The sequence below is a fragment of the Phaseolus vulgaris genome, chromosome 8 (genome assembly GCF_051622355.1).
Source record: "Phaseolus vulgaris cultivar YP4 chromosome 8, ASM5162235v1, whole genome shotgun sequence".
NCBI lineage: Eukaryota > Viridiplantae > Streptophyta > Magnoliopsida > Fabales > Fabaceae > Phaseolus > Phaseolus vulgaris.
In genome coordinates, this window is record NC_143505.1 from 8041693 (window position 1) to 8093001 (window position 51309).

At 29.8% G+C, this 51309-nt stretch overlaps 5 protein-coding genes across 16 annotated transcripts; 4 read left to right on the plus strand and 1 right to left on the minus strand.

Moving 5' to 3' along the window:
- Positions 1 to 10633: 10633 nt before the first annotated feature.
- LOC137823909 (serine/arginine repetitive matrix-like protein) lies at positions 10634 to 15409 on the plus strand. Its single transcript, XM_068629236.1, has 5 exons — positions 10634 to 11463; positions 11769 to 11874; positions 12254 to 12368; positions 13135 to 14097; positions 14579 to 15409. Exons 1-5 carry the CDS (start codon positions 11295 to 11297, stop codon positions 14984 to 14986), a joined length of 1761 nt encoding a protein of 586 aa, XP_068485337.1. The 5' UTR covers positions 10634 to 11294; the 3' UTR covers positions 14987 to 15409.
- Positions 15410 to 18351: 2942 nt separating this feature from the next.
- LOC137823591 (putative inactive receptor kinase At5g58300) lies at positions 18352 to 21829 on the plus strand. Of its 3 annotated transcripts, none has more exons than XM_068628795.2 (3): positions 18352 to 18478; positions 19184 to 20522; positions 20851 to 21662. In XM_068628795.2, exons 2-3 carry the CDS (start codon positions 19268 to 19270, stop codon positions 21417 to 21419), a joined length of 1824 nt encoding a protein of 607 aa, XP_068484896.2. In that variant the 5' UTR covers positions 18352 to 18478; positions 19184 to 19267; the 3' UTR covers positions 21420 to 21662. The 3 variants fall into 3 exon arrangements, with proteins under 3 accessions (XP_068484896.2, XP_068484897.2, XP_090149994.1); XM_068628796.2 differs by having other exon boundaries at positions 18446 to 18803; positions 20851 to 21829; XM_090293868.1 differs by lacking the exon at positions 18352 to 18478 and having other exon boundaries at positions 18908 to 20522.
- Positions 21830 to 21903: 74 nt separating this feature from the next.
- Positions 21904 to 30175, minus strand: LOC137823590 (Mitochondrial ATP synthase D chain-related protein). Of its 3 annotated transcripts, none has more exons than XR_016514827.1 (20): positions 29891 to 30175; positions 29106 to 29562; positions 28350 to 28412; positions 28203 to 28265; positions 28064 to 28126; positions 27909 to 27971; positions 27755 to 27817; positions 27601 to 27663; positions 27436 to 27498; positions 27190 to 27252; positions 27019 to 27081; positions 26886 to 26927; positions 26667 to 26729; positions 26340 to 26402; positions 26183 to 26245; positions 25973 to 26035; positions 24872 to 24931; positions 23298 to 23446; positions 22815 to 22913; positions 21904 to 22653 (listed from the first exon to the last, which is right to left on the minus strand). XR_016514827.1 is itself a non-coding variant. In XM_068628794.1 (20 exons), the coding sequence occupies exons 2-20, from the start codon at positions 29520 to 29522 to the stop codon at positions 22192 to 22194; spliced, it is 2040 nt and encodes a 679-aa protein (XP_068484895.1). In that variant the 5' UTR covers positions 29523 to 29562; positions 29891 to 30175; the 3' UTR covers positions 21904 to 22191. The 3 variants fall into 3 exon arrangements, 2 of the variants coding, with proteins under 2 accessions (XP_068484895.1, XP_090149993.1); XM_068628794.1 differs by having other exon boundaries at positions 23298 to 23438; XM_090293867.1 differs by having other exon boundaries at positions 23298 to 23438; positions 29117 to 29562; positions 29891 to 30082.
- Positions 30176 to 36493: 6318 nt separating this feature from the next.
- LOC137827186 (ubiquitin-conjugating enzyme E2 28) lies at positions 36494 to 40284 on the plus strand. 2 transcript variants are annotated; one of them, XR_016514614.1, is made up of 5 exons: positions 36494 to 36656; positions 36744 to 36837; positions 37254 to 37381; positions 37469 to 39267; positions 39858 to 40284. XR_016514614.1 is itself a non-coding variant. In XM_068633414.2 (5 exons), the coding sequence occupies exons 2-5, from the start codon at positions 36768 to 36770 to the stop codon at positions 39999 to 40001; spliced, it is 447 nt and encodes a 148-aa protein (XP_068489515.1). In that variant the 5' UTR covers positions 36494 to 36656; positions 36744 to 36767; the 3' UTR covers positions 40002 to 40284. The 2 variants fall into 2 exon arrangements, 1 of the variants encoding a protein (XP_068489515.1); XM_068633414.2 differs by having other exon boundaries at positions 37469 to 37573.
- Positions 40285 to 46306: 6022 nt separating this feature from the next.
- Positions 46307 to 50529, plus strand: TH9 (thioredoxin H-type 9). Of its 7 annotated transcripts, none has more exons than XM_068631798.2 (6): positions 46437 to 46627; positions 47009 to 47128; positions 47519 to 47586; positions 48507 to 48629; positions 49135 to 49257; positions 50064 to 50529. In XM_068631798.2, the coding sequence occupies exons 3-6, from the start codon at positions 47566 to 47568 to the stop codon at positions 50214 to 50216; spliced, it is 420 nt and encodes a 139-aa protein (XP_068487899.1). In that variant the 5' UTR covers positions 46437 to 46627; positions 47009 to 47128; positions 47519 to 47565; the 3' UTR covers positions 50217 to 50529. The 7 variants fall into 7 exon arrangements, with proteins under 7 accessions (XP_068487900.1, XP_068487895.1, XP_068487899.1 ...); XM_068631796.2 differs by lacking the exon at positions 46437 to 46627 and adding an exon at positions 46854 to 46874; XM_068631799.2 differs by lacking the exons at positions 46437 to 46627; positions 47009 to 47128 and adding an exon at positions 46307 to 46405.
- The last annotated feature ends 780 nt before the right edge of the window (positions 50530 to 51309 follow it).

Sequence of the window (51309 nt, forward strand, 5' to 3'; positions counted from 1 at the left end):
CCTTTCAGATTTCGAAATCCAGAATGTATAAAAATCACTTTCAGATATTGACATCCGTAAGCAAATGGATATAATGGAGTTTTAAAATTTTCGTTAAATGACAGTTAAAATTGATTGAGTGAAGAAAGCAATTGCCTTTTTTTTTTGTAAAGATGGGAAAGTAAATATGCATGTGCAGGAAGTAAATAGAGAAAAGCTAAAAGAAATTGCCCTCTTCTACTTCAAATTCAAATGAACAACACGTTATAAGTATGACGATTTGGGTACGACAAGAAACATTCACGGAACTAGAAACTTGTCACTCGGCATTATCCAAAAAAAATCCCGAGTCATGCTCCCATAAATTAAAATTAATATCTACATATCAAAAATAAAATTTTGAAATATTAATACGAAATTTTATAAATTAATTTATACAAAAACTTTTTTTTCTTTTAAAAATAATATTTACGACATGTTCATCATCTATCTAATCAATCATGAGCAAAGGGTCTTGGTGCTTTTGTCATTTTTGTAAATTTACTTTTCTTGTATTCTTCTAACTGAGCAAAGAAGAGAGAGGAAAAGTATAATAGGGTTTAATTAATGGATGTGAAGTAGTAAAGAATGATGTGTTGGTCCTGCATGTGGATGGTAGGCACCCTTATAATTGCCCTTCTTCTCTTCATTCATTGTCTTGGTCCCATTTTCACAATATACCTTTTCCTTATCTTATGTATATCCCCTTTCAATTACAATAATCTTCCACACACATTCTACCACTAAAGTAGATTTATTTTTCAATAAAAATTGTATTCTTATTCTTATCATAATAACATCTTTAACCTATGATTTTTTTTGGAAAGATTCATAACATCTTATCCGTTTACAGTATATAAGTGAATATAAAATTAAGTTTAAAATTTATTCTTGAGAGTAGTGAATACACAGGCGTGTGTATTCATTTTTTTCTCTTTTACTCAATTTTTACGATAATAGAGATGTAAAATACATAGAGAAATAATTTTGGATGGGTTAAAATTAAAAAACAAAAAATAAAGTGCAAAGAGTGATTAAAAGTGTAGGTTATTTTATTTTATATGTGAGATTTGATGTGGAAACGTGTGAAAATATGCTCTCTTTGTTGCCTTAAAATAAGGAATTAAGAGAAGAGTGAGGGAGTCATATAAAAACTGTACAATAATATTAATTTAAAAAATAATTTTATTTTTTAAGTAATTCCTATAAAATGACAAAATACTCCATTGTATTAATAAGATGAGATTTGAAAAAAAATTGTGTGTACACCAAAAAATGATTATAATGAAAAATATCCTTTATATATAGGTATAAGTGATATTAAAGTTATTTAAAAAATATTCTAACTAAAATTTATTAGGTCTATTGTGTCATTATTATTAAATTGTTATCAGACCACTTGTACATATATAGTTTCACACACAAATTAGTATCGATAAAAAAAGTTATGTTGAAAATCCTATATTAATTAAAAATAACATTAATTTATAATATATATGCAATATTAGTTTTATATTATTAAATTAAACTTAAAAAATCTTATTAATAACATCGAAACTCATTATATTTAAATATTTTTGGATTTGATTTGTAATAAAAATGATTTTAGAGGCACATGCGTGCACTAATTTGGGAGGTGTAAAAATGGATTTTAAGGGCATTTATTGGTATGGAGAAAGTGTGGTGGGTTTGAGCACATGCATGGAAGACAGAAGAAGGGTCAAGATTCAACAAAGTCGGCACACACTTCTCTCCATCGCAATCACAGCATGTAACTCTCAATAGTCTAGGGTTTAGCCTCCTCTTTATGTTATGTTATGTCATTCATTCATTCATGTGTGCTCATTAAATGCACAAATATAATATCACACTTAATTATTCAATTTTACTCATCCCACTTGCTTTTACTTCTTATTTTAATTTCATCTTTCATTTTTATTTTTAGTCATGTTAATTCCAATGTTACCACAATATTATTGCACAAGACACCAGCAAAATTACTCACTTAACCATTGTAATGTCATCAAAATATCATATCTGTATATATTGTAATAAAATTTAAAATAGGAAAGAATATATTTAAGAGACTCAAATATAAGTTGTTTTAACTTTTTCATTTGCGTTCAAAAAGAAGAACGAGGTTGTTTGCAAAAACTATTAATATATAGTTTAGAAAGATTATTAATATCTAGTTTTAGAGATAGAAGTTTAGACTGGTATGATTGTTGAGTTTTATGGGGTTATACATGTTATGTTATGGAGAAAGTTTAAAAGATGGGGCTTACTAATGTCTGACTGAAATATGATTCTATTTTGGGTTGTGTGGTGTTTACTGCTATGATTAATGTTCATTAGATGTTTCGTAATCGATGAAATATTTGTCTTAATTATTGTGGGAAATCAGGTTTAAGGTTAGTCATATTTTTCGTGAAGAAAATGTGTGTGCTAATAGATTGACTAATTATAAATCATAGAGAATTTTTTCATTGGTATAATAGGCTACCATCTAGTATGTTCTTAGAATCCTTTATGAATAGATATAATCTACTTATGTATCGTTTTTGTTAACATATGGGTTTTGGTCTAATCCCCCATATTTTTGTATTCTCTTTCTTTTTTTTTTTTAATAATATTTTTTTTTTCATGTGATGACAAATGATTGTTGTTACTTAAGGTGTCAGCATAGCTGAGATGTCAAGTTGCATAGTGATGCCTAACGTGAAAGCTTTTATTTAAAAAAAGATAGATAATTTACTTTTTTTTCTTTAAAGAACAAAAGAAAGATAACATGTTGGAGACTTTCTAATTTTAAAATATGAAAATTTTAAAATTTTGATAATAAAAAAATATTATTTGCGCATATTGTAGAATTTATATTCATTTTACAAACAAAACTAACATTCTAATTTCAATACAAAGTTACTTTTATGCTAATATTGTTGAAAATCCCACATCGACTACAGATTAAGACATTTTATTGTATATAAGTGAGTGCAAACCTCATTCTCAGGAGCCGGTTTTATGGGTTAAGTTAGGCTTAAAGTCCACTTCGTAATATAGTATCAGAGTAATTTCGAGCATATCCTAGCAGGTGTTTGTTGGACTTATAAGATCACCCGCTAGCAGGTGTTTGTTGGACTTATAAGATCACCCGCTATCGGACCGTTATCAGACCACCTATAATATGTTATCTCACCCACGAGTTGTGGTGCAAACCTCATACTTATTAGGAGGCGATTTTATGAAGTTAAGTTAAGCTTAAAGTCAATATTGAAAATGCATGAGTTAAAAGAATTTTAAAAATTAACTATTTTAATTTATCAAATTGTCAACCAAATTTAGTGTACGCTCAAATATATTTTATAGATGTCACTCTCATTTTACTCTTTTTGTAAATCATTATTTTTTGTTCATAGTATTTATAAATATTTTAATTTTAGTCTGAACAACATACTCTCTTTTTTTTTTGTAGTTTTTACAAATAAAATCTCTTTTTTAATCACTATAAATAGATATTACTTTGGATTTTAGCTTCTGGTAACCTAATATGTGAACATATGAATTTTGATGACGTTAATAATAATATCAACCATCATGTAATGACATTATTCTGAAATAATTTGTCTTATAGTTAAAGACAAAGATTAAAAACGAAAAGAAAACAAAATAAAAAAGACAGAATTATGATCCATATATATATTTATGTATTATATTTATGAATGATGATAGCATTGATATCTTGGTTTGTTCTGATATCACTATCAGTCCATTTTTTGCGGATCAATGACTCTGCTAGCTATTAATATGCACTCTTTATTCCTATGCTACACATGTCATTTTCTATCTTTCTCCATTCCATTTCATTTCAATTTCAATTTCATATGCTTTCTTAATATTTTTCAATTACTTTTATTTATAAACTCGAATATTATGTTAAATTGTATTATTAAATCTCTCAAACACAGTATTAAGAACAAATCATAATTTAAAATATTTAAATATATTTATTTCAAATTAAATCATAAAATAATAATTTATATAAGTAAAATATTATATTATTTAAAAATAAAAGATTATATATATATATATTAAATATAAAGTAAATTTATCTACTAAATTTTGCAGGTAACTGATGCCATTTCAATATAGTTATAGCATAAATAAATATTTACCTTACTCGTTATAGATATTTTGAGAAATACCCTAAACTCTAAATACATTTTTTCCATTTAATAACAAGTGAAAACCAAAATATTCTTAAAAAAATCACCTTACTGTATATATATATATATATATATATATATATATATATATATATATACGAAAAACGTTTTAAAACATTCAATAAAAAATTAAGAAATGCTTTATTATACTACACAAAAATATGCTTACTCATTAAAATAAAAATAAAATTAATCTTATTTGTTTGATACTAAACTTAATCTTATAAGCTCATTATCTTATAAAATTGAGTTAAACTTCACTTCCTAATATATTTATTAAATTTGTTGAGTTTATTAGTTCAGTATGTTATTAGATTAATATTAAACCATCCATAAGTTGAAGGATCTCGACTTAAGCAAGTGTGTTGAAAATCAAACTTGAATATTTTATATCATACAAGTAACACTACAAGAAAATCATGAAATAGAAATTAATTTTAGAGACAAAAATAATTAGTTTCTATAATGACTAAATTAAAGATCATTTTAGAAACTAAAAAAAAAAATTGGTTTCTAAATTAGTTTTTATTATTGTTAAATGGTTTCTGCATTGGTATCTAATTATATACCAAAGTTTTTACTACCAAATTTAGAATATAAATAATTGGTAGTTAAAACATTGGTAGCTAATTAGATACCAATTTAGAAATTAGTTTAGAAACCAAAATATTTTTTAGTCTATAAAATGGTATCTAATTTAGTTATTATAATAACTAGTTATTTTTTTTTATCTCTAAAATTAATTTATATTTCATGATTTTTTTTATTGTAAATATAAATCTACCTTATAAATCAATTTTATAAAATTGAAGTTGTCTCTTGCTTTGCAAAAGGGGAGTTCTTTCCCGCATCCATCCCATAAACCCCTGTCAAAGGCGCTTCTACTCATTCTCAATTCAGGAAAAGGTTTTAAAGTTGTTATTCACTAAAAATTAATACTTATCTCAAATATTTAAACTTATTTACTAATAATCAAGATAGTTTATTTTTTTTCATATAATCAATTGATATTCATGCAAGAACCTGTATTCACTTATCAGAACTGATATAAAATTATTAAAACCTAAGTATATTTTTCATTAATGACTTCCGTGCTTAGTATACATTAAACTCCAACTACACAGAATTGTTTGTCACATTAATCCAATACATTTTAATTTAAAACTCAATTATCGCTAAATATTCAATTATAAGCATTAAAAAATATTCAATATATCTATTTAATCAACTTAAAATTATAAATATCAAAATTATTTAAATAATGTAAACAAATAATAAAATTTGACTTTTTAGCAATTAGCTCGGGAAAATTAAATTTTGCTGAACAAAATTTGGTTATAAGGACCAATTTTTTTACCCAAATTGTAGAGCCAAAATTTATTCCACTAAGAATTTTTAACAATTATTTTTTTATTTTCCAAAAAATATATACATTCATTTACCTATGGCAAATAATTTATGGTATCTTTTCAATTATAACTTCTTATTAACTGGTTTTTAAAAAGTAAAATAATAATTTTAAAATCACTTTCAACAGCGTTTTTAGGTTAATCCTCATCCAAAAGTGAAAAAATATGACAACTTTTTCTTATAACCAATGTTGAAAAAGCAATGATGAAAATTTTATAATTAATTTAATTTTGGAATAGTTCATTTTTATACGTCAATTATAATTGTTTGATCATTTCGATAATAATTATTTTCATAATTCTCATCACATTAGTTACTTAATAGAATATTTATTTGCAGTCTCATGTTAAAATTATTCATTGTCTTCATTTTAACTTCGTCAAAACAAAAAAATTGTGTCACAATTGTTACTTGTCATTTTGTTGTTATTATGTCTTCATAAAAAGATTAATTTATTTAATTATGTTATAAAACAACAACAGTCCATTTTATAATGGTTTTAACCAAAACAACAACAATTATAATTATTATTGTTTAATTTTTAAGGATAGTTAAACCAAGTATAATCCTAAAATTATTGTGATACTAAAATTATAATTAATGAAAATTAAGTTTGTAAATAAAATAAATAAAAAAACAAAGGAGCAGTTAGTCCCAAAAGGACGTTACTAGTGTTTGGCTACAAAGTTGACATGATGCTGAAAAAAAGGATGAAAAAAAATCATGATTTTGAAAAATGAGCATTTGGAAAAAGAGGTAACTCTTCAATACAAATTTTGATTTAAGTTTCCGTGTGGATCTAATCATTACTCTTACTAAAACTAAAGGAAAAATAAATTTTAAAAGCAGTATATTATATATAAAAAAAAGCAAAAAGTGTAAGAGAGTGATTGATAATATTTGATTTAGATAACTATGTAATTAAAATGTTCATTTATCATCACTTTTTCAGCTGTATAAAAATATTTATCATACTAGTTAAAGTTTACTTGAAAAATCTTATTAAAAAGTTAATTTTAAGTTTAATTTAACTTTATAGGATCGATTTTATGAGATAAAGTTTGTACTCATTTATATCCTGTTAAATGTTTTCATCTTTAGTTGATGTGAGATCTTCAACATACCTTTCTTACATCGAGAGTGACAACTCGTGCATAGAACAATATATTATGAATAATTTAATAACGGTCCGATAGCAAGTTATCTGGTAAGTTCAACAAATACTTATTAGAATAAACTCGAAATAACTTTGATATCATATTAAAACATGAACTTTAAATTTAACTTAACTTCATAAAAACGGTTTAGTTAAAAAAGAAAATGTGGAAAAGGAGAAAAAAAATATGAAAAACATGGTAAAATGTACAATTTAAATAAAAGTATTATTTATTCAATTGAGTGAAAAATAATAATAAATAAATAAATTTTATATAAAACTATTACCAATCAGGGATTTTAAAATCAAGAAAATAATATATAAAAAAAATAATACATTAATTTCGCTTCTCACGTAGATTTCTCTTTCAGAAAAGATAAATTTCTCAAATGGATTTTTCATTATTTTTTTTATCACTTCCACTTCACTCATCCTTAATTAAGGATAAATTATTAGTTTGGTCCCTAAATATATATATAAGACAATGTCAATTCATTCATTAAAAAAAACAAAAATATTTATCTTAATTTCTGAATATATAAAAAAAATATAATTAGGTTTATTCTTAAATTGTGTGAGACTATTTCATTATTAAATATATTTTTAAAAACTAACTTCAAAATAAACAGAATACTTTTCCATACATAAATTACAATATTGTAGAACTAAATCAAAATTTTCATTCTCTTGAAAATTAAATTAAGAATATCTCACACGTTGAAAGGAAAAAAAGAAGTATTCATCACATTAACTTTACACATTTATTTATTTATATATATTATTTAAGAAGTTGAAAGTACTAGTTGAGTTTTGTCATAAAATGACATAAAAGAAGATTAGGTTGGTGAGTTAGAGCTAACGGTAGTTGCAACGTCTCTAAAAAATGCACCTTAAAATATGATATTCCATTCAAAGAATTCAAGAAAAAATCAAAGTTTTTATCATCACATTTTTCTTCTCACTTACTCTGTTGTCTTTGAATTATCATCATGCAAGCAAAACAACCAAAAATATTACTATCATACAATAATTGAATTTAATGTATACAATATTGAAGAAGTGGTTGAGAGGGTTAAGAAACACTTCACCTTTTTCTAGATTATGCCATTTACATCACTATATAATATATTAGCAACCTTCTTAAGCAATTAACTATACATTTAATATATAATATAAAACTACTTTATATTTAATCACAAATCATAAATATTTTTTTTATAAAAGTTAACAAATTTTTATAAGTCGTCATTTTTTACTGAATGTAAATGCAATTTAATTTACTAATTATAATTTCGTAATTTTTTAATATCACTTTTACATAATTTTTTTAATGTAACATGCTCGTTTAAATTTTTACAGAAATAATTTATGATTTAACTATTTTGTTATTTTTTATTGGATTAAATATATTTTTCGTATTTCTATTATAATATAAAATTAGTTTTTGTTTATGGTCAAAACTTTAAACCTTTAAGTATATAGTAAGAAAATTATTGAAATAAGTTGTTATTAGTTATAATAAATGAATTTTTAACATTAATTATATTATAATATTCAAGTCTGAGTGAACATAAAATATTTTAACATCCTAATTCACGTTAGAAATCTATTTACCACATCAAAAAATGGATTAAAATTTATTTTAATAGTTTCCTTCTTACAATTATATTGATTAGAAACAAAAATCAATTTAGCGTGAAAGTATGAGGATGGATAATATTTAGTTCTTATTTATTTGTGTAATACAATTCCATCTCTTTACTAATAAATAGTTCAATTTCACCGTTTAATGATACAATTGTCCCTTATTCTTTTAAATGGATGTTATTTAATATTTTTTCATATAAATAAAATTAACACTGTTGTAATTATGATTAGTAAAATCTTAAATTGTCATTGAGAAATTACTAGTTTATTGATTTAATTGTGACGGTTAAAAAAGTCCTCTATAACATTACAAGAAAATTATTAAATAAAAACTAATTTTAGAGATAAAAAATAATTAGTTATTATAATGATTAAATTAGAGATCATTTTAGAAATTAAAAAAATTATTGGTTTCTAAATTAATTTCTATTATTGACAAATAATTTCTAAATTGATATCTAAATAACTATCAAGTTTTTTCTATCAAATTTAGAATATAAATAGTTGATAGTTAAAACTTTAGTAGCAAATTAGATACAAATTTAAAAACTATTTATCAATAACAGAAACTAATTTAGAAATCAATATTTTTTTTAGTATCTAATTTAGTTATTATAATAATTAATTATTTTTAATCTCTAAAATTAATTTTTATTTAATAATTTTTTTATAATGTAATTACACACAATGTTGTAGTTTTGGTTTAAAATTTATTAATGGTAAAAACCTTTAAGATGTTAAAAATAAGACGGAATTACAAGGTTCAAAGTCTAATTTAATAAAATAAAAGTAATAGAAATAATAAAAATGGATTGAATTAAGCTTATCGATATTCTGAAATATGAGAAATACTATTAAGAAAAAAAAATAGAAGAATTGAAATTGGGAATAAATTTTTTAAAGAAGAAAACAATTTATCAAAAGAATTTACACATTTAGATGGATGGAAATGTTTTTCTTAAGTTTCACCCACAAAATAATAACAACAAAATACCATTACAATTGAAAGTGGGTCCATTCGTTGACACCAAAACGGTTAAAAATATTAAAATAACAACACAGTCTTAAAAAGTCTTGTGTTTTTTTTTTCTCAGCCACACAACCTTTTCATATGGTTGAAAACTTAAGTTTCCTGAGAAACAGGTAAGACTTCTGTTAATAGTTATGTGCATGAATTTTGCACCTTTTCTGCATTAATTAATGATGAATTAATTATCAACTAATTGCATATCATATCATGTTGTTAAGTCACTCATAACACATTAACTTTTTAATAAATCAATACTTAACTCCTCAACAACTCAAGTAAGCACCTATTTTTAATGAAAAATAAATAAAATGGATAATTTTTGTTAACCATTTTAAAAAATATAAAAAGAGACCGATCACAATTACTTAATCTTTATCTTTATTCATGTTAATTAAGAGCTAAATGATTACTTAATAAAACATAAACATATTTTCAAAATCTAATTAGAATGCATCAAAAAAATCATTCTCCATTCATAGATAGATCTTCATGTGTAGTTACATTGTTGGCTTTTACATGCATTATTTGTTTAATACACTACAAAGAAAATAATCAAATAGAAATCAATTTTTAGAAATAAAAAATAATTAATTGTTATAGTGAATAAATTAGAAACTATTTAAAAAAAAAAAAATTGATTTTTAAATTAGTTTATATTATTGTTAAATGATTTCTAAATTGGTATCTTATTAGCAACCAAGATTTTTGCTACCAAATTTAGAATCTAAATAATTGGTAGTTAAAACTTTGATAGCTAATTAGATACTAATTTAAAAACTATTTAACAATAATAAAAACTAATTTAGAAATCAATTTCTAAAAATTGGTTTCTATTTCATGATTTTTTTTACTCATAAAATTTTCAATTATTAAAAGGTATCATTTGCCAAAACATCAAATTATTGTTACTATTGTAAGTTTATTATTAATCATCAGCATATAAAGTTTAATCTTTTTATATACAGATAGTATTTTTTTCATCCTATTAATTAATTAAAACAGTTATTATAAAAGTAAATAATTGTATCCTAGATAAGAATCCATGATTTAGACGAGGGTATGAAGCATATGATCCTATTATCAGTGTAGAAGGAGAATGTGTATGATAGGGTATGTGGCTATATATTGTAGACCCTGACATTTAGCAGCGGTTTTTACATAAAACCTTAAATGGGAAGTGTCGAGAAAAAGGTGAATATTTCCAAGGCTGAGATGCAATTGCAACTGCAACAGTGGAACTCACGTGCAAGACAGTGTTGTGTAGTGGTAACATGAGATGTCAATGTTGCATAACAAGATTCTCCTGCATCAAACCAATCACCAATACAAGCCAATGTAGAAGTAGAAATGAACAGTAAAGTGTAAAAAAAATAAAGGGTTTTTTTTTTTGAAAGGTTAAGGTAAGGAAGCACGAGAAGTCCACAAAAGCAACCAGAAGGGACAAGGGAACCTCGATCCCATGCCATGTGCGGATGGGGCATTATTTCACTTTGTAAATAGCAAGTGTGTCTCTCAACAGAAACAAGCTTAAAGATGAGATCTTTGGTGTTGGATTTTCACCAGTGAAATGAAATGAAATATTGTTATGGAGAAAGAAGGAAGAAGCCATGTGGGTGCCTTTCATATTTTTTTTTAGTTCTCTCTGACACTCCCCATCTCGTCATCTTAACTCAACACGCAATGAGAACACACACACAAGTGTTGTTGTGTTTGTTGAGACATGGAACATGAGCAAAGGTAGATCTGAAGATGGAACATGGAACATGCGTGAGTGTTGAGTGATGCAGTTTTAGATCTTGTTGAGTTGAACATGATGAATGGGAGGAATGTGAGAGAGTCTCTTCTGGGATCTCTCAACCATCACCGTAGAGGGCACAGCTTTAATGGGGTGGCCAACAACAACCACGATGACAACCTCGATCTTTTCTCCAACAACCGCCGCTCCCTCTCTCTTGCTTCTTCTGATGAATCTTCTGATGGTGATTGCTTTGCTTGCTCCACCCTTTTCTTAATATCTCCTCCAACACTTTTGTTTTATGCTTCTTTCTTTCTAATAATAATAATGATTGGTTAATGGGAATGACAAGGATGTCTTGTAATGGTTAACACAAATATGATGATGATGATGATGATAATGCTGTTCAATGATTATAGATGATTGCTATGTGTGAAGGAATTACATGATTATGAAAATTGTTATTAATTTGTTTTTCCAATGAATGCTATGCTCTATGCCATGGTTTTTTTGTGTGTTTTTAATGAGATTTCTATGTTGTTGATTTAGTTTCGGTGAAACTGGGGAGGCTCTCAGTTGGAACAGCAAAACCAGTTAGAAGTGGGATTGATGATCTGTTATCATCTACAGAAGGAGGGAAACATGATTATGACTGGTATGTTATTCAAATTTGGCATGATCTCGAGTTAGTAGATTCAATTTGGGGAATAAAACCAAGAAATCACGTTTTTAAGAAAACGGACAGAACAAATAACGAAAGTGGCAATAAAATTTGTGCTATATTAGCAGTTTGGTGTTCTTTGAGATCAGTCCTAGATCCGGGATTAATTGCTCAAATTTTTTCTTCTTCTCAACACATCCTGATATACTTTGACTGAATTCATAACCAATTCAGATTAGAATTTTTTAGCTGCTGGGTTAGTGTTTGTACAATTCTTTTGAATTATATTACATACACATAAACCGAACACAGTAAATTAAGATTTCTATTGGTTGCTCAATTTGTAATTATTATGACTGTTTTGTGTTATTAGGCTTCTCACTCCCCCGGGAACCCCTGTTTTTCCATCAGAAGGAGAATCCCAATCAACCCTAGTTCCTCCAAGGAGAAGTTTGACTAGATCAACATCCACCTCTAAGGCCTCAAGGGTATGTGATTTCTGCTAATTCATTTCATCTATGTGACCAATATCCATGCTAACAGGTTTGTTAGAAAATGGATTGATGAGATATTATCTGTAAACTTCAAGTGAAGGAGGATTATCCTTCTCCCCACCAGCAAGGAGCCAGGATCTCTACTTTTTTATTTTTTTGGTGGTAGGGGGATAAAGTGATAGAAATGTGTGTTTTCTTTTGGTATTAGAAGTTTCACAAGTTAGTTTCTCTGACCAATATGCTTATCACAATTCACCAGTACCTTTGATTACTTAAGCAGCAGTTTCAAGTGCTTAATTAAAATCTTTGTTCCAACTCAAACTCTATGTGAGCTGAACTCATTAGCACTTATAAGAAGAAAGTAAGAAGGAAAAATTATTTGAGTTTATTTCCATAAGCTAAAACAAACTTAGTGCCTAAACTTTTACAGAAACGGTCACCTAACTTCTCAAAAAATTGAAGTGCATAAGTTGATTTTAGTTCACAGGAGAAACTCGAATCATATAGCTTTCTGATTTTTGTGTATAAGGATTTATGAAAAAATTTGTGACAGTTTCTGTGAGTTTGTCTGTCGGCATGATGATTCACAATAGAATAATATGACATTATTTGATTCATGGTGCTGACTCCACCTAATGGGATGAGGCTTTGAGATTGATTCAACTTACAAAAACATGGAGAACTAGTTTATAAGATTGACCTGTAGAAAATGGTGAGCTAGATGCGATTAAGTTTTAATTTGTTGATCATGTTTTTTCAGCTTGCAGTCTCACAATCAGAGAACAGCAATCCCTCTAGACCAGCCAGAAGCAGTTCTGTGACTCGCTCTTCCATCTCTACTTCACACTCACAACCACAATACAGCTCCTATTCTTCAAACAGAAACTCCTCTTCAATCCTCAACACAAGTTCGGCCTCAGTTTCATCTTACATAAGACCATCTTCCCCCATAACTCGTTCTTCATCTGGATCAAGGCCCTCCACTCCCTCTTCTCGCCCCACAGTATCACGGTCCTCAACACCCTCCAAACCACGTCCAGTTTCCACCAACTCCACTTCTGAAAGGCATAGACCATCATCACAAGGCTCAAGACCATCCACACCTAGTTCTAGGCCTCATATTCCTGCAAACTTGCATTCTCCATCTGCTCCATCAACTCGGTCACTGTCTCGGCCTTCTACTCCCACACGTAGGAGCTCAATGCCATCTTTATCTCCTTCACCTTCCCCTACACCAGGTTCTTTGTCTTCATCTAGCCGTGCTTCGCTGAATGGACGCAGTTCAGCACCTGCATCAAGGCCAAGCTCACCAAGCCCACGAATTAGGCCTCCACCACAGCCAATTGTTCCTCCTGATTTCCCCCTTGATACACCACCAAACCTTAGAACAACATTGCCCGATAGGCCTGTTTCTGCCGGCAGGTCGCGTCCTGGTGGAACCACTTTGAAGGCAAATGGTTCTGAAACTCAAGCCTCCTCCGTTACTGTGCCAAGGAGACACTCATCTCCTGTTGTTAGCAGGGGGAGAATGACAGAACCTTTGGCGAAAAGCCGTGGCTATGCCAATGGCCATCATGCTGATGCTCCTGAGCCTAGGAAAGTTGCACATACTCCTGAGCTTGCTGCAAGGAAATCTGTTAAGGCCTCAACTACTGCCACTGACAATAATGGATTTGGGAGGACTATCTCAAAGAAATCCCTGGACATGGCTATTAAGCACATGGTTTGTAAACTTTACTCTTTCTGTTCTGCAAGATTAATAATCAAAATTTACCGATTAGATCAAACCCATCACATTCAACAGTTTCACGTTTTATTCATGATCATAATAGACATAAAGATTGAAGTTTTATACCACTAACTACTTTCACTTTGTTCGAAAATCGGTGTCCAAATGATACTGCAATCCTTGCATTTGATGCCATGATTCATCATTATCCATAATACATGATCAATTATGTTGCTCTACATGGCCAATTTCCATGCATTTCTTTTCATTCATTTCTTATCTATTTCTCGTCTTCTTTTCCAGACCCTTTATTTCTTTCATTTGCATCAAATATAACATAGAAATTTATCCACACGAGACCATAGTTATGAGCGTTTATTTGGTTGCTGCAGTTTCCTTGAGTAGATGCATACTTCAGTCAAGTTTGTTCTATCAACTGAAACCTGATTTTTCAATGTGATTTTCCATTTAACAGGATATAAGGAACGGCTCAGGAAATATTCGTTCACTATCAAGCACCACACTCTTCCCTCAGAGTATTAGAACTTCCACTCCCAAGAGCCATTCTCATAGAGTTTGTGCTCCAGCATCTGTTGACATGAATGGAAGCCTGCTAAGCAGCAGTAACAATGGATCCAATTTTGATATGGGAAATGGTATCAGTAATAGAAGTATGATCAGAGCTAGAGAGGTAGATGAAAGACAATATTCTGCAAAAGTGAGTGAAGTAGACATCTATGAGAGTTCTCGTTATGATGCACTGTTGTTCAAAGAAGATTTGAAGAACACAAACTGGCTGCATGGTGTTGATGATAAGTGTGATCAAGGCCCCATATTTGATAACGGATTTGAGCACCTGCCAGAACCTTTTGGCCTCTTATAACATCATATCTAAAGAGGTTGTTCTTCCTAATGCATTTGTAACATGCTATTTTATGTTTTAATTATTATCTCAATTTTTTTGAAAGGATGGGATGTTATATAGCTCAAAGGTGGAGAACAAGTGAAGATGCATTCATATGTTTTCTGCAATCTGCAGAGGAATCAGTGGATTTAACTTTGATCTCAAACTTATACAAATAATGCAGGAAAAAAGAATTACATGAAATATGTTTAATTTTCTTTGGGAACATTTTAGAGTTTTCAGAAATGAGGAATGCTGTCTGCATATCATGCATGCGTTAGTCAAAAGGCAAATGTAGTACTGTAAGTACATAGAGATGGAATGTGATGTTTTTATGCAAACACTATGGCTGAGTATTGTTTTCCCCTTGGCAATGAACACAATAGTTGGGTTGCACTTCTACATTTTTAGTGCCTTTTTTTCTTAACACAAAAGTACAATGATAAAATTTAGATAAATTCCTTAAAAAATGAAAAGTTTTTTTCATATATATTTTTCGGAAATTCATTTAGTATCTAAATGGTTTTTGGACTATAAATATAATCTAAATAGTCATCATTGCAAGCAACATGGATGAAAGAAAAATGTCAACACTTAACGAGTTAGCCAAACAGGTTGAACTCTTTCTTTGCTTGAGTGTGCAGCCATTCTCAGCCTCTCTTTTTCTCTTTTGCTCTCTAGTTTCTTTTAAAAAAATCCCTATTCTACCACTTTTTTCACACTTCTCTTAAACACTCCTTTATCTGTCTCTTCTCTTTTCCTACTCTCATTTTGCCTTTTCAAAGATAACATCCACTAATTTTCTGTTTTGCATAAGAAAAATAGTACAACGGAAACTTGTCTAAGTTAGATGTATTTTTGTAAAGAAAAAATGGAGAGTAAAAGAGGAAAAAATGAGGATGAGAATAGCATGGACCTTGAGTTTCTTAGCAGGCTCAAGGGGCCAAAAGGTGGATATCAGAAAAACAATTTGTCTATTGTGATAATTTCTTTCTACACTACAGCAATCTTATCTGCATAGCTTTCAAATTCCAGATTTACCTTTGTGTAATGAAAGAGAACACCTTCCAGAAATTTCAGATAAGGGAATTGAGAATGAAGTATTCTCCATTTGATGTCCAAATAGAAAATGATAGTGATAATTCTTCATTTCAAACCTTCTGTCAAAGGAAATTCTTAGTTTATCAACCTATGCATCTTTCTTATACAATATAAATCACAATCATCAGATTTGCTTAATGAGTTTAACCAGTTTGATTCTACTTATAAAGTTAGACAACAACAAAATTCTGCCACACATTTTTTTCTACTTCATTGAATCAGTTACAAACTCCTCCCTGTCCTCAAATAACAGCATATCAGTATACTCAAACCGATGAAGATTTAACGTTGCTTCAAAGACTAAATTTCAGTGTAGTAAATATTATCTATTTATTTGTATACTCAATAAAAATTTCTCTCAATGTTGAACACCAATTTCTATGCTTCATTTTGAGTTCACCTTTAGATGAATTCAAACTTACAATAACGTAAGGGTAAAAAAACCTTTTTTTTCTAACGGACACAAACGGAGATTGGACCCACAAAAATTTGAAACACATGGTTTGCTGCAGGCTTACCATACTTTAGTTGTGGTCCTTTGGGTCATCCACATTCCACACATCATTTTCACTTCAAGAATGCAATGTTACACACCATTTCAACACCAATGATTCTGCTTCTGGATGAGTGCCCTTTGTCACAAACACAATGCCATGCACAAGCCCTTCCAACCCTTCATTTAATGCAAATTTGGAATCCAAAGAGAAAGACAACTCTATTCAAAGTCAGAACAAAAAGCATAAACTAAGTCCTTAGATATCAGCAAATTGTTACTCTAAATGATAAAAGATTCAGTTTTCTTAAACAAGTTCTCGAATTTGAGTATTGGGAATGAAAAAAAAGTATTAAATGAGAAAATCCTACAAAGGGCACTCAATCAAATTTCTTCCACAGAAATTTATCATCTGTTGTATGTTTAACCCTTTTTTAATCCTTTTCAAAACACCATATTTACATCCCTAATACAATTCACATGCATGTAAGTAGCAATGTAGCATCACTATTCAAATTAAACAAACCACTTCAACAGTTTTACCTAGTTTGAATAGAAAAAATGGTGTGAATAGTACTCCTTAATTGTTGTGTACCTTTTAATGTGTATCTAGAGCTCTTTTCTTTACTGTTTGCCCCATATACTTCACGATCAAGATGAAGTGAATCATTGACGCGTTTTAGGTATTTAATATGAATAATTGATAATGTCCGTTTATGAGTTAAATTAAACAATAAATTGGAAAATTTAGACAATTTTAGACTATTTCATTAGTATTTTAATTAATTTTTAATTTAGTTGTTGAATGTTAAAAAAATTCTTAAAAAGATAAAAGATCAAGGATTGTGATGGCAAAATAACCTCTCAAAAATCACAGCAAACTTTTTGAATATCTCATCAACCATTTCAAGAAGTCACATTAAGAGAATCTTTGTTGAAAATCTAACATCGACTAAAAAAATATATTTCATAATATATAAGTTGATGCAAACATTAACATACTAGTTTTACAAGATTGAGTCAGACTTAAAGTTTATTTCATATACCTTCAAGATCAGTTGTATCATTAAGACTTGGGACCATGGTACAGATATTAAATTTATGTCATTTCCATGTAGAAAAATCTTAAACTTATTAACCTTAAGTTGGCCTTGGAGATCAATAACAAGTTCGATAAACTGGGGTAAATTACATTGTGTAACTGTAACTGTGATAATGGTCAATTCTTTGGAAAATGGGAAACCGAAGGAGATCCATTCCTTTTCATCGAGATCTACAAGTTAAAATAGTATCATAAGTTCCTTTCAATAGTTCAAATATTAATTTATTTTCTATAAAAAGAGTCTTTGATCTTATTCATCCTCGTAATACCTTCAAATTAAATAGTTGAACAGTAGAAAATTTCACCCTTAAGTCTTTTTTGTTACAAACATTTCTGCAGCAGAAATAACAGCGAATAATACTTTTTTAGATACCAGAGTTATCCTATGTTCATAGTTGGAAAAAGGATTGGAGTAGTTATTAAACACATTGTATTTAGCAAGAAATCTGGTATTTGACTTATATGAAAATTTGTCCAACTTATAATATCAAAACAAAAAACGAGGAGAATCATTACGAGTATTTAGCAAAGTTACATGCACAAAACTAAATTTTTTAATCATAACTTCAATGGGACGGTGAATCATATTTAGATTAAATTATTGTATTGGTCCCCGAGTAACTTTTGGTTTAGGGTGTGTATATATACTATATTATTACCATATGTATTACCACTATACTTTGCAGGTTTGGCTTAATGAGGAAGAAGGCTTGAAGTTGAAGCTGAGACCTGAACGTTGAATGTGTCCTCCATATCATAAACAGGAACACCAAAAGTAAAATCTATACACAGTACTGTAGCATTGTATGATAGTTACAGTATACTACTGTTATGCTTTTAATAAGCTTCTCTTTCTCTATGTATATCTGGTTTTGTGTGTGTGGATTCTGGCGTGTTCCTGAAGCTATGCCGTTAAAGCTTGTCTTTGCTTCCTCTTGGCCGTTAGTACCACCAATTACCAAGAGAACATTGCTTTAACAAAGACCTTTTCTTTCTCAAAACTGCATTTATACATTTTTCAGCATTTAATACACTTCTGCTCAACCCTCCTTACTGTGGATTCCACTTCTAGCTTGCTTTCCCTTTCTCCTGGTTTCAAGGTTTTCATCTCCCAATTGCTTGCATTTTTCTCTTCATTTTACTTTTTAGTGAGTTCATGTTCTTTAGGCATGGCATTGTTCCTTTTGTGAAATCAGACTGAGAAGAATGTTTATCAAGCAAAGTGAAAGGGAATCAAAACTCTCTAAGGGTACAACTGGTTTCATTTTATGGTGAATCCAAGGAGAATATTCTTTAATGATGAATGCTTTTGTAATTGATTTTAGCCAATGATATTCTTGTCTTTAAAAAATGAGAAATTTTTTAGTACAGCTTAACTAAGGACTCAAAAACTAACTGGTTTGTTGCATTGCATGCTTGGTTATATGTTACAATTGCTCCTTTTGATCAGTGTGTAATACTTTGAAATCTCAATTGCTAGGGAAACAAGTGGGCTATTGAAACCAGGCAACCAGTTCCATTCCAGCCTTTCATCTCAGGCACCCTGATTCAACAAATAAACTTGATGATGCTACAGTTCTACTTTACAACAATTCCAATTTTCCTACTCCTGCTTGTGTTTCCTCAAACTAGAGCTGATCTACACTCAGAAAAGCAAGCCCTTCTTGATTTTGCTGCTGCACTTCATCATGCTCCAAGACTCAATTGGAACTCTAGTACCTCAATCTGCACTTCATGGATGGGAGTTGCATGTAGTCATGATGGGTCCCATGTGCTTTCTGTGAGGCTTCCAGGTGTGGGACTGCGCGGTTCTCTCCCACCAAACACTCTTAGTAAGCTTAATGGCCTCATTAGCCTCAGTCTTAGGTCCAACAGCTTGAGGGGGAACCTTCCAACTGACCTACTTTCCCTTCCTTCTCTGCGCTTTGTATATCTCCAACACAACCACTTCTCAGGTCATATTCCTGTTTCTCTGCCACCCCGGCTTATCTTTCTTGATCTGTCCTATAACTCCTTCACAGGAAAAATTCCAGCCTCAATCCAAAACTTGACACATCTAATAGGACTCAACCTCCAAAACAACTCTCTCACAGGATCTATTCCTGATGTTAACCTTCCTAGCCTTAAGAATTTGGATTTGAGCTTCAACTACTTGAATGGTTCTATTCCTTCATATTTCTGCAAGTTTCCTGGCTCTTCATTTGGAGGGAATTTGAAATTATGTGGAGCACCTTTGAAACAATGTTCTTCAGTTTCCACCTCTACCACATTGTCTCCCTCAACAATCTCTCAAAGATCAAGTGATCCATCAAACAGGAACATGAGAAAGGGGGCAAAACTAGCAATTATTTTGGGGGTTGTCACATTGCTGTTTCTTCCAGGTCTTATGGTAGCGTTTTGCTGTTTCAAGAAAAAAGTTGGTGAACAAAATGTTGCGCCTACAGAGAAAGACCAGAAGCTTAAGGAGGACTTTGGTAGTGGTGTGCAAGAACCTGAGAGAAACAAGCTTGTATTCTTTGAAGGTTGTTCTTATAATTTTGATCTGGAGGACTTGTTAAGAGCTTCAGCAGAGGTGCTTGGGAAGGGAAGTTGTGGAACCACATATAAAGCCATCTTGGAGGATGGAACAACAGTGGTTGTCAAGAGGTTAAAAGAGGTGGCTATGGGGAAAAAAGAATTTGAACTGCAAATGGAGATTGTCCAAAGACTTGATCACCACCCAAATGTGATTCCCCTTCGTGCTTACTACTATTCCAAAGATGAAAAACTAATGGTTTACGACTACTCCACAGCCGGAAGTTTTTCCAAGTTATTGCATGGTAACTATTACTCTTACTTTGAACTTTTCCCTGATTACAAAAGGTTCTTGGTGGATATTTCATATAACTTTAATTACATGATATACCGCCATATGGTATCTACGTAGTTGTGTATCCTTTACAAATGGATTTAATTTCATGTTGGGTTTGGAAGATATTAGTGTTAGAACATTCGTAAATATTACTATCCACATTATACAAAATGCTTATCTTATACCGTTGTATTGGAGGTGCTTGAAGATAATTTTTATGTAAACTTGGAAATGGTTAAATGCATTGCCATTGTTGTGGCGTTTTTCATAATATGACCTATGAAACATGGTGACAGGAACCAGGGAAACTGGACGAGCTCCACTGGATTGGGATTCAAGATTGAAGATCGTGGTTGGAGCTGCAAGGGGCGTTTGTCATATTCACTCAGCCAATGGAAGGAAACTTGTCCATGGCAATATAAAATCATCTAATGTTATTCTCACGATAGATCTCCAGGGATGTATATCAGATTTTGGCCTAACTCCCCTAACAAATTTCTGTGCCTCCTCTAGAAGTCCCGGCTATGGAGCACCTGAAGTTATTGAAACAAGAAAGTCCACTCAAAAATCTGATGTGTACAGCTTTGGTGTTCTCCTTCTTGAGATGCTGACTGGAAAAACACCAGTTCAGTATTCAGGGCATGATGAAGAGGTTGATCTTCCAAAGTGGGTCCAATCTGTTGTTAGAGAGGAATGGACTGCTGAAGTGTTTGATCTTGAGTTAATGAGGTATCCAAACATTGAAGATGAACTTGTGCAGATGCTGCAACTGGCAATGGCATGTGTAGCAGTGATGCCAGACTCAAGACCCTCAATGGTGGAAGTTGTTAAAACAATTGAAGAAATTACAGCTTGCATTTATTAAAACCAGCAATCACTGTCGGAGGACAGATTCAAAGGGTCCTATGGTTTCACTCTACACAACTAAATAGATGGCAGCTACTTAGCAGAGGAAGATGCATAAATATTTTCCAAATGCCCATGACAACAAAATGCAAGATCAATACACATCCATTGCCAGCATGCATAGTCAAGATTCTTTTGAGGCCTTAGCATCAAAAGGACAAAACTTGTATTTTCCTGCATCTTGCCACTTTTTTCATCTTTTCATGATTGTTTTCACTTTATGTTTAAAACCACACTTAAGTAATAGGTCAAAATTCGGTCAATATAAAAAAAATATATCGATTCATTTAGCTTCACATGCTTTGTAAGTTTTCCCAATGTGATGTACTCAATAAGTGAATATATATCAATTTCTTTTTGGAAAATAAACAGAGAGATCCTTACAATGTAGTAATCAAGGAAAATAGTTAGTAACTCGTGAAGTCAATTAAGAAGTGGGCCAATAACGGAAGCTAGTCACCAACTACTGCATTTATATTCCTGATGCCATCTTTCAAAGGTATCATTTCCAACTGTGAACGCAATATGAAGTAAGAACACATATTTTAAAATTAAACGATATACTTTTCCCCCCCGTAAAGTATTTCCTAGTGTTCAAAGAATTAACGTACAAACAATAAAATGGCCCAATTTAGGCCAACCTATATTGGTATTCTGCCTAATGTAAGTAAGGTTATTGTATGTTCAAAGACATGCCAAGAAGGGGGCTATCCAAAATCCAGTATAAGAAGTCAACGAGCGGTGTTTGAAGAGGTTTGCTCAACCAAGTCAGCACCACTGACGTACTTAGCAACAAATGATATCAAGCGAAATGGAGCACCAATAAGGGGAGCATCTGTGATTGCCACATCATTTTCCAAATTCTTGTCATCATCATGGATATCTGGATCTTGTACTTCATTATCATCCAATGGAATTTGCACGATTTCTCCCGTATCATCCGATACCAACGACGAGTTTGACATGACCCCAACAACATGCTTAGCATCAATTGATTTACCATTATCCTTCACCGATGTATCTTTTGATGAATTAAACTCTGGAGCTGATTCAGATGCAATCTGAGCAGATTCAGGTATAGGAATGGCAACACCAACAGGTTTAGCGAATTCATTGATCCCACCAGGCTCGGTAACTCCAGAATGTTCAACTTTTGTACTTCGTTGTTCCAGCTCAACACATAACTCGGTGACCTGAGGATAAAAATATATTAAGCATGCATAACGCTATCCATACAAACTAACCTGACCAATCTAATCTACTAAAACTAAAATATCAAGTCTCCTACTAAGTCATCACTCATCAGCAATCTGTGATAACGAAAGTAAACAAATCACAGAACTTGGCATATTACCTTCTCAACAAGTTCCGCATTTTCTGACATCAATTTCTCAACCAACGTAAAGGTGGCATCAATTTGAGACTTCAAGTCCTCATTTTCCAAAGCAAGATTCTACCCACCATAAAGTGAAAAATAATCATAGGCAACATAAATAGGCAAGCACTGGCACTGAAGATTATTCTTTCTCCCTACTACTACTAATTCACACATTTAAAAGGTTTATAACATGCAACTCCTGCTCCATTGTCATTTATGGGAATTAAGATATATGACAACTTCAAATGCATTACCAACAGCCATTAACTGCTAGACTACGGCATCCAGCAATAAAGATTTAAGTATCATCAAATATAACACATTAGAAGATCATTGTCCAGAGTCATTAGTAACTACAATGATCCTTTCCTTCTTCCAAAGTAAAAGTCAACAAAACTAATTTTCCTAAGAATGAAAATATAGTGTGGATTTTAACCATGTAGGGTAACAAAGGAAAACCTTCTGAGATGTGTCCCATGAATGGGAAGAAGCATTGTTGTTCTCAAGATTCTGGACTGTTGACTGAAGACTTGACACTTTTTCCCTCAATTGCTGGTTTTCTAGCAAAAGATTATTCTTGGACTCCTCCAACTCTGACACCTGCCAAACTTTGATTTTAATTTCCATATCAGAATTAACAGAGGTTTGTTATGAAATGGACATAACCAAATAACATGTGAGTGTTTGGATCCAATTGCAAGGTATGAAACTTGAGTCCCACATTAGAAGTATGGGAATGTAGTGTGGTGTTTATAAGGCCTTGGGTTCTCCAAGTATAATAGTTAGCTTTTGTAGTGTAGTTCCCTCAAGCTTCTATCAATTGGTATCAAAACTTTCATCATGTCTATCGGGTAAAAACGGGGGGCACAGCTGGTGAGACCAGCCATGTTTTCCCATAACATGGGTAACCAGGCTTCCAAGCATGGTCAGATGTTAGAATCCAATCCCAACATTTTATGGGACTCTAGTCCCACACTGGAAGTATATCAGGAATTCTAGTCAAAGTGTTTGTAAGCCCTTGGACTCTGAAGTTCTTATCAATGAGAAGAGGGTGATTAATCAAGTCAATGTTTAAAACTAATGGGAGTAAAAGGGAAGAATACTTAATTAATGGAACAGCACGTGCATCAGAAGGTAATCTAAAACATTGCCAAAAGAACATAAGCCTAAATGAAAGTATTTTAAAAACACTAAATAATAGATCGGTATTCAGTCCAAAAAAGCCAAAAACAAGTAGAAAAAAATGTCAGAAAACAGCCTGAAATTCACATAGTCAGAATGTCCATGTAAGAAAAGTTAAGGAGATAATTATACAGGTAATTTGATCCGCACAGACTTGTTCTTCAGCAAATAAATCTACTCTAACCAGTTTTTTGTATAAGCTTCAATAGCATTCACCATAAACCATTAAGAGGATACAAACTTGCAAAATAACATTACATGACATGGTACATGAAAAAAATTGCCTTATATTATTGCAACGGCTAGGTTGAAGAGACAGAGAACTTTCGGAAGACAGGTCACTCTTCAATGGCATTTCACTATAAACCAGTAACCAGGATACAAACTTGCAAGATAACATTACTTGAAATGGTACATGAAAAAAGTTGTTGTATATTATTGCAATTTGAAATAGCTAGGTTGAATAGACAATGAACTTCCAAAAGACATGTCACTTTTAATAGCCTTAAAAATGTCAGCAAAACAACATGCACCTGACTGATAAGTATTGCTGACCAAGTAAAGATTAAAGAACTTCATAAAGTTTATTTTCTTAATTTCACATATACAGTTAAACACTTGGATAGATTGCAACAAGTGTTAAGGCTCACTTTAAATGGCAGCTGCGTCCTATGAATGATTCCAAAACTGAACGCTATACAAGATAATGTTTCACATGAATTACAAAGTTTATGAATCCTAAAGATTATGACAAGGAAATCACAGATAATGATATAAAAAATTAATAATCCATCATAACACTGTCCTAGGTTTTCAAGAAAAATAGTAATGTATATACGTGAGTTACATACCTGCGCTAGTAGCACAGCAATGTTTCCATTCAGGTTTGAAGTAGTTTCTTTAGTTGAGTTCTGTAAACAAAAGGCGTGATATTCCTCTAATAAGGGACAAATTTACAACTAAAAAACTTAGTATGACTAAAAGTTGTAGCTTTAAATTGGAATAACAAAAATACAAGGAAAAAGAATAAATGAAATATGAACAAAATGGTTCACAGGCATATTCTCACATTTCAGGTAAATCAAGTTGTGTTGGTCCTTGATTTTCCTTTTAAATTTCAGGTAAAAACACAAATTCATTATTGGTTGTTCTACTAAGTAGTACATATTGAGCATGACAGTAGTCTGCAATAATAAGATCGTATGGTTATCCATTGTAATCACATGGATTTGTTGGCCACAAAACTAATATGACCGTTATAAAAGGTCAGAGATAAAATAAATTCTATTCTAAATCCATAAAGCTTTCTGGCAAATGGCTATGGGTTAGAGGAGAGACTCATGTGATGGATGAAGATTGTTAAAACCTTTGGAGTTCATGAGGCAGTGTGGTGTTCGTTAGAGCCACAGAGAGTATCAAGTAGGGGGAAAAGCTAGCCTGGTGGAGTCAAGAATGGGATGCAGAGATACCCCAACTCAGCACCCTTTTTTATCTTATGTTGTTTTCTCTTTTAGTTTTGCTCCCCAGGTTTACGGTGTTTTCCAGCCCAGGGATCTCCCTCTTGTACTATCACCAAACTCCTTGTTCTCATTTGATAACAATCATTTATTTCTTTAAGGTTCAATCAATCAATATTGTTATTTTCCAATCAAAATCTTTAATTATCATCAACAGAAAGGTGCCTTAACCTAGACACTATAAGGGAGTTTTGGACACCAAAATGGATTTAGGCCTTGGGGATTTCATTTTATAATGGACTAGAAAATTCTTTTGAGTTATTTTTTAAAGAAAAAATTATATTATTATATGTTATATTTGTTTGTTTTTGGTGTCAAAATTAGAAACTAACAATAGTTAATATGCCATGTGAAATTTAAGGTCATTAATTAAGAAAACGATATATCCAATACCAATAACATATAAGAGAACAGAGTCATTAGACAAGTTATTACCGCCTTCTCAACAAAAGAACTGAACTCATTCTCCAGAAGATATATTTTTTGTTCTAGACTCTCCTGTGGAACAAACAACGTATATTGGATTTAAATAACAATAAAAGACATCAAACTATAGCACAACACTAGAGAAGAAGGGCAAAGGGGAATTAGCAAAGGTTAAAATAGTGAATGTCGTGATAACAAAGTCAGTGAAGCAAATCTTACTCCTTTCAAGCTCAAAACTGTCTTTTCATCCAGTAACTGATTCATTTTTTCTTCCAAAGTAGCCTGCATATGATGTATTTTTAAATATTAAATATCTCGGTAAATCATTTGCTCCTGTATCTTTTAAAAGAAAAAAAAAACGTATTAGGTTCTGCACCTCTTTTTGAAGTAAGGAATTATTTTCACTCTGCAACTGTGCAACTCTTATTTCCAGTCCAACCTGCATATATTAAAGTTAAATATAAGCATACTGATAAAAATAACACAATAATATAGTTCAAATAATACCTAAGATCCATTTATACATTCAGCCAAATTTTTCAATTCAAATTCAATTATGTATTTATTTTTATTAAAATTAAAATGTTTAGTCAGTCAAAAGACAGTGCTAATAGCTAATGCATTACATGAGATAGTTAAGTTCACCAATTGAGAAACAATATCGTAAATGCAATAAAACATGAGTTAATAGACAGGCTATTACCTCTTTCTCCCTAGAAGAAATGAAATCATTCTCTAGAAGATTTATTTTTTGCTCTAAACTCTCCTGTTCAATGGTGTACATTGGACTTAGAATGTCAGCCCAACTTTCATTAACAAAAATCACTAAATATACAAAATCAGAAATGGTCAAATAAGTAGTCAAGAAAAGAAATAGAAAATTTGATGAAGAAATTCTTATACATTTCAGGTTCAAAACTACCTTTTCATTCAGCAACTGATTACTTTTTTCCACCAATCCAACCTACATATGACATCAAATTAAACACATGTGTAAATAATTTATCAAAATCAATGATCCTTAATCTTTTATAAGGGAAAAAATAATAACTCACCTCTTTTTGAACTAAGGAATTATTGTCAATTTGCAATTGTCCAATTCTCGTTTCCAGACTAGTCTGCAAATAATTCAGTAAAATATAACAGTCGGCAATTAAAAATAGATAAGAATAACACAATTCCTATAACAAAAAAAATCCATCCACAAATTCATCAAACTACTTTACTTGTTTTTGTGTCTGCAGTTCATTGTCAGTCCGTAGATTGTTGATGATCTCTTTCAAGGTAACCTGTAAAAGACAAGCAAAACAAATGGTAGAGATGAAAAGTCTACAGTAAAAGATGTTAGGGAACCAAGTTAATTTTTAATCATTCTTCTTGAATGCCTGTTGAGAAAGAAAATATATAGTTGCAATATAAGCAGTTAAACAGCTATCCCTCAGATGATTGATAAAACTTGCAGTACATATTACCTCTTTCTGAACCAGTTTATCATTTTCTTCTTTGAATTTTCTAATTGTCTCCTTTGATATGGCCTGTAGAAAGATAGGTTATATGCATTCATACTAAACAATATTTGTGATTTAAGTGCTTAAATAACAAATATGAACCTGAGATGAAGTTTATAGTAAAATTACCTCTTTCTGAATTTGCACTTCATTTTCTTCTTTCAATTTTCTTATTGTCTCCTGTGCTAGGGCCTGTTTTAAGATTTGCTACGCATAATGAGAAAAATGCTACATAAAAATTAAATTAGACATATCATATAGAATTTAAAATCTTTCATGTCACCTCCTTCCGAATGTGAGTATCATTCTCTTCTTTCAAATTTCTAATGGTATCTTCTGAAATGACCTGTAGAAAAATGATATGTTGTATGTGACATAAAAACAATGAAACATAAGAGCTCAAATAAATCTAGATATTTCCAAAAAAAAAACATTACCTCTTTCTGAACATGCATATCATGTTTTTCTTCCAATTTTCTGATAGTCTTTTCTGATGCAATCTGTGGAAAGATGGTCTATATTAGTTAAAAGAAGATTGAAAGATAAAAACATTAGGAAAAATGCCATTCAGATAAAATTTAAACTATATTACCTTATTCTGCATATGCATGTCATTTTCCTCTGTTAGTTTTCTGATTGTCTCTTCCATTATAGACTGACAAATGATGGGATATATACATAATGAGACACAATTGCTAAAACAAAGAACAGGTTCTCGGATAAAAGATTACCTCCTTTTGAATGTGCATATCTATTTCTGCTTTGAATTTCCTGATTGTCTCTTTTGATGAGGTCTGTGGAGTGATAAACCAAACCATATATATTATAAAAAAATTGAAAAATAATAAATCAAATAACATTCTCAGATGAAAGATTACCTCGTTCTGAATGAGTATATCATTTTCTTCTTTTAATTTCCAGATTGTCTCTTCTGATATGGTCTGTGGAGTGATAGGATTTACAAGTTATAAAAACTTTGAAATACTGGCTTTAAAAACAGAGTGCAGAAATCACTTTAAAAAATGAAAGTAATATATGGCAAGGCACATAAGTTAGCTTTTAGCTAATTTGACTAACTTCAAAGTTTGTTACACCAAATTAGGTTTGTCATTTTTGTTACCAAAATAGATATCTCAATAGCTAATAATTTGTTGACAACGATATGTCGTGTAACCTTTGAGGTTATAAGCTCCTAGCCGTTTTTTGTGTGTGCTATTACAGCAACAAGGTTTGAACCAACAACCTCATGCAAACTACACCACTAAGCTCCTAGCCTAGCTTACTATTTGTTTTTCATCATTTTTATCCTCACTATTTTATTATAATTCCTCTTTTAGTCCTGTTTATCCTTGCGAGATGGTAGTTTCACTTAGTTTAGCAAACCACTGGTTTCCATAAAAAGCTCACTCAAACAAATTTGATAGTATGCTAGAAAATGACAAGAGGAAGCCTATACCATTTTTCAGTGAAACTATTCAGAAAAAATGAGAAATTATAACTAAATTATCAGTTCCAATGAAAAAAGATAACTAATAACAATATCGAGGTGAAATATTTAAAATATAGCCCTTGAGTCGTTAGCATAAACCTTGAAACAATTTGCGAAAATCTACATTGGTTGAAGGAAAACTTACACATTCTTTACCGTTTGGCAGATGACCATTCAAACTCGTACTAGTACTCTGCCCATCTGCACATTCCAATGTTAGAATACTCTCATCCTTTCCACTTTTCACCAGATTCTGATCAGTATGGGGTGCTTCAACAACCCCATTCCGATCTTCATTCACACTTTGCTCATTGCTGACTCCCGAAAGATGCGCAGGCTCATCCTTACCATCATTTACCATATTCTTATCCATAATTGATATATCTCCAACCCCATTCGAGTTTTTCTCATTTGCAGTCTCTGAAAGAATAGTATGCTTATCCTTTCCATTACTCGCCAGATTCTGATCCCTAACGGCAATTTCTCCAACCCCATTCTCCGCATTCTTACTTTGCTTGTTCTTCTTCTTCTTGTTCTTCCTCCTCTTCTTGTCATCCTCCATCCACCCAGCTCCAATTCTCTATTCCAACTTCTAAACGACACTGCTCACACACAGAAAGAAAAAAGAACTTTCAGGTTGACAATTCAAACCTGTCGCCACAGATCACCGACCCAATGTATAGTCAACTCAGACCCCAAAATGCAATCAATGCCAACTTCAGGATCCAAGACCCAGATTCACATTCAATCAGAATTCACAATGCAACTCAGAGCACACACACATACACACATGAATCTTACAATTACCAGTTACAAACGCTGGGCATCTTGGAATCTTAAATCTAGAATCAAATAAAAAAAAGGCACAAATTTGACAATAAAATTAAAAGAAATTAACAGCAAATTGAAAGAATTGATAAAAATACTCACAGATAGAATCCGGAAAATGCAATGAAAGGAATGAAAAAAGTTATGTTAGCGTTATAGGTGAAATTAAGGTTGTGCGAATTGAATCTGGGAATGCAAAGTAAAGGGGGTTGCGTTCAGTGAGTAAGAAAGAAGCAATTGAAGGGTGGGGAGTGTGTTGTTCTGCTGTGTTGTACAATGTCCGTGCTCGTTTTTAGAATTGATTTGATTTGATGCCACTTTTCGTACTACAAATCCAACGGCTTCTACGCCCCCTTTTGTCGTGTTCTTTGTGGACTTGTCTCTACTGGATTTCTTTTTCTATTAAACGTTTTATTTTATGTGCCAAACTCAGTTTTATTTTCCTCTGTTTGAAGAAAATCAATTTAGTTATTGTGGAGCTCAACGGTTAATTTATTATTAAAATGAGTACGAATTTATTTTTATTTTTTATTATTACTATTATATTTATCTCGTATTAATTGTAGTTTGAATATTTTTCACGCATAATAAATAACAATAAAGATACTGTTTTTTTAAATAGTTTTATCATCTAAGAAAAATATACATTAAAGAGTAATAATTTAAAAACAAAAATAAAAAATACAAATATTAATGTTCCATTGAAAACATTAATAAGTTTGAAATTTTAGAAAACAAAAATGTAATTATTTAAGAGGAGGAGCAATATTTTTCTAACTCTATTACATAGTTTTCATTATTGGAAGTTAATTTAGTTTATTCTGTTTGGTTACATGTTAATGAAATTTAGTTTGTGTTCAAACAACCACTTAGTGAGACGTAATAGAATTAATTATTTTTTAAATTAAAAATAAACAAAAAATAGTTTAAAAACTCATATTGCATTATATTAAACCTTATTATAACTTAAATGATTAAGTATTACAAATTAAATTTAAAATATTAATTATAATGAAATAAGTTAATATGAAAAATTAATGATATTTTAATTTAATGTATTAAAAACATTAATTAATCAATTAAAAACCTATAAAATATTTATATAATTAAATGTAATTTAATATATATATATATACATGTTTTTATTAAAATAAGAAAAATTGAGAAGTTGACCAATTTGAATCCATTTAAGCATAGTGGACCAACCTATCTCATCCTATTCTTTTGGTGAATGACCATTTTGCCACCTCAAGATTTGAATTACTTTTCTAACTTGTATAGTTTCCATTGTAACTTAATTTAGTTTTTTTAATCACATGTAAAATATTAATTATATTTAAGATTTTATAGTTTGTGTTTAACAACTAAAAATTTATTAATATGTTAGATTAAATTCAATTGATTAAATTTGACTTGTAAATATTAAATTTTCTCTGTTAATTTTGAACCTTGCGAGATTAATGTTTTGTCTAATGTTATTTTAAGGATACTCATATTTTAACAATCTAATAATAAATTGTTTCATGTTAAAACCATTAAAAAAAAAAAAAATAGTGTTTAATTGAAATATGAGTTTATATGAAGAAATTAAAATAAATTTAAAAAACTTAAACTGATATTTTCACTATGAAGTTATCAAAATAATATTTTTTTATTTTACCTATATTTCTGAGTTTGTCCGAATTATGATATTTGGTGTTAAATTTAGTTACATTAACCTTACTAATTTCACAATCTAGAAGAGTTCACACTCTTTAAGATAAAACAATTCGTACATATAAAGTTAATACTTTAATATTTAATATTGGAGGAAATCATCGGTTTATTTTAGATTTTGTAGGTTGTAAACTATTTGACGTGAAATCAAACATTTTTTTTGTTTTTTTTACCATTTTAATTTAATTTTGTAAAGCAAATATTACAATGAACAAACTTAAAAAAAAAAAGGTAAATTGTATTTCTTGTATACAATTTTATAAAAAATATTGTATTTATCAAACATGATTTTCAGTTTATACTTAAAATTAATAAAGAAGATGTAAATACAAAAGATGACGAATTTAGTTGTAAATTTTTCACTCAAGAGAGGAGGTAACATCCCTATTTCACCAACACCTAATCATATAATATACATGAATTTTTAATATAAATATTTATATATTTATATCATTTGTATAGTACTTCAAACAACTTTTAAGAGGAATTAATGTTTACAAACATTAAATAAAATAATAAAAATAAATTATGTAATTCATTTGCTTATTGGGGAGCTCTCTCACCTACAATGTCATATGCTCCCATGTAACTATCATCACACCATCACATATACAAAAAATAAAACACAACAAATAGTAAGGTAGCTATAAAAAAATTTGCTATATAATTTTAATTTCAATTAACAAACATAAAGTCATTAACTCTTGTACATTTTCTCAAAACCTGTCATAAATCATCATTTACATTACTCGTGTTAGACTTCTAGTGACCAACATACTCAAACACTTAACTCTACTTTTGGAAGACTCGTGCATTCATTAAACTCATAAATATGCATTTGTCATATTACCTCAATGTGAATCCATATGTGTATAAATAATCTCAATATCATATCAACTACTATGACAATGTTAATTCATATGACCTAAAAGACCCAGTTATATTTCAAATCGTAGAAAAAATCATATGAACATCCTTTGATTCTCAACACCTGATAATCTTCATTTATGCGATTCCAATATATCAGTAGAGTATGGATACATCATTTTAGACGAATCCCTAGTTAATGTGCATCCTAGACAATCTCAACACGGTATTTCTTTTCCTAAAAATACTATGTCATGAAAATACTATTTCTTATTAGGAAATTAGGAAAAGTCTTGAATAATACATGAGAGAGTTTTTAGTCAATATAGATATTTACAAACACCTTGTCAAAATTAGTTGTTTAAAAAACATTATCAATTTTGAAATAGAACTTCATGAAATAATATGATAAATCTATAAGGGAGTTTAGAATATTTTGCAAATTTAGAAAACAAATGATTTAGTAAATGATGATTTAGTAGATTATTGTTTTAGGGTTTATTGATATTTTTTGTAAATAATTTTTCACACAGATTTATATTTAAAAACAAATAACGAAGACAATTTACAATTGTATTTAAAAATAAAAAGCAAAGACATTTTACATGTGTACAATAATAGCTACAATTGTTTATTTTATATTTGTTCACTAGTTGGTTTAAGTTTTTTCCCCCTTAATAGAGTTGGATTAAGTTTTTTCCCCTTGATAAAATATTAAAACGTTTTACTATACAAAAATTATTAAATATAAACTAATTTTAAAAATCAAAATAATTTGTTACTATGTTGATTAAATTAGATACCATTTTATAAACTAAAAAAATATAGTGATTTTTATTATTAATAACATTTTATAAAATAGTTTATAAATTGGTATCTAACTATTAGCTACTAACTACTTTAGATTTTAAATTAGTCTTTATTAGTCTTTTAAAGACTAATTTAAAATCTAAAACATTAGTAGCTAAAATCTTGATAACTAATTTAAATACCAATTTAGAAATCATTTTATAAAAAATTATTAATAATAGAAATCACTTTAGACGCGAATAATTTTTTTAGTTTCTAAACTAGTATCTAATTTAGTCAGTATAGTGATTAATTATTTTTTTCTCTAAATTTGATTGTTATTTAATGGTTTTCTTGTAGTGTTTTATTATAACAAACTAATTACAAATAAAAAGGTTATTGTCACTTTTGACTTACAATTATATACCACATATTTCTTTACAAGTCCTTTTTATTTTTCCTTTAGATAATGAACATAAATATTATTTAATCACAAAATAGTCAAGGTTTTTCACGAGTATTTTTTACTTGGTCACTCTTAACTTATAAACAAATAAACTTTTTAAGAAGAATATTCATAATTATGTACACCTTTTACTAGAATTCAATCCATTAAGTAAATGATTTACAAATAAGTTATTTTTAAAAACCAATTTCTTACTAAGAGATGGATTGTACAAGTAGCCTAATGCATATGATAGAAATATTTTTTATTATATCAAATGTATGCACGTGCAAAACTGATAATCTTTTTACAGCAAGTCATAATATGACCATTGTGAGCTCGAGTGTATCTATACGTGTTATAAGAGTTGGGTGAGGCATGCCATTACTTTTGATATGTTTTTTTGTAATATTGGTCACTCAACAAATATGTCAATCCTTGATTTGTTGCTTTCATGCTTTAGTGTGTAGAAAATTGTACGTTTATAGTTTTAGCACAAAACTTGTTCCTTTTGTGTGTATTTATGTCTTTAAAACAAATTCGTTGACTTGGATAGTCTAATAGTCAATCGTTTATGTGCTTTGAGCTTCTGGTGAACTCATTTAATCTTATAAGCTCGTTTATAATAAGCAAATGTTAGACAATCTTAAGAACATTTAATGACGATGTTCTATTTGTTTCTTTTAATTATTTTTCTTTGTTACTAACCCTAGTATTCTCTTATTGGAATGAGTACATCAAAAAGCATATATGTTTATTAACATCAAAGGGGATTAAGATAACTATACCTTTACTACTAAATCATATGACTTTAACAATTCCATAATTTTTTCTATAAACTCCATGAAGATAAAGAAAATAATGATCATGCATTTCTCCAAGTTGATTTCTTGATAAGATGAAACAATTTACTTGCCATATTAAATTTAATAACAACTATTTCCCTTGCATAATTAAGGTGGCTTATTAAAGTGACATTTTTTTTTAACATTTTTCACTCTATAACATAAAACACACCTTTTGATGATACGTTGGTCAATAATCTGTGTTTACTTTTATGCATGAATCTTACCACGTATTTCATAACTGTTGAAGACAATATAATATGTACTGGTAGGGTCCGCACGACCGAGACCATGATTCAGGATCCGGTCCAAGCCGACTGACACCATAAAGACCATTACGCCTAAGTAGGATTAATAAGGGTAATAAACAATCAAATACTAGGTAATGCATTCCTAAGCATGACCAACTTCCTAATCCGACTCAATAACAAAGGACCCATGATAATCATATAAAAAGACACATACTCCAAGAATCAGGTACGACATCATACAATATTAATAGCATTGAATACCGAATTATAACTTGAGCATTAAAGTGCCTTCTGCAGGTACCATCCGAGGACGTTGGGAAAACGAGAAGTAGAACATCTTAAGAAGACTAAGAAGCTCACTTTAAGAAGAAAAAAAGGAAGAAGTGAACGATCGACTGAGGAGTGTTCGAATAGTTCTTTTGATTCCAACCCAATAATATTAATGTATAATAGAGCATTAACTACTTAAACACTCTCACCAAATAAAATGGATCAAATATCATTGTCTAAACGTACCAATACTAATAAACCATAACATAATCTTCAAACTTTTAAACAAAATTTCGTATGACTCACCAAGCGAAACATTATTATTTGATGCCTTTAACTTACATGTCAATTTTGGTAATTGCCAAAGTTAAAGCTGTGTAACTATCTTTTTCTCTAATAATAGTTGATGATAAAATATTCACACTGCTTTTCTCTTGTTATAAGAAATTTAAGGAATTTAAGTAAAAGTGTAAGAAAGGTAAATGGAAAAATAACCAAGTATTAAATTTGTATAATTTATATGTAAGAAAAAATTAATTTACACATCAAGAGACAAAAAGATACTATGCTATAAATTCAAAATAATATTCAAACTTGACATGCAAAATAAAATAAGAATGATTTTATTTATTTATTGTTTGTAATGATATGTTTGATTTAAAATGAAGAAAATAAAAATAAACAAGTAAAAATAAACGACTTTTAATTATTTACTAAGAGAAATTAAAAGAAAGAAAGGTAAAGTTATATTTTCTCTTACGTCGAGCATGCAAAAAAGTTAAATTAAAAAAAAATTGTATATTAAACGACACAAATATTTTAATGAAAAGAAATTTAAAACAAAGATAATTTAGTATTTCAGAATCAATTTTTATTATTCTTTCTCTTCGCCATGGAAATATTGACAAAACTTTAGGAGCTACATGTTTTTTCAAATCTTTAAAAAAAAAACCATCTCAATATAAAAGCCAACTTTTCTAGTCTATGTATTGCCAGTTCCAGTTCTCAATTAAACCCTTGAACATATTTTCAAAAAAAATATTTTATTGAGAAATTGTATATATTTCAATTTTTTATTTAAATAAAATATTAAATAATTTAATATCCATATTTATTTTATATTTTGACTAATTTATCAATTTTATGACATTAAATAAATTGTTTGAAAATTGTAAATGTTCTGATAATTTATTTCTTCCAAAACTACTAACCAAAAACAATGTTTGAATTAAAAATAAGTATAATCTATAAATAAATAAAAATAATTTTTGAATAATTTTAAATATAGGGATAATTTATAGCCTCACTTTTTTATTAATTAAAATAAAATATAATTTTAATCACACTTATCATATTATTTATAATTTTTTTACATATTATTTTTTGGATTACTTCCGATCAAAACAAAATATCCAAATGTTATGTTGGAAATATGGGGACAAAGAGTGGAATAAAGGAAAAAGAAATGGGTATATATGTCATTTGGTGTGAGTATATATTCAGCGAAAAAGGGCCATTTTGTGGGTACTGGTGTGCGAGAAAGAGAGAGAAGAGTTTCAGAGAGAGAGAGAGAGAGGGTTTGGGATTGGGAAGGCGAGGGATTGACGCTGCGTCTCTTCCTCTTCCATTTCGATCTATCCCTCATTCCTGATCATCCAACCACCTCAGCATCACACCAACACCATGTCTCTTTCTTCTTCTCTCTGTATTTTTCCCTCATTATTTTTTACTCACATTTCTAGGGTTTCTTTCTCATCCTCTTTCTCTTTCAGATCTGAACGTCTATCGTCCCAACCATGGCTTCCAAGCGCATCCTCAAGGAGCTCAAGGACTTGCAGAAAGACCCACCAACTTCTTGCAGCGCTGGTATCTCTTTTTCTTCTTCATTTCACTCCCCGCACCACGTTTTTTTTTGTCTCCTCTCGCTGTGCCGTGAAAAAGTATCGTTTTTTTTTCTGGGTTTGTGTTTGTGTTTGTTCAAGGGTTAAATAAAATAAATTTATATAAAGCCCATAAATTATGCGTGTGGACTGTTACTAACCATGCTAGAGTGAAGTAAATTTAGGTAAATAAAGAGTAGGATAACTTATGTCTGTGTTGCAGGAAAAATAAGCATCGGTTTTAAATTGGGGTTGTGGTAGTGTTCCTTGATACTGCAGGCCATCGCGCACGAATAGATGTTGCAACCACAATTGCAGTTGCAGGCTGTTTCTATAACTGTGTTATGTTGTTGAGTTTGAAGTGTTTTGTAGTATTTACAAAGGGGAGTGTTTATTTTTCAGGTCCAGTAGCGGAGGACATGTTCCATTGGCAAGCAACAATTATGGGTCCTGCTGATAGTCCTTATGCTGGAGGTGTATTCCTAGTCACTATCCATTTTCCTCCGGATTATCCTTTCAAGCCCCCTAAGGTAATGTGTGAAGTCCGCTTGTGGATTTTTCGGGGCTTTGTTGTTTTTTAGGTGTGTTGTAAATTTCTCACCTTTTGGCTTGACCAGGTTGCATTTAGGACTAAGGTCTTTCACCCAAACATCAATAGCAATGGTAGCATTTGTCTTGATATCCTGAAAGAGCAGTGGAGTCCTGCACTCACTATCTCCAAGGTTCAGTATGCTTTTCCTTTAGTTTTAAAATGTGAGCATATGGATATTTGAATAGCATGGCTCAAATCAAGTTGTGACCATTGCATAAGGGTATTAACGTATCCCAACTTACAGAAAACACTATAAATTTGGAGGGAAAATTACCAAAAGGAAACTACTGAATAGTATTTGTAGTTTTGTACAGAGTCACTACAATTTATTCCTTTGTTTTCATTACTTTAGTAAAGAAGTCCCCTTTTCTGCGGGTTTGGTGGGGTTCTGATGTTTTATTTTGTATTTATTGAAATTGAAATTGTTAATTAAACCACCCTCAAGTTAAATTGGACCAATACTGACTGTCATGTATGGCCATTGTATGCTTGGTAACTTTTATATGATCTACTTTAGAAGTCATACATGTATGACTTCTATTGGTAGATAGTGTAAAATCTTTACTCTAACACGGCGTGATAATAAAACACTGTTGTTGACTAGATCATAGTTATCTGTACTGTTCAATTTGCAATATGATTGAAATTAATCAATTCTCACTGCTGCCTATATGAGTCATTTAGCATGTCTCATGTTTGTGCACTCTGAATTACAAGAATCATGATCTGCTACTGAAACACATTTCTTGTGAAACTGGTTATGCTCCAAAACTGGTTTGAGTCGTGTGATCAATGTGCCTAGCTTTTCCCCGCCAATGAGACCCAGTGTGGCCCATTTGCTGGTTTTCATTTTTCTAGGTCTTCATCCACTCTTCTTTCCCTTTTTCATGTTCTACAGTTTTTTTTGCATTTGCAATTTCTTTTTCTTTCCTCTGCTACTCTTTTATTGGGCCCTTGCTGTCTCCTGACTACGTAAGCTGCTGATCCTATCTCCCAAAAATCCAAGTGGTGGTTGGTTACTATTGTGCTGTTATTATTTTTGTGTAGCAGCAGCTATTTTATTTTATCCTTTTGGCTGTTATTATTTGTATCTTTGTTTTGAAGCTTATATGTCTCTATTAGTTATTATACTTCAAAATGCTCTCACACACTCACACACACACACACATATATATATATATATATTCATATTTTTATATGTTAAAATGCTAATATACATGTATGTGCACACACTCACACTTACATCTTTGTTTGTTTTTAAGCTCATGTATATGTATATATATTTTTCAAATGTTTCTGTATGTTATTGTTAAATGCCCCTTGAATTATTTTTATAGTCATTGGTGGTGAGTTTGTGTATTATGTTTTTTGTTTTATATATCATATGTTTTATTAATGATCATGGATCTTACAATCTGAGTTGGGATTCCTGAGTTAGGTAATCCGATCCACGATATGGATCCCAATTCAACTACTGTGAACTTTATTAAATGTGTTACTAATTGCTTCACATTTTCATATAATGTATACCAGTATGTTAATGTTTCCCTCCTCTTCATGTTTATAATTGGTAACCTCATTACCATACTTATCTTTCTAAACCCTTTCTCTGTTAACACTTGGTGTCCTCTGCATATTATACTATCACTGGCATGGCTTCCAAAGTTTCACTCTATTTCTAATTAATCCCTCTTTCATTGAATTGTCCATTTTAAATTAGCTTGAGATCAAATCTGTGATAAGCTTTACTCTGCAGGGTTATTAGTCTCCATCCACCACCACCACCACCACTGTGCATGGGATGTCATAGAGTCACTGCCATAGGTAGTTTCTGACAAAAAGAGTAGAGGGCCAAGAACTAAGTAGTGTTTTATAGGTTTTTTTTGAATTATTCAAAGTTTTCTAACAAAAGTTGTGTTTTAATTGTATTCTAATGCATAATCAGTAGTTGAGAATCTCCCATTCTACTAGTTTGTAATTGTAATTTTGTACAGCCCATGGATAGATTGTTTTTTAGTTGTGGCTGGTTATTTTGCATCCTGGCAACATAATTAGGGAGTGGTGCTGTTTTTTTTATCATCGTGAATTCTGTCTGATGAAATATGGTCACTATAGCGTGGTGAGTTTAGAGTCTTATTCTATCAACGTTTATTCTGTCTTTAAATCTCTCTTTTGGCTGGTCCCAATGGAGGGGTCCCCGAGACCCCAAATAGGTCCTTAGTATGGCCTGGGGAGGGGGAGGAGAGCATTGGCAGGGATCAAAATCATGCCACTCCAGCAAGGGACCGTTTTGTGTAATTGATTACTAGGAATCTTAAATAATCATTTGTTGCATATGGATATCGTTAGTGATATTGAGAGGAATCTAAGGTATAATGGGTTTTGTAATTATTATGTTTTGCTTGTCACGCCAGGTACTGCTTTCAATATGCTCATTGCTGACTGATCCAAATCCTGATGACCCACTTGTCCCGGAAATTGCTCACATGTACAAAACTGACCGGGCCAAGTACGAGGCCACTGCTCGCAGCTGGACCCAGAAGTATGCCATGGGCTGATTTGTGTTTAGATATTGTATATTGAATGAATGGCTGGCATCTATGAATACTTTTGTGGGTTTGCTTTTCTCTTCCTGTTTTCTGGGGTGAGATTATGTTTCTGTTATGAGGGATAGGGAAGGGCGGTGTCTTAATTTGATAAAAGAAAATAACTATGTTCAACCACTGTGATGTTTTATCATGATGCAAACGCATGAACAGGATGTTATTTGTGTCATGGCTGTGTTGTAACTTTCTCTATCAAGTAATGTAGAAATAGTGATGTGGCACAAGTTTTCCTTTATGTTCTGAAAAGCGTTTTCAAGTAGTCTGTTTTGCAAAATATGTTTTTGAAAGTCATTGAATTTAAACTAATTATTTCTTCAAAATAAACTGATTAGATGGCGCTATCTGCAAACATTATCTTAGATATTTTCAAATAAGCACTACTCATTAGTACTGCCTAGGGAATGTTGTGTTGTAATAATACGTTTAAGAAAGAGACTTGGAAATTTCCCTTAGAAATAAAACCAATTTCGTAAACCAGGCGTTGTGTACTTGAGCCGGGTACAACATAGTTACATCTATAGTAATTTTAAATTCTTTTAAACTTTTTCGCTTTGCATCTTACTTTGAGTGCATGTGATCTCCGGCAAAGAAAACAAGTAGGGTATATTTCTCACACTTCTCCAAATGAAATGACTGTCTGTCTAATTTGTAATCCCCATATATTACTTGGAAATGGAAAATTGTATCACAACTATTAATGAATAATAAAAAGAGCATTTGATTTATTAAGGTCTGATTTTGGTTTGTCAGAAAATTGGTACTTTTGTTACTTAGCTTTGCACAACAGTCTTGTACCTCAAATTATTACAGTTTGTTTGTGTTTCTTTTGTGGGACTCATTATTCGAGCTTGCCAAAATTAAATGTCTCCCACCACTCCTTTCTCCACTACTCATTTCATCCATTTCACATCTATCATATACTTACAAATCACAAATCACTCTTATCTGAACTTTTAAATTGGATAGGATGAATAGATATTCACCTTGTTCTCATATTCTCCTAATATTCATGCCTACCCAATTTTATTTTAAATTACTAAAATACATTTAATTTTTTCTTGATTCTTAATTTTGTAATTTATTTCTACGTTATACTTTAATTGTTTTTACTTTTTTTTTATAATAGCTTTAAACAATTTTTATTTGATATTCTTATTTTCTATCCTTGTTCTCTTACCATTCCTAATCATACTCTTGTGTTATGATACATATCATATTACTCTTATTTTAGTATCTAAATTTCTTTGTCTTTCACTCTCAACTCATAATCATACAAATTATTACAGAAGTTAAATTTTCTTTTTCATGAAATATATATATTTTTCTCTTTCATACATATAATTAGTATCAAGCTGAAACCACTTTTCTTTTTTATTTTTAATTTATTCAAACAAACACAAAACTATATAGTTAATTTAAAATTGTATATATGAATGTCTACTTTCATATTATTCAAGACAATTATTAGTAATATGATAAATTTAGTTTAACCACTTTTTGGTTTTTGTTATGTTTTCATAGGTGGAAGAGTTTAATGTAGTAACATTAGAATATCTTTGTCAACACCTTTTATTTATTAGCTTAATTTTCATGCAATATAATAAATATTAAAATTAGAAAGAACAACACATTTTAAAAAATAAAGAAAATGATAGATGCCTTCGATTATAATGAATATTACATTAATTAATAAAAAAAATAATAAAGAAATAGACTTCTAAATTAACAGATAAACTAGAAAAGTCCACTTCAATTTTTGTTGATATGATAGGCCATAAATCAATACATTAAGATTCTAATAATTTAAAAAAAATATATATTATAATTATTTGATATTCAATGAAGATGTAAAATAAAAAATATATTAAGGAGATAAGTATTTTAAAAAATAGAAATAAAAAATTAATTTCTTAGCATGGATGAAGTCAATATACATAATCAAAATAAGAACAACTCTAAAAATACTTTTGTGTTCAAGAATGAAGACTTGGATTTGTAATTTAGAGATCATTTGTTAGTATTTTTTGATTTAATTTTAAAACTTCCAAATTTAATAACTTGCTTTTGTATATTATGAGAGTAAATATTTGCATTTTTTTATAAAAAAAATAAAAGTAATGATATGATGAGAAATTTGCACCATATTATAACTGAAGAGAGAATTTTTTTTATTAAAATAAAGCAATTTTAAAATTACATTTGTGTCATACATCATAATTGTAAATGGGTACATTTTTACTGCGTAATTGTAAAAGTGATATTTTCTTAAAAAAATAAAATAAACATTTATATTGAGTCTCTACTATATTAGCTTTTAGAAAATCAGTTATTGAACTTATCTTTTGAAGAAACAAAAGTAGTTATCAAATACCCTTTTTATGTCAAATTTATTGAGATTTTAAATCTTTAAAAAACCAATATATAAACTTTATAATTATTAAATTGACAATGAAGTGTTTAAAATGAACTATGATGACTCTAAAAAGTTGTATAATATAAAAAGTTATCGTTGAGAAACATGTTCATTATTACTCCCACCTACTAAAAGTTTTTGGGAGACATTCATAATTACTCACTACTATTAAAATATTTGTTCATATAAATATTAGAGAAAAAAATGTGATTTAAACATTTTTCATAGAAAGAAAATTTAGTTTACTCACAAAATAATTCATAAACCAAGTCCGTCTATAAATGAGAAAATTTTTGATAAATAATGAAAATTTATTTCATCAAAATTATATAAATTATATTTTTCACCGTTAAAATAATACACAATTTTCATTTTTTTTTAAATTTTTTCATTGAAATTATATTCAAATTTATTTTAATTATAAATTTTACATACAATATGTACTTATATAGTTTTAAGTAAGGACAAATTTTTAAGGAAATACATCTTATTTTTTTCAACACGTTTATACACTTTTACTTAATGTACATATTACATTTTTTCTATGTTTTTATTGATTTAAGTATATTTTTTTTATATACATAAATATCGGATAATCTATTTCAGATGAACATTTTCTTCTATCGAAAGACCAACTATAAATATATTTTAAAAAAATAAGTTTTAAAAAATTAACTTATATAATATAAACCAAAAAATATTATATGTATTCAAATTTATTGAGAATCAAGGATAAAACTGCTAAATTAATTCTTTAATATTGAAAAATATTTATTATTGATTTTTATCAGAAAAAAAACATATATGTCGGCAAAAAGTCGAGCTCTACATTTATTATTTAAAATAATAAAACTCTGTCAAATTTACTTTAAATCTTACTCATTATTTAATGAACTTGAATTTTTCATGCAACACATGATGTAAAGTTATTTTAATTTAATTAATTCAAAATTGGAGTGTTGAATATATAATTACATTAAGAGAAAGTTGATATTTATATAATAGTTTCCAATTAATCAATTGAATAACGTTTCGTCTAATCAAATACCTAAAATATGTAATTAAATTTCAAAGTACAGTTCAACATTGATACTTGAGATCAGAAAACGTGTGTTGGCCCACTACTCAACAACACCACCAACAAGTTAGGCTGTGTTTGGATTTAAAATCAAATACTTAAAATCACTTTTCATTTTTCATTAACAAAAAACACTTAATATTTTTTTTAAAAAAATATTTAAAAATAAAGTTTCCTTCAAATTCCAATTAATTTATTTATTTTTTAAATATTTTAGCTTAATTCCATAAACTGAAGTTTCAAAATAATGGTTACATTCACCATGCAATTATTTTCTTGCTTAAAATTCCTTCTGACAAACGTGGAAAGCACTTTCCATTGATCCATATGTGCCAGACTCTCACTATTTTTTTTCTTATTTTTCTGTCACAATCTGATATATTGTGTTCTATATTTAAACAATCCAAGATTCTAGTTATCTATTCAGATATTCCAAATTAATATTCTGTTTAATTAATTAATCAAAACTTTCTGAAAGACTCTGAGATACGATTAGATCTTTCTGGCAATGATATGTTTTTTTATTTAACATTATCCAATAGAAATTACAGAGTGCCATTTTTTTTTTAACTTTATCTTAACAAGATCTTCACAGGTTTATAATTTATATTGCAGGAATAAACATGTAAGACACATAATTATGGTTTTTTAAAAATAATTAATTAAATTTCAAATAATTCATAAATATGAGTACCTTTAGTTTAGTCTTATTAAAAATATTTGTTATATTGAGTTCTTATAACATTTATTTATTTATTTTTTTAAATAATATAAAATAATGTTTATTTATTTTTTTACTAATTAGTCAATCAATTTGCTTTTTTTTTTTAACTTTTTAAATTAACATAAATTTTAAATCCTAAATCTTAAACCATTTTATTTCATTTAATGCAAAAAACACACTGCATAATACTTATATATATAAAAAAATAGTTTAAAGAACCAATTGAAAATCTTCAACGAACACTTTTCCCCCATGAATATATATATGAAAAATAATAAAATTAAATAAAAGAATTTAAAAATAAGCTAAACTAAGTTTATATAAGCTGTAGGATTGGCGTGAGCCATTTTATAGTTTTTTTAAATCTATCTTTGGTACCAAATTTATATTAACAGCTTTAATATAAATATAAAACTTAGATTTTGGTGGCATTCTCTTTTAAAAAAATAACTTTTAACAAGTTAATTTGAATTTAAGACTAATATTTCAAAGTGAGTTATAAATTATTAACTCTATTTTGAAATAACTCACTAAAAACGATATTTAAAATGAAAAAATAGAAAAATAGTTATATATGTCACTAAAAAATGAAATCTGTCTAAACGTACCAAAGCACAGTGCAAATGAATTTTTCAACAGAAAAACCGGCCATGCGAAGAAAAATAGAAATAAATCATAAAAGCTCAATAAAACCTTTAAAATAGTTTAAAAAATTCACAAATATATAATTTGAATTAATTTACATACATATTTATACGGGCACACTTAGACAGTCACCTAGATTCGGTCAATATTATGGATCGTCTGATCACACTCTCTCCATGATAACGAAGGCTGCAAGGTAGCACGCAACCGATCAACTCATAGTGACGAGTCATGAGTTGACCAAGTCAACACGGTTAATTCATAATTAAAGGTTACTTAGTACAACTCTAAACATAAATTAATTTATTAATTTGGTCTACTAACAAAGATCCATTAAGAAAATATAAATAACGCAAATTCAAAAAATCAGGTACGTAATTATTTATCGTGCTCTGTAAGTATCATCTGAACATGTGTCCCATGAGAAGGAAAAAAAAAAGTAAGAACAAAAATTAAATACTAAAATAACCGATCGAGAGGTGCACCAAACAGTGATTAAAAAGAAAACAGTGATTAATTATATTAGAGAATTTCGTAAATTAGTTTATAAGAAATTGATTTTAGTTCATAAAAAGTTAATAAATGCGTGAGTCGGTAGTACATATGCAGTGGAGGAGTTGATCTGTCAAAATCAGGTTGAGAGAAAAGGTTCCTTCAGTACTTTTTTGTGATTATCATAATGTTTTTCCTTTTTGTTCAACTATTATAAATATATTAACTCATCTCAAACTTTGGCAGCTGAAGAAAGCAAAATTTGCTTGTCAAGTTTGAAGAGACTTACATAAGGAATTGATTGAACCTGGTCAGGGTTAAAATCAAGCTTAGGCTTAAAAAAATATTGTTCTAAATAAGATTATTATTTTTAATTTTTATAAAGTACATTACAATTTTGCTTGAGTTGATAAAACCATTACATATACAACATTTTTTCCCAATATTTAACACATTTTTAAAGAAGATTTTTTTTAACAATAATAATTTTTTTTATATAAAACTTTCATGTTAGTCATTATTATGTTAATTATTTTATGATTGATACCTTAAATAACAACAACCATTTGTCATAAAAAAACAACAATAATAAATTATCAAAGTAAATAGAATTTTAAAAATATTAGAATAAATAAGTCGTATAAATGTGATATATATTGACACAATTTCATTATTACTAAATTTTTTGAAAATTAATATATCAAATTACTTAAGTCACAATAATTTTTATACTTTTATATTATTGGTGAACAAAGTTTTCAAGCAAAAAAAATGTTAAATTTATTGTTATATTAATAGAATTCTTAATAATAATTTTAATAAGATGAAAATAGTTATATTGATTGAACCCTAAATTTGAGGGTGAAATTAGTGATTAAATAAGCATAATCCATGTCAGTTGAGTCAACCATTGTAAGAGTATCTCTGGTGAGTGAAACTGTAGTTCTGAGATTTTAAGGATGAATGGTTACTTTGTAACCTTAGGTGGCTTCAAGGGATTTATGGTAATATAATAAACAAGTTTGTGCATTCTCCAAGTTGGAGGCTTTATGATTCATCACATCAGAGTCCATTTCAAAATGATTTGCTTATATATATAATTTATAAACAGCTTCTGTCTCAATACCCCTTTTATTAGTGTTACTATTCTGTTTAAACCAACACCAAAATCTTTGCTTTTCACGCAAAACCGCGATAGCTCTTTCCTTATCTTCTCCGAATCCGAGGTGTAGTAGTAGCACTTTTGTGTTGTTTCACAATCACTTACTCCTTTCAGTTCAATTTTTGCTAATTGGGTATGATTTATCTCTCATCATTGAATTGACCCTTATTCCTCATTAAGCAATCCCATCTTTTTGAGGTGGTGTAATTGTGACTTTTCATTCAATTATATATATTCTTTGTTTTTATTTTTGATGGGGTTGTCTTTGTTGTATGGGAAATTATGGAAAGCTTGCAACTTTAACTTTACAGGTATAGAAAATTTGGTTGTGACGTGATTCCCGAATTGTTTCTTTCTGTTCTTTTGGGTTTTAACAAAAATCAATTTTCCGAGAAAGAGTCTAAATATTGGGACTTGATGAGAGTTTGTTTACTCTGCTTTGCAGTTTTGGAAGGTTCTGGTTTGGCATTCCTGCTAGGCTAATTGTGCATTCATATTCTTCTCATTTTCGTATTGGCTTCTACAGAACAAACTCTAATCTTCTTGTGATTGTGGAGGACTGGAGGTTTTCTTGCTCTCTGCCTCAACTTGACAAGTGTTGAGATTGGAATAATGTTTGAAGAGTGAAATAATTTCCATGCCCTGCATATTTTGCCTCGTCTGATTTATGTATTATCAGATTTCACCTTTTTTTGTCCTGTAGTTGTGTGTGGTTTATGGAAATGTACGCTAGGAATTCTGATATTTGGTTCAGTGAACATTTATAGAAGTGCATATTTTCTTATGCTGCTTGATTTGTGCTTTACCTGTGTGGTCTGGGTGTAATTTGGAGGACGATGGATACTCCATTAATGGGGTGTTGCATACATTTATTGCTCAACCTGTGACTTGGCTATTGTTTTGGTGGACTAAGTGAAGTTTTATCTGCTGACATTGATTGTCATTTTTCTTTCAGACTTCCATCCATTAAAGTTCACAAGTGTGAGGCTCTCAAACAGTTAAATGGGGAATTGCGTGGCTAAGGTGAGAATGTTTGATACATCAATCATATTCTTTAATTTGCTTTGTTCTACAGATAGCAGTCTCTTAAAACCAAATACATTTCCTGCAAAGTGTGTAGGGTGTTTTCTCATTGATAGTGTTTACCTGGATGGCATAATGAAAGGCTGTTGTTTGTAATTTTGAACTGAGAGGTTTTTACAGTGGCTTTGTGTCTGGATGCCGTTGTTCATGTGAATTGTATTGTAATTTGTAGCAGATAGACTGAACAGTGATGGAACAAGAATAGAGAAACGAATATAACAGGATCTAACATACTATTGAGAGTTATGGAAAAATTATAAATTGATAATTATTTTATGTATGCAGCTGCTCTGAAGTATCTGAATATCAAGCGATGTTTTATCATTCAAATAACGAAAATAAATCTTTAAGTATATACTGGTAAGGTAATACAGATCATGTTAAAGGCAAATAATTTAAGACCTAATTTTCTATTTTGCAACTTTCTTTCTCATTTTCTTCACTTTCTCCTCCTCTCTCCCTCCCAATCTTCGTCTTTTGGAGGTGATAAAGGGATAATCTTTAACAAAGGGTTATTTTGAAATGTCTCTTTTCCACAACCCTATTCCTGCTTTTCTGTTATATTGCAGCGTTTTTGGCTTATGAAAACCCTATTATTAAGTCAGTATGATGTGATTGTACTCCATCCGTAACTAGAAGTATGTTTCTTCTGTCAGCCTTTAGCCCCAGCTTTTCTGTTTCTCCCAGCTACTGGCTGCCAGAAAGAACAACCAAAAAGAGCTTTTAAGTGTAAAAAAATGTGTTAGCTTTGTCGACTTTCTGCAGCCTCAATGCTTCTAGAACTTCAAGATATATATGAGTCCACATTGTTCATTGATTAGAAAGTTGACTGAGAAGATTCATGTTTCTAACGCTTTTAGTCTCAAGCTAAGGATAGTGATTCTGATCATGATGTGGAGTTTGCTGGTGGCAAAGTGAAACTTATTACCACCAAAGAAGCTTGGGACCAATATTTGGAAGAAGCAAGGAGGGATGGCAAAATTGTAAGTTTTCCATTCTTTTTACTCTGTACTAGGACAGTAACATTTAAGACCTATTTCTATTTTGCTGTGTTGTTTGGATGAACCCAGTACCTTACCATAGTTTGTCTTAAGAAAGTGAAATTTAAGTTTAACTCAACTTTATAAAACTCTCTCACGCTGAGGATATGAAGAGTGAAAATAGAAGAGATCCGATAGCGAATTACTAAGATAAGTCATTGATATGTTCTATACTATATGAAGAAAGTAAAATTTAAGTCTAAATCAATACCATAAAATTAGCTTATTAAGATGAGGTTTGCACTTACATAAATATCATAATTTGATACTAGTTCATGTGGGATCTATATGAAACGACTTTAATATTTCTAATAAATGATATGTTTTCCTTTTCAATAAAAAACTTTCCATTTTTGTTTCTTTAATCTATTCCCTTGAGACATCATTTAGTATTTGCCTAATTTGTTTGCTCTGGTACAATAATTAACACCATAATCACGTTCTACAGGTGATTGCGAATTTCAGTGCAACATGGTGTGGTCCTTGTAAGGTGATTGCGCCATATTACTGCGAGTTATCTGAGAAATACACATCCATGATGTTCTTGTTAGTTGATGTGGATGAACTAACTGTAAGTACTGCAGTTATATGTAGCATTACTTCACAATTTCTTTTTATATCAACCAGTAGTATTCCCCTCAAAATATAAACTCAAGTGCCACCTGAAGCAAACACATTCCTTCAACTTGAAGTAGGACACAGTACATACTAACATGGTGCTTTATATACGATACAAATGAGATTTTTTTGTCTTGTAAGAAACATAAAACCAATTTCAAATGTGTTTTTAATTGGTAATTTTCTTTTATGCCTTTACTTTATTGTGAAGTGTATGAGACATCTACCATTGCTCATAAAAGTGAATGCATTTATTGGATTATTAATAATAAAGACGTTAGTGCTCTGTACTTAAGGAAAACCAGTTACAAAATAGAAAAGTTACAGACAAATATTGTGATATCTGATAAATCTCAACTAATAACAAAATATGTACTTAAAAGAGGGTGTTCTTAACATTGATCTAAATAACAAAGTCTGTATGAATATTATAGCTGATCAAATTATCTAATTCTATAAGTATTTTTTGAATTGTGTGAGAGTTTACATAGACTAGAGATATATAACCAGATTATGATATACAACTGAGTGAAAATTTAACATTACAAACCTGTTTTGTGATGCTGAGTTAGGTATAAATTTCAGATTTTATAAGCAATAAAGTTCAAATTTATATATTTATTAACTAAAAGGAATTAGTTTCATTAGTTTTGATGAATTTATGTATGTGGGGGTAGTAAAGATTGTTTGATGAGCATTTAGTTTGTTCCTGGAGGCATTTTATTGAACATGGGTGTGATTTCATTGCATATGTTGCAGGAGTTCAGCACTTCATGGGACATCAAAGCTACACCAACTTTCTTCTTTCTTAAAGAGGGACGACAACTTGACAAACTTGTAGGAGCCAACAAGCCAGAGCTGCAGAAGAAGGTTGTTGCCATCAATGATTCACTTCCCGAATACAAGCAGTGACTGTTTTCTTATTCTTCTTGTTGTGCCCTTTGTCCTTTCAAGTCACAACCATTGTTCTGCATGTTTTTTTGCCTTGAGTGTCGTTGTATTTATCCTCGGATGTAAATATGAAACATGTGTGTCACATGAATTACTCCAATTCAAAGTGATGTTGTTGTAGTTAGAACAAACCTGTTCTGCAAATAGAACAATTTGTTGTCTTTTGTTGTTTAAGCAAATTCAATTTTGTATCATGACATGTGGCTCCATTCTCATTGAGTCAAGGTGTTGTGACATTTGGTTATGATATCACTGTACTACTTTGTCCCCTTCATTTGGTTGTTGTGAATATGAAAAACCTTCACAAAATCTAAATACAGAGATAGAGAGAGATCGTTAACCTACTTAGCTTTTAGCAATCACAAGCTTTGTAGCAAACAACTACATACTCTCACATTAATCTATTTTTTTTTATGAATTATCGCATTACTTTTTACAGTTAAAAAAATATTAAATGAGTTTTTCGGTTGTCTTTTAAACTTACACTACACTAAAATCATAAAATAGAAACCAATTTTTAGAAACAAAAAATAATTAGTTGTTATATTGACTAAATTAGAAACCATTTTAGAGACTAAAAAAAATTAGTTTCTATTATTGTTAAATAGTTTTTAAATTGGTATCTAATTAGCAATCAATGTTTTTACTACCAAATTTAGAATCTAAATAATGGGTAGTTAAAATCTTGGTAGCTAATTAGATACCAATTTAGAAACTATTTAACAATAATAGAAACTAATTTAAAAACCATTTTTTTTAATCTATAAAATAGTCTTTAATTTAGTCACTATAACAACTAATTATTTTTTTTCTAAAAATTGGTTTCTATTTCATTATTTTCTTATAGTGTTGGAACATGGTTGAATATCCATAAATATTTTTAAATTTAAGTTTTTATATAAAAAAGTAGCTTGTTTATAAGTTAACAAAGTATTTCTTTTTAAAAAAATATCAATAATAAAGATCCATTAAATTAACTTATATATAAGTTAATTTTAACTAAAAGGAAACTGATTTTGTTTTATTTTCTTTCAAATATATGTATAAATATATT

Bases quoted from the DNA above. Each gene is read 5' to 3' on its own strand.
- TH9 (XM_068631799.2), top strand. From the start codon at position 47,566: ATGGGGAATTGCGTGGCTAAG. The intron at 48,630-49,134 runs GTAAGTTTTCCA...CACGTTCTACAG, and splicing joins CAAGGAGGGATGGCAAAATT to GTGATTGCGAATTTCAGTGC. The intron at 49,258-50,063 runs GTAAGTACTGCA...CATATGTTGCAG, and splicing joins TTGATGTGGATGAACTAACT to GAGTTCAGCACTTCATGGGA.
- LOC137827186 (XM_068633414.2), top strand. From the start codon at position 36,768: ATGGCTTCCAAGCGCATCCTCAAGGAGCTCAAGGACTTGCAGAAAGAC. The intron at 36,838-37,253 runs GTATCTCTTTTT...TTTATTTTTCAG, and splicing joins ACCAACTTCTTGCAGCGCTG to GTCCAGTAGCGGAGGACATG. The intron at 37,574-39,857 runs GTTCAGTATGCT...TTGTCACGCCAG, and splicing joins CTGCACTCACTATCTCCAAG to GTACTGCTTTCAATATGCTC.
- LOC137823590 (XM_068628794.1), bottom strand. From the start codon at position 29,522: ATGGAGGATGACAAGAAGAGGAGGAAGAACAAGAAGAAGAAGAACAAG. The intron at 26,928-27,018 runs GTGAGTTATTAT...TGTCATATGTAG, and splicing joins ATTCCTTAGTTCAAAAAGAG to GTTGGATTGGTGGAAAAAAG. The intron at 22,914-23,297 runs GTTTTCCTTTGT...TATGGTGGGTAG, and splicing joins CATGGGACACATCTCAGAAG to AATCTTGCTTTGGAAAATGA.
- LOC137823591 (XM_068628795.2), top strand. From the start codon at position 19,268: ATGATGCTACAGTTCTACTTTACAACAATTCCAATTTTCCTACTCCTG. The intron at 20,523-20,850 runs GTAACTATTACT...ACATGGTGACAG, and splicing joins TTTTTCCAAGTTATTGCATG to GAACCAGGGAAACTGGACGA.
- LOC137823909 (XM_068629236.1), top strand. From the start codon at position 11,295: ATGATGAATGGGAGGAATGTGAGAGAGTCTCTTCTGGGATCTCTCAAC. The intron at 11,875-12,253 runs GTATGTTATTCA...TTGTGTTATTAG, and splicing joins GGGAAACATGATTATGACTG to GCTTCTCACTCCCCCGGGAA. The intron at 14,098-14,578 runs GTTTGTAAACTT...TCCATTTAACAG, and splicing joins ACATGGCTATTAAGCACATG to GATATAAGGAACGGCTCAGG.